The following is a 72,089-nucleotide window of genomic DNA, read 5'->3' as shown; positions in this document are numbered from 1 at the left end:
TCAGTGATTCTGAGGTACGTCTCCTGGAAGAATACCCATTTTCACCAGTAGTCAAGTACCCTGCTGCATTACTGATGATACTAATAGCAGCCAGTGGTTGGGGACAGCCAGATGTGATGCTCTGCATGAAAAGTAGTACATAGAGCCAACATCTCGCAGAAAAAGTGCAGAGACTCACAGCATGATTGTCATCTATGAGTAAACGAGCGGGAAAATAGTAGAAATAGAAGTTGACAACATGACTTGTAATACAGAAATTATGAACTATATGGCTTTGGCCTGACTTTTCTTATTTAATTATATTACATAGAATCTAATAGCAGTATTGTAGAACAGATTGTCAAATATCCAGTTTTATTTATTAATCTTCTTATATAATACGCTACTGTGGCTGTCCGTTTGTATGTCCAGTATTTTAAATCACCTTTAGCTCGCCAATCATTTGAACTAATGACCTGAAATTTGGTACACATATACTATGTGACGTCTACTATCCGCTTTTGGGGTAATGATTGACCTCCAAGGTTATTCTTTTTTTATTTTTATTTTATTTTATTGTAGAATCAACTTTTGGCAGTGGCCAGCAGGGTGGCTGTGCGGCACATGCGTAAGGGCGCCATTCTCATTCCCTACCACCTTCGCTGTCACTTCCCCTACGTCTTCATATCTTAAATCATACTTGAGGGAGATTGAAGACTTAAGTGCCAGCTTAAGTGAAAAATTAAGGAAAACGTACTAAATAATTGGAACACAAACACAGACTTAATCAGTTTTAACGTGAAAAGATGCCGATGGAAGAAGAGAAGAAGCGGGCCGCTAGGGTGGAGAAAAGAAGCAAGCGCATCAACCTCTGAGCAAACGAATGCTAAACATACAGAGAAAGAGTATCAAGTCAAGTGTATTCACTGCACGTTATAGTGCAGTGCGCAGTTACTGGTTGAAGTATATTGTATGTAGACATATAGCAATTTTAAGAAATGTAGGATGAAATAATAACACAGGGGTTGGCATTGTTGCTTCCAAAACTCCAAGTCCTAGGTTTGTATTACTTTGCATTTTATTCTTTTTGCCACAATCAAAAATTAGGATTATTATTTATTATGGTGCCAAATGGTAATATTGCACATGATAGTTGGGCATATTAATAATAATGTTATTGAAATCTGTATACATAACAATTCTATTATTTCTACTATTAATACTAATTGTAATTTTTTAGCATTGTCCTTTTAAATAATTACAGAAAATTCAAAATGCAGTTTTGCCAGATGTAATATTTTTGTCCTTTTATTACATACACTTTTCATATTGTGATTCAAGACTGGTTTTCATTGAAGCTTATTAAAACACATTACAGTACAATATGCATGACAGCATTAAGGAACATGATTGCTTGGGCAATTAAATTTGCTACTTAGTACATTTATAGCAAATTTGTGTAAGTGGAATTTTGCAACATGCACCACATTCCCATAACTATTACAAAGCCACGATGAAGAGCTAAAGTTAAAGTTAGCTAGAATAAAGACCACCATGACTGCTTATTGTTAAACTTAATTTTAAGAATTTGGATACTAAGAAAACAATAACAGTGAACAGTAAAAGTGAAGGATCATTTGTTCATAGGAAGTCGCCCTTGAAACGAAGGGTTAGATATAAAAAGCACACATGTTGATAATCAGCTATCATTATTTGTTCAGTGGCCAGTCAGTCCCAAATGTTTATGATATTTCTTCTCCATAAAGATTAGCACTTGCAATTTAGTGCCAATGAACAGAAAGCAAAACTGAGCCGATCTTTTAATAATCAAAAAATACACTTTTCATTTCTGGTTTGCAACATCTGAGAATAAAGATGCCATTGTTGGGTTCTACTTCAAGTCTTCTTGCCTTCTTGTCATTCACACAATTATGGTTTTAATAAATGGAATGTTTTACAAGAATACAGAATTAGAGAACATACTGAATCTGAGGGAATTCAAATGAAAGAGTATGTAAAACTCCTACTTTCAATACAATTTTAAAGTACGTGGAAATAAGTCTCATATTTACAGTATGTTGAGTACTTCCAAGAATGTTTGTGGTATTTTATTTTTTTACTTGAAAATCAAGAACAGTCCATTCTTGAAAGGTTTTGTTTTTTGCAGAAAGCCATGAAAAGTCATTTTAGCTTTGTAATTTATTCAATGTTTAATAGGCTGGTTTTGAAAGGAAGGCATTGTCTGTGTTCATTTATATTAAAACTTAGGCTCCCAGCCACAATGTAGCACACAGGAATCAAATTCCCTTGTAACTTGCTTGGAAGCAGAATCATTTTAATGGCAGTTCTAGTGCACCTCATTATTTTAGCAAATTATCTTCTAGTACTTTTGCTCAGGATGTTCATCATTTTATAAAAGGTAAATACCAAAGTATGCATTAGTTTGTGAATACAGCAGGAAGCCGACTCTGTGCATATGTATCAGGTATGCGCTGTTTTCCCTTCTCAATCATGATTTGACATGTTAAATGCCAGACATAAACACTTAAAATGTTATTCCTAATTTTACCATTGGGATACACACAGGTTAAGTGACTGTTTAAAAGCTGTGCAGTGCATCTGGAGTTTAAATTTTAGCCCCTGAACTGTTGTCTTTTAGCTCATTTTCTGGACCATTTATCGACTAAGTTATTACTTACTATATAAAGCAACTCAAACATTTGCATTTTCTGAAACAGCCATGTGCCTTTTTCAATACTCAGCTAAACAAAAATGGAGTTTCCATGCCCCTCTGTGTTATAAAATAAAGATATATCAGCTTTATGATGGGCTTTGTAGAGTCACTTTGAATTACACGTGGACTATAAAACAGAATGTTTCATGTTGAATTTATAGCAATTGTTTCATTCTGTCTTGTGATAACAATGTTATTAAAATATTAAAGTCAAGGCTAAATAATCATAAACCATTGATTTTTCACGTCCAACTTTAATTGAATTATTAACTGCAATCATTTTATTGACCTGTGGTTTCCATTATGATTAATTTTGACCTTTTGATTTTGAGTTTATGTAGTGAAGCAAATGTATAACACTTCATCTGTTTTCATAAATTCATTGTAGTATGGGGTTAAAGGGCAGTCGGAGTCTTATATCAGCAATAAAAGGGTCATGGTAGTCAGCAGCAGAGCACACAGCCGCCTTCAGCAAGGCAATGCACTCAAAGAGAACTAACTACATCAGTTAACATCTTCCCAAGCTAAAGTAAAATTAATACACCTCATGAACTCATGAAAAAAGCAATGAGATGGTCTGGCAAACAAGTCCAGAGATTGTTTCTGATATTTGGGATAGGCTGTAGCATCCCTGTGATCCTGCTCTGGATAAATAGGGTTTAGAAAATGATGAATGGAAGGATGGAAAAAGGCTTAAGTAATGTAAGTATAAGCTTTGAAATCAAGTGGTGCCACATCTGGATTGGTCATGATCCATTTTGCCATTCTCTTCAGAACTGAAATAATTACTTAAAGAACAGCACAGTGGCCTGGTAGTTAGTTTTGCTGTCTCATTGCTGCATTGTTGGTTTCAGTGTTGTTTTTTGTGAAGTCTGCCGGTTGCCCCAGTATTTGTGTGGCTCTTTCTTTAGGACTCTGGCTTTCCTCCACATCTCCACACATATGTATGAAGTGGGCCCTGCAATCTACTGTTCTGGGCTGTTTCTGCCTTGCACCCAGTTTGATTTTGATAGACTATAGTAAGAACTTTCTGTTTTCTTTTGCGCTGGTGTGGCATGGAAGGTGCCGTGGTTAGTGTTGTTGCCTCACTGCTGCATGAGGGCCAACATTTAGTTTAACACTAGAATTACCAGAGCCTACGAAAAAACTCATAGATCCGTCCCACCTTAAATCACTTCTCACCTCTCTGCCAGCGTCTTTTGTCCTTTAAATGTGTCGACAAACAGCAAGCAGCCTGCTATCACATCCCCCACCCCGGACAGTTTTCTCAGATCAAGTCTGTTTGGAGTTGTATAGAGTGAAAAGTCAAGCAAAATGACACCTTTTATAAATACTATATCGTTATTTGGAACACATGCATTTCATGTGTGTTCCATGACTACAACGATCTATGTAAACACATCGTTAAAAAAATATTTTAGTAATAATTGACAAAATGTAGACAGTAGGGCAGTTTTTTATTCTCTCAGTTGCATTCATGATCCTACCCTACGCCCCCCCTCCCCATCTGACACTGAATGAATTATCAATGAAACTGAATGAAAAAAAAGCAAAGCTAACCATTACAAGTATCATACATTTACACCAGCTGCTACAGACTGAAATCAAATGTATGTTTTTATTCTAAAATAGTGAGAATAAAAGCAGCTCACTTCTCAAAACGGACTCGTCGGGGATTGAACCCGTGAAGTTTTAATTACCAGTCAACTGTTGATACTGTTGCACCACCAAAGCAGTCGTAGTAAATGCATGTCAATGTTGCACCCTAACGCGTGTTGTTTTTCTGCAGTTATATTTCTGAATAAAAGCGCACTTGTTCTGTTATATTTGTACCTGTTATATTTGTGAAAGTGTTTTTTTTGATATTTGGACTTCAGACTTCACACATTATAAACTTCATGTCTACATTTTGTCAATTATTACTAAAACATGAAAAATGTTTCTTTTCTAATGATGAGTTTACGTAGTTCGTTGTAGACATGGAACACACATGAAATGCTTGTGTTCCAAATAACGATATAGTATTTATAAAAGGTGTCATTTTGCTTGACTTCTCAATCTATACAACTCCAAGCAACTGACACACAGGTAAACAGACATGAGCTGAGAAAACTGTGCGCTGGTGGGGGATGTGATAGTAGACTGCTTGCTGTTTGCTGCTTGTTAACAAATTTAAAGGACAAAAGACGCTGACGGAAAGGTGAGAAACCATTTAAGGTGGGATGGATCTACAAGTTTTTTCGTAGGCGCTGGTAATTCTATTGTTAAATCTCAGTTGTTTGTGGAGTTTGCTTGTTTTCATTGTGTCCATGTGTGTTTTTCTCCAGATGCACTGAGTTTCCTCCAATGTCTCAATTATCATGCTTCATAAGTACCAAAATGGTGTGGGTCTTGAAGGAAAGCACACAAAGTCCTGAAATATGTCAAATTTAATGTTAAACTCTGGCTAGATATAGCAGGATCTTTATAAAACAATGGGTTTATTTTTGCATAAATGTTCTCCAGCAAGAATAGGTACAAAAGGTAAAAAGGAGTTGTCTAAAACAGTTACCAATGCAAACAACATCCCAATACAAGAGTCGAAAGGGTTGTCAAAAGACTGAAAAAACAGGTCAAAAATCCAATACATCAAAAAAAAGCAAAGCACAGAAAAATCACAGTAACTCACCCAAAACTCCCAAGCACATTCAGGTGAACCATAAGGAACAGTGGGTTTCCCCTACCTTTATAGGGTGGAGGTCAGTGCCTTGGGGTGACCACCCATAAAACACTTGGAACATAATACAGGCATAGAGAACAAAGCAGATAATTAACAAAAGTAACATTAACATAAATAAATGAAACAAGGAAATGAACCCCAGCCAGGGGAGGATCAACACCAAATACACCAAATACGTATAACACCAAATACATAGTTATGGACGTTTCTAAAACTTGTCTAGTATTTGTAACTGTGAGTAAAGTTGTGACAATGTCCTAGGCTGGACTGGTGCCCAGTTTTGAATCTGATGCCAGCAGAATAAGTTCAGGCATCCCACTGGACTACTGAGCTTACAAAATGGATGAAGAAATGGATATCAAGGATTGTGTACTTTCAAGTTATAAACAGAACTTACATGCTTAGTCATGCATTTAGCACAGGCAGCCATAACCATTTAATTCTTATTAGAATGCTTTGTTTGGATGTCATCTGCCATTTATTTCTTCCATATTATTTACGAGCAGCAAAAAGTCTTTCAAAAAATAATAATTGCAGTAGTCTGATGTGGTATAATCTTGAGTTTATTATCTGACAGGATACGATTAGCAGTTAAGTATATAAAGGTCCTCTGTTAACTGAACTTTTACCTTAGTTTCACCCTAGTTAGGAAACATAAGATGAAAAAAGACACAATTTTTCACATTTCTCTTAATGAGACACTTTTCCCATGTATGCCAAGGAAAGGAAAACAGGACTCTGGAAGACAGATGAGACTTGCTTTTTGTAAATGTCTTAAGGAAATAAGAGTTCAACCTATTTGGTTGACTCAATTATTTCCCATTTCACATTTTATATGATAAGGTGATTTTTTTTACCTATTTTAAAATTATTATTTAACTTTCATAATAAGCCTAATGCTTAAAACAGTTAGAATTTTAATGGTCTTAAATATAAGAGACTATAAAAATCAGTTTATATAAATAGTATTTAATCTGATTGATAGAGTGTCTTTGTAACACTACCACTGTCTGTCTTCTTAACTCCTGATGTTTCTTCTCTCTTTTGAGGGCCTCCTGTGGACCATCAGACATACACTGATGAGCTCTGACATCCCCTTAATAGCACCCTTCAATTTCCTGCCATACTGGCTTACAGGGGGAATGGTGGTGGGTGGGTAGCGGATATACATTATGTTTTTTTTATAATTTGCTTAAATTGATTTGATTTGTTTTGTACTTTCAGCAGAATTTTGTCTTAATAAAACTTTGATAATAAAAACAATCCTTAAAACAGTTACCTTAAAACCAATAAGTCTAATCCACACACATCAAATTTTTTTAGATCATCTAAAAAGTATTAATACTTTTATTTTAATTACACTGGATTTACGTCAGATGTTGGTCATACCTTTAAATTCTGAGAAAATCCCACAAAATACTTTTGGAGGCATCCCTGTGTCCTGCCTTCAAGACCTATTCTAACCAAAGGTTTGGGAATATCCTCCTGGCTCCCTGCCCCTCTGTCAGAATCGGACATTGTTTCCTCACTGTGATGATGTCTCACTCTGTCACCTGGTAGAATCCTCCAGAGTGACATAAAGTATGCATGCAAATATAGACAGTACACTGCTTGCGTAGCAGCAGCGTCTGCAGGCGTATACATCGCATAACATTAAATATATCCCAGCCCAAACTGAAACATGTAAATACCAAAAGGTCAATATAAATACAGTAGGAAAGGTATGTCTAGTGTTCACTGATGTAGATTTAGTATACGTCCTTTGAGTTTTGTTTACCCTGGAAAAAACAAGCCAAATTTTCAATCATGAAAAATTATTTTATTTATTTATTTATTATTTATTTTATTTTATTATTATTACACATAAGGTAGGGTTCATACATGATGCTCGGAACGCTTATGTGCAAACATCATGGCTGCCACCCATTCCCAGCACAGGTACATGACATCAATGTTGTTGTTTACTATCAATATCTTCATAGTATCAGACATGCCTGTCAGAATGACTGGCATCAAATCGCCAGCTCTTTGAAAGTGGATGTGGAAAGTGGGAAACGATAGTGTAGTAATTGTAAAAAGGCACAATGTGATTTCGTAAAGGCTGAGAAAAGTTACATAGTTGACTAAATGTAAGCTCAATGAAACGATAGAGCTATTTTAAATTAAAGGGTGTTGGCATTCTCAGTAAGTAAGGTGCTATCTGAAATTAAGATGTTTACTGTTGGACTGATGTGAGTAACAGTGCACACCTTTGCAGTGAACAATTTTTCCACAAATGTATTTAGTTTAGGTATAAATCTTCTTCTTCTTTTGGCTGCTCCGTTAGGGGTTGCCTCAACGGACCATCTTCTTCCATATTTTTCTGTCCTCTGCTTCTTGTTCTGTTACACCCATCACCTGCATGTCCTCTCTCACCACATCCATAAACCTGCTCTTAGGCCTTCCTCATTTCCTTTTCCTGGCAGCTCTATCCTTAGCATACTTCTACCAATATACTCAGTATCTCTCCTCTGCATATGTCCAAAAAACACATAAAAACCATTCAAAGTCATACCGTAGTTGTTCTTAAGCCAGTTTAAATTCTGACAGCACTTTGCTAATACTAACAAACAATCTGCATTTCATTGATGGGAATGTCAGTTTCCTTTGCTTTGTTATTTTTCAATAGAAAATTATTTAGTTAGACAAAAAACATTAACAATTTATGCTCATAGTTATACCATAATAAATCTAAAACATGTGGAGTTTTCATATGATCACGTTTAACAGAAGTACAATCAAATTTCATGCTGTGTGGACATTATGATAATATTATGTGCAACCTTGTCTTACACAGTTTTTTCTTTTAAACCTTTTTTAATGTGTTCTTTGGAGAACATCTCATTAAAATACATGTACACTGATTAGAACAATAACGTGAGCAGAGTGTTGACATAAAAGCCACCTCACAGCTCACACAGACTGGGTCTGAATGCCGCCCTGGTCACTGCTAATGTTTCCACTTAGGCTTTTATTGGTGTTTTCTGAGTATTAATGCTTCTCTATCACAGCCTCTAGATGTGTGTGAGTTCCACTGGACAAGGCAAATAACATTTGTGGTGATCTTTAACTGATTCACAGATGATCATAAATCTTTAACTAAAAATAAGGGCAACATTTTTATTATTATTACCACGCTTCTTTTAAGTTCACCTGTTTGTTGGCTGGTAGAAATCTTGTAATCAATATTTAACCCACTTCCTATTGTCCAAATGACTTGAAATTTTGCACACTTACTCACTTCCAATGACAATACATAAATCAATAATCAATTTCACTAATTGATCAATTAATCCATGTTAATTAAGAGATGAAATTTTCATATGAAGAATAGTTAAAGATTTCACCAATAGATGGTTCTAGTAACAGATAGAAATATTAAAGGAAGTGTTAAAATATTGATTACAAAATTATACTAAAACAAACCCAAGACTAAAAAGTTGAAAATAATACATATATATAAAAAATACTTTTTAAAATCTACGCTTATATTAAGTTAAAAAGTGTACTAAAAAGTCATAAATATGTCTCTCATACTTCACTCGTAAAATAAAATCATGGGCGTGTTTCATAAATCAACATTCAAAAAACACTTCTTAAAATCTTAGCAAAAGCACCCACCTTTTATTTTATGAGTGATTTATGAGAGACTTACTTTTGACTTTTTAGTACACTTTTTAACTTAATATAAGCATGGTTTTTAAAAAGTATTTTTTTATATATCTATTATTCTGACTTGCTTCCACCACAAATCAAGATAACAATTCTCCATGTTTCCCTATCGGTTGAGAATGTTTTCCATCTAATAATTTAGATTCATATATCTGAAATCCTTTTATTTGACTGCTTCATGCTGTCCGTTACATAATCTGTGGTAAAAAAAGAAAAAACATTTCTTATTCCTGTGTATCTCCAGGGAACTGATCAAAGCTGTAAAAGGCGCTATATATGCGCCCGACCCAACACTGACTCACACCGGAGTCTTGCACCTGTGGGGCACGTCTTCCATGTAATCCCCACAGGCAAAACAGTCCCCAGTACAAATACACACAAGCACTCTTCTCCTTTGCACCACCGCTCCTCTTCCTCCAAGCGCAGTCCTCCTCCTCCCGACTCTGGCCATTAAGTGGTGGTTGCTGGGTCCTTTTATAGTCCACCCGTAAGTGCTCCAGGTGGTTGATTGCCGAGTTCTGGCTGCACTTCCGGGTGTGGCGAATACGCTGCCCGTACAGGATCAGGGGTCCCAGCTGCAGCACCCTCTGGCGGTCCCTGCTTGACCCAGCAGGGCTGATCCCAACTCCAATTCCCATGGAGCCCTGCAGGAAACCGAGGCACAGCTCCAACCCAGGGGGACGGCCATCTAGCGTCCAGGAGGAGGTATTGCACTGTCCAGGGATGATCCCTCTGAATATAGAGTGAGGGGGCGTCCCGGCCGTCTGCCACAAAGCAAAGATAAACGAAAGATAATGTTCTCAGGCAAGGATAAATTCTCATGTGAAAAAATCATAAACATATAATAAAAAGAAACAACAACAACCCGCTATATCCTAACTACAGGGTCACGGGAGTCTGCTGGAGCCAATCCCAGCCAACACAGGGCACAAGGCAGGAAACAAACCCCGGGCAGGGCGCCAGGCCACCGCAGGGCACACACACTCACACACCAAGCAAAATTCAGAATCGCCAATGCACCTAACCTTCATGTCTTTGGATTGTGGAAGGAAACCCATGCAGACACAGGGAGAACATGCAAACTCCATGCAGGGAGGACCCGGAAAGCGAACGCAGGTCTCTTAACTGCGAGGCAGCAGCGCTATGCACTGCGCCACCGTGCCGCTTTTTTAGATATTTCCTACATTATTTCTTAATTTAAACCTTAATGATGTTTACCATCATATTTTGAATGCCATTTTATAACATTATTTGATCCTGGAGACCACCGTGTTGTTTTGACTACCAGGACTCATTACTATCACTTACCCATTGGTGAGAAGACGTCTTCTATAATATAGTGGTGCTAAGTGTATTCAGTATCCCTTAGTTGGTTTGAATAAATGTCAAAGAAGTCCTTTCTTGCTAGTTAATAGCAAAACGTATAAGCCAGTTCAGGTTTTGATTTGGTTTAAAGACTCTTTTTCTTTTTTTTTTTACTCTGATTTTTTTGTTTCTTCATTTTTCCATTTTTTGCCTTGTTTCCTTTTCTCACAAAAATTCTAGGTGTTGCCATGGTGTCCAAAACAAATACATAGCCTCCTCCATTTGCTTAAACTGCTTCCACATAACTCATACCTTGTAGTCTTGGAATCAGTCTGTTTACTCTTCTCTGGGCTTTCTCTAGTGCGGTAAGATCTTTTCTGTTTGGTAATATGGAGTCCAGAATTACACACCATATTCCATTTAAAGCCCAACTAATGCAGTGTATAACTGTCGAATAACCAGGCTGACCAGATATTTATAATCCAAAAGTCAGTGTCACGGGACATGTGGTCACCCTAAGAATCAACTCTCTTGATTTGTACTTGATGCATCAAGTTTTATATCCTAACATCTCCCTGGCCACCTACAGTATATTTCACCTCTGCACTGTTTGGATGACGACAGTAACATGTCCAGTACAGCATGACTCTTATATCCACCTCATAAGGTGAATTTACAAGTTTTAGACCATAATTTATATATTCAAATATAAAACTTTACTTCCTATGTGTAATGCTTTACATTTACTTATTTTAAATTGGATCTGCCACATATCTACCCAGGACCATCTGTAATGATTCTGTATAACTTATTATATCTGCAGTTCCACCTAGTTTCAGGTAATCAGAAAACTTTTAAATTTCATCTTCATCTAGATTATTTATGTAAATTTCAAAATAACAGTGGCCCCGATCCGATCTCTGAATATCCCTTTAACATCATTTAATCCAGAAAGGTTCCATCAAGATAACCCTTTGCTTTCATTATTTGAGCCAGTTTTGCAAACATCCACACAAGAATGCATCCTGAACTCCCACTTATTTTACTTTAATCACATGCCTCTCATGTAGTACTTTACCTAAAGAATTTTGAAAATTCAAAATAAATGTTATAATGTACCCTCTCCGATCTCTTACGTGTGGAACTGTTCAATTGCCTGAATATACAATTGGATTAGAAATGTGTTGCTCATTCCTTTCTTTTTTAATCACTTCTATCAATTTAACTGTTGTCACAGCCACCCATATATTATGCCTTGCCTGCAAAATTGGACAATTTTGTTGAGTTGTGATTGGTGATTGAGAACATGGCAGCTTTAAAGGTCAGTACAAGAAGTGACGTCTTCGAGACCAGAAGTGACATTTTTAATGGCACCTGTACCGGAAATGGCGTCATCAATGGCACCGATACCTAGCAGGATTTCCCATGGATGGTCTGCAGAAGATTAAGAGAGCAAGTTAGTACAGCTTGCCACCCTGTGGTCTGTTGTGGTACTGCTATTATTCAGGTCCTCTAGCTGCCTCCCAATCTCACATGTGTGACACTGTGCTGCTCATTACGCTTATTGGCCAATAGTTACTAGGACTGGCATAATCACCTTTTTATATAATGGAACAAATTTTGGTAGGTTTCAATCTTTAGAAACTTTCCAAGTGTCCAGCAATCTCTGAAAAATATGTTTTAATGGTTTACATAATTAATCACTAACTTCTTGAAGCACTCTTAGATACACATCTTAGATACAGTACATGCTGATTTATTTGAACTGTTCAAAGGAGTCTAAGTGAAATGGAGGACAAGGTTAGGAGCCCACAGACTGGTGCACTAAAAGAAAGTCATATTTGTTTTCTTGCTGTCAATAAGAATATGAGCATTAATGTTTTCCTTTTAGAAGGGGTTGCCATATTTTGCGACTCAGCTGGAAGCCCAGTTGCTAGCAACCAATGCATGGCACAACAAAAGGCAAAGATTTGGCTAAAACATTAGGTGAACATTTTGAAAAGTGAGGAATTGATATCCACAAAATATCTTTAGTCATTACCCATGGTGCCCCTGCACACTTAGGAAGACAGAAAGGGCTTGTTAAAATAATTGTGGACCAAGTCGGCCACCTCATTCCTTTGTTTCACTGCATAAGGAAAATCTTTGCATGAAAAATTCGCACTTGGATTTAAATTCTGTGGTGGCAACTGATAGAATTTTCTTAATTTTTTGTCAGTTTGCTCTGCCTTGACACTTTGGCATTTTGGAGCCTTGCTTCAAGAGATGGATAGTGCATACACATCTGCTTCACTGTAAGCTACTGTGAGTTGGCTGAGTTCTGGAAAGGTGCTGGAGCGATTGTGCCCTGCAATAATTCAATTAAGCTGTTTCTATCCGAAAGGAACCAACACTACCAGGAGCTTTAAGGAGTTAAATTGACTGAAAAACAATCGTATCTTACAGCTATCACTGCTCATCTGAATGAGCATCATCTGTCTATGCAAGAGGTCAGCCAAAGGACTAAAGGGCTTTTACTGCCAAATGTGCTGTTTATGCCAAGAATATTGATGGCAATAGCAATAAAATAGGTTATTAAAAAAAAAACTAAAGTGCAATTTAGCTCATCGTTCAATTGATGACATTGTCATGAATGGTCAGAGACTTGGGTCAGAATTTTTTAAGAGATTCCAACATATTCTCTGATATGGACCAATGTTTTTCCTTTCCAGACAGAATTAATCTGAGTGACATGGATTTAACTGTGGTTCAGTGGGTGAGCATTGAGAACTTTAAAATTAAGCTATTGTTGGCAAGAGGTTTTGCATTGCAAGCTGAGTAAAGGGGTTTAAACTATAAAGGAAGACACAGACTTTTCAGTCACTCTCGAACACTCGGCTTCTGTTGCTCCTGTACAGTTCAAAATAATAGCAAAAAAACTTTTCAACGGAAAGTTGTCAAAAATTTTGCATGGCCTCTTAGTAGCAACCAACCAACCCTTTGTCATGAAATTCTTCAATAAGATTTGGACATAATATGTCTCATTTAATTGGGAACTTAAAGTGAAGAAAATGTTAAAATTTATAAGAGCTGAGAGAGCAGAAACTGTCTGTCAAAAGCATTGACACGAATGAGAGGTGAGATCACCGTGTGTGTGGTTGAAAATTGTTGAGAGGAGGGCTTGACTTGAAAAAATCTCATAGCCAAAGTCTCATCTCACGGGACTTGAAAAAATCTTCCAAAAAGTCTCATCTCGTCGCAGGATTTTTTTATATAATAGAGAGATGTATCTGTTTGGCAGGATGGCCAGGGCATTGGCTTGATCTGTGTTTCTGGAAAAACAACATAAGGATGCATGATGCATTAGTAAAGCAGCAAGGACAGTCATTGGGGTTGATCAAAGTCTGTTGAAAAGGCCTGTGTGAACCTTGCCCTAAAAGCTTAATCAAATCCTGCTCACTTTCTTCACTATACATTTCATATTAGTAGTATGACAGAATTTATCAGAGAAGAATAAAAAATACATAATAGTAGACCATTCGTACATTCAGCATAAATGTTGTTTAAATGCAAAGAATTTCTTAATAACTGTAAAAGATTCACAGTATCAGTATAGTTACATTTGTCACGGATATTGTTTTAAATGAACGTGAGGTAATACAGTTTACCTTGACCTTGGCTTTCACCTAAACTGTTCGCTAAAAATTCACATTTGTTAGATCCAAGAAGTATACACATCAGTAAGGTGTATCTTTACCAAATAATTTATTGACAAATGAGATAATGTAATTTTGCCAACTAAGCAGTAACGTCCCACATTACAAGGTAATTTAGTTCAAACAATTAACCAATAAAACTAATTTTAACTGCCACCTCCAAAACAATAATAGCCAGCAGTTCTTTAGACACAAGTTAACTAAAGCAAAAAAACAACTCTAAACCCAAATGGATTAATAAACTGGTCTCTACCTTCCCTTCGGAAGTTGAAAAAATAAAACCATTACATCTATTCAGATTAACTTAAATAACCGTTTGTAATTCAGAATGATCCTGGCTTGTGTTTTGATCTCATCAAAGGAATGGCCATCACTTGATGAAGGTATAAGTACACTTAATTTGCTTATTTTGTTCTTAAACGTTGATAGTAGTTGGAGTGTAGCCATCTTGTCGATGATAAGTACGGGGACGTGTGCCGAACATTGTGTCGGTGCCCATCCCCAGTTTGGTGGTGCAGATTTGTATGGCGGACAAACAAACATACATACATACACACACATACATTGACTCTGCTTTATATATTAGACTAGCAAAATACCCGCGCTTCGCAGCGGAGAAGTAGTGTGTTAAAGAAGCAATGAAAAAGAAAAGGAAACATTTTGAAAATAACGTAACATGATTGTCAATGTAATTGTTTTGTCACTGTTGTGAGTGATGAGTGTTGTTGTCATATATATATATTTACACACACACACATAAACATATATATATACATATCTATACATATACACATATATACATACATATATATATCTACATATATACACATACATATACATACACACATACATACATACACACAAATACATATATATATATATATACACACACATATATAAACATATATATACATATACATACATATCTACATATATACACACACAGCTATTTCGTATCAGTGCAATACGCTGCTTGTTAAAATGGATAACTCCGCTCTTACGTGCAAGTCTGCGTGGATATTATGAACTATCAGTATTTGTTCAAGTTCTATTTAAATTTTAAATAGAAGGAACTTTTATTTAGTCGACAGAAATATCTTTGGTAGGAATGGTAAAAACAGACAGGAATATTATTCCTGAATAAATCAACTCAAACCTTAAACAACTTATAATATTTTGCTCTCCATAAAAATATATCCTGTCTAAATTATACAAGTTAGAAATAAAGTAAACGTTAAAAGAACAAACATTCAAATTTCTTTACTCTTATGTAATTTTATATAAAAAATAAACTTAGATTTTAAATATCCCAAAAGATTTTGCTCTCCATAAAAATATATCCTGTCAAAATTATACAAATTCAAATATGAACATGCTGCATAACAAAACCTGGAAATATAAATAAAATGTGTTCCTTTCAGCAATAACAAATCAAATCATTCAGTTGTCTTTGCTCATATGTCATTTTAGAGCTGGACGCCTGGCATCTTTTTTTGGAAACAAGTTCGTTTATGTTTGGTGTGAGGTTCTGTGTTGTGGAGATTCTCAGGATGGATTGCAGGTGCTCATCAGTGAGGCGACTCCTGTGTGCTGTTTTGTTAGTCTTTATCACTGAGAAGAGCTTCTCACACAGATATGTGCTACCAAACATGCACAAGGTTCGAGCCGCATGTAGACGGACTTTTTGTTCTTCAAAGTCACCAAAGCGCCGTGCAAACTCAGTGCGCTCAGTTTATCAGCAAAGTGCGATTTGGGAACACCATAGTGACGACTTGGTTTAACATTACTTGGCAACAGGGAAAGAGGGAAAGTTGCACTGGTGCATTTGTGTCTCTCATAAAAGCAGCTTCACTTGAAATCACTTTGTGATTGTGCACGGTAAAACGTCCGCTGAAGTGTCAGATTCTTATTTAATTATTCTGCTTTCTGTATCTTCTGCATTGCATTCAGGTTACCCTGATGTTTTGTCTCATAGTGCCGTCTTAGATTAAATTCTGTAATTACAGCCACATTAGCTCCACAAATGAGACACACGGGTTCAGTAAACATATACTCAGCCTCCCATCGCTTTTAAAGGCTCTATTTTCAGAATGAACTTTTCTCTCCAGCATCGCGTGAGCTAGCTTCGCAATAAGTGTTCGGCAAGGCAGCTGAAGCGCTGCATTATGGGATCTGTAGTTTATTGTGTTACCAGCGCTTCATATACCTGGGCCATTAATAACAATAATACAGTATATAAAATGATCTCGCGGGCCGGATATAATTACACGCCGTGCGGATGTGGCCCGTGGCCCTTGAGTTTGACAAATATGGACTAAATAGAACTTGAAAAGATATATTTTTGAAATGTGATCGCGCAATTCAGATAGAGTTGACGCACTACAGCCTGCATCCTCCCTCGCTCTTACTTTTTACCGCTCATCTAATGAATACACTGAGTATGGCTTTACCAAAACAATCATTGATGGCGAATAAAGTATCCATTATTCGAGTATGTAGATCGGAATATATATATACATATATATATACCCGCGATCGCAGCGGAGAAGTAGTGTGTTAAAAAGCTAGAAAAGAAAAGGGAACATTTTAAAAATAACGTAACATGACTGTCAATATACAGTATTTGTTTTGTGAGTGTTACTGAGTGTTGCTGTCATCAAGGATTTGATTATCATTATTTCTTTCAATCAGGCTCGTATTTGTAGGATGTGTTGTGTTCAAGTTACATTCCGTGTTTGTCAATCGCTGTAAAGATGACAGGTTTCTTTCATCGATTCGTTTCTTACTGCATCAATAAACAGCTCGTCTTCTTCTTTATCTGAGACCTGACACACTGCATGCACGGTTTTTTTTACACTGTCTTCCTTTAGCGGGACATTGACTTTTCCACCGTGTGCTTTGTTTCCGCAGTAGCTGGATTTATGAATATGCTTATCAGACGCTTCATATTTTTGCTGCCTTTTCAATTGTGTAATTCGGTTTTGTTCAGCGCTTTGGAACTGTTGCCTTTATCTCTGCACGCGCCAGTTCACGTGAGCCGCCGGTGTACATGCATCGAAGGTTCCCAGCTGTGCTGGTGCCATCTGGTGCTATGTCCGTGGCTGTATTTAATGTTACCTTAGTCCTGGCACTTAAAACTTTCTCTCGCAGTTTCGCTGAGTTTGTGTCAAACACCACCCTGACCATCTCATCTTCCTCTGCATAAGCACAGTCCTTCACCCGTGAATATTTAGTGGGAGTTTGCTATTGGATTGCCGCTGACGGACGGCCTTATATGGGCAGGCACTAAATTACAAACGCCAGCGCAGCCTGTCTATGAACTTAATTTAAAGTGTAGGTTTACATCGTGCTTTGTTTCAAGTAGCAGAACTCATGAATATGGTTGTATATGTCACTCGCTCGCTTCTTATTGTTTCGCTGCCTTCTCAATTATATAATGCATGTTTTCTTCAGCGCTTTTTGAGGTCTTCCTGGTTTTCTATGTACTGCGTGATTACGTGGGAGGCGTGATGATGTCACACGAAACTCCGCCCCCACGGCGTTCAAGCTCATCTCCATTACAGTAAATGGAGAAAAACAGCTTCCAGTTATGACCATTACGCGTAGAATTTCGATATAAAACCTGCCCAACTTTTGTAAGGAAGCTGTAAGGAATGAACCTGCCAAATTTCAGCCTTCCACCCACACGGGAAGTTGGAGAATTAGTGATGAGTGAGTGAGTGAGTGAGTGAGTGAGTGAGTGAGTGAGTGAGGGCTTTGCCTTTTATTAGTAAAGATTATTTTGTGCTATCATTTTATTTTTACATGAGTGTTACAGTTTCATTTTTTTTTAATGGTTGCTACAACGTGACAACAGGAAGTGATGCATGATGTCATCATTGTGCCAGTTTAAAGGTCAATGTCATGTGTGTCCCAGTTGTTGAAGGTTGTAGATAATTCTCAAACACAAGTATTTGCATTTATTTTGAATTTAGGATTACTGAACTTCTGGCAATTTTTCCTTTGACTGTATCTTCTGTTTAGTGTTTGGGGTTTGGTGCTCAGTAATTTAAGGAAACTAAAGGAAACAATTTATTAACATCTTCTTACTATAGGTTTATTTAGCATTTAGGACTTTGGTGCACACTTTAATGTTCTGATTTTTTTTTTTTTTATTTATTGTCAAAGTTTTCATCTTGGCAGCCAAGATTTTTATGCTGATGTAATGTTTTTTAAGAGGTTCATGGACCAGTAGATGAAAACATCCAAATCCTAAACACTAACTGAAACCTGAAGTAAAGCGACTTGATTACGTTTCAGTTTGATAACCGCCCATGGTGTTGCACAATCTGATGTTTATGATGCTGACCTCTATACTTCAATGGCAATGTATTCAAACGTTGGAAACTTTCTGTTGTCACGGGGTAGCAATCAAGGTGGCAACCATTTAAAAACACTTCACAAATGTAGGAATAAAATAGTGGCAGGTAAAAATAAAAATATAAAGCACATTAGTTTTAACAGGTCAAAATCAAATCAAAAGTAAAAAACAAAAACAATTAAATTTGGCTTGACAACAAACCTCAACAATGTTATTAAATGTAAAACTAATAAAAATAAAATAGTATTCTGCTCATTCAAAGGTGACAGTGGTAAAAATATTAAACAAGAGATTAAATAATCAATAAACTTCAGATAGCAATAAATAAAGAGTGGTCAGGTCCATATTTCCGTGTTGTTCTCACAGAAGCAGACACACAACACCCAGAGTAAAGCCAAGCCACAGAACTACATCACCACATGCTGTCCTGTCAAACAAGGCTAATGGTGAAAGCCAACATCGAAATGCAGACGTGATGAGCGTAAGGTTTAAGAGCCATGACAAGAAATGACCTCTTACTGAAGTCTGTAATCCACATGACAGGTAAAGCATTTGCAATCATATTGGAATCACAAGGCAAAAATAAGAAAAAAATTCACAGTCACAAAAGTTAAAGAAATAAGTTTGATGTGACTATTTGTGAAGGCACTAAGCACACTCCTTCACCAAAATACCTCAATCAGGTTTTCACTTTTATTCCTGGGCTTTTTTTGTTTCTTGACTAGCACTTGATTATTATTGTACACTGACGGGTTAGGCCAGGTATACATTTCAGGCAAAAGCAATGGTTAGGGACAAAACTTCTGCCACATCCATACACAAATTAACAGTAACATAAATAACATTACAAACTAGCATTGTCTTTCTTGGATGCTAAAGTATATACAGTAACATCTGAGGATGCTTACTGAAGACCAGAGGCCTAATGTATAAACGGTGCGTACGCACCGAAATGTTGTGTAAGAACTTTTCCACGTTCAAATCGCGATGTATAAAACCTACACTTGGCGTAAAGCCACGCACTTTTCCACGGTACCTCATGCCTTGTCGTACGCAAGTTCTCCACTCGGTTTTGCAGACTGGCGGCACCCAGCGTCAAAGCAATGCTACTGTTCCTGTGTGGTTACTCCTCATTTTCCTGACACAGCTTTATAAATACACTGAAACTAACCGGATATTGTTTATTAGTGTAATGCATCTGATTGTAATTAACTTGTAAGAATATAATGGTCCAGGGAATAGCCATAGTATTCCAAATACCATAACTGCTTTAGCGTTGTTACTCTCACTTCTATTTCTTCTTCTTCTTTCAGCTCCTCCCGTTAGGAGTTGCCACAGCGGATCATCTTTTTCCATATTACTCTCACTGCACCACTCGGAGTATTTATATCACTGTATCTGAGTGTGAATCACAGCAGCAGTTAATCAGTAAGAGAATTATCGGTATACAGCTTCGAGCGCACGCTACCTCTGCCACGGCAAAACGTTTCAAAGCCTTTCCTGTACGGACCTCGCGGTTCAGAAACAGTTTCATCCTAAGAACTATAAACACACTCAATCAATTACACCTTGTAGAACTGTTTGTACTTATAAGTACAATCAACCCACTGTAAACTTGCACTACAGTTATAATATTACACAACCTGCACCACTTTATAAAGCGGGTATTTACATATGATGACGATATCATTTTTAAGATGAAATGCAGCAAAATATGTTTATTATGTTATATAGATAAAACTTTAACTTCATTTAAATAATCTATGTTCTTCACTGGGACTGTCATGAAGGATAGAATAATTAAACATGTACTACGAAGATATTTCATAGTTCCTTAAACGTTTTGAAGAATCGGCGTTCTAAGCTTACAGATGGCTTAACGTCTATTACAGAGCTGATTGTGTGGCAATCAGTTACTTGGAGAAAGAAAAGCAAGGACTGCAGGGGCGGCCACGCCATTATATATTGAATATAAAACAGAAAGAGAAAATAACGACACAGCTAAAATTTCGACAAAAGTTAAACGCTTGTGTCATGAGCACGAGGCGGCTATGCAGTGTTCACAACAGATGTGGCCATCCACCGTGCATAAGATACCATATTGACATTGGCGGGCGAAAGGGGCTACCGATTCTTTCTCTGCCCAGGGCTGCCATAAGCCTAGAGCCGCCCATGAGTACTGCTGCAATCAATAATTTCATCGAAGGTCGCGCACAATCACTGTGGCATGAAACCCATGTTTAATAACGTGCTTTAACTCCTATCATCATTAAAATGATGTTACGTATACATCTCAGCATTTTAGTTATTCAGAGAGCTGTAATATCATGAATGTAATGGATTCTGTGTCCAGTCGGAGGAAGAGAGCCGGTTTAAGAAGCAAGTAGTGATTCACACACATAGAGCACATAGAAGATCACATACAAAACAAAGCATTTAACGTGCTACTTTAATTATGATGTGATAAACTGGTTAATTAAACGATTTTAAGATGAAGTTTATGATGTTCTACTTTAATGACAAAATAAATCACATGATTAAAGTGGAAATTTCGAGATTGAAGTTGACATTTCGTGCTTTTTCCCCATTGTGTGTCTTTTCTTCTCTGTACCCTAATAAGCTTTCATATGACACTCAGACAGTGGGCTACAACTCGCCTTTTCACGGCGACTTTGATATGTGACTTCTTTTTTATTTCCGGCACTGTGCGATTTGTGAATGTGAGCTTTCAAGTTTCTCCAACACGCTATGTCACTCGATCAACTTCCTTTTGTTGATTATACCACGGTTTATTTGAACAAATAGTATGTTTTTCCTTTGCCTCCACTTTGTATTCGCTGAAATTCTTATATTTTCCCCCATGCTTTTCCCATTGTCTTTTTACAGAAGGCTGAGCTTAAGGGCGATTTATATTCATTTGCATATTCAAAGAGGTGTAATTCTGGGAGGAGTTGGGGCGTTACATGAAGCGCGTGCACGAGCGTTACTTTTCACGCTGACCGGGATTTATGTAGCGGAAGAATGTGGAAGTTGGAGTACGCACAGATTCCTGCATCTGGATTTTTATGTACATAAGCACATTTCGGCTTCTGTGCGGTTATAGTCATATAGTGCGAATTCTACGCACGGCGTTATACATGAGGCCCCTGATGAGGACATCACAGTGGGAGTTGAATCTTTAAAGACAAGGCTATATTTTCATCAATTTGTCTCTCCAAATCTCTTTTATCAACTGTTACATTCTGTTATGAATTGTGTGTGGAGATTATCTGATATCATGGCAAAGCCATTAGTATCCTATGAAGTCATCTGATTTGAGTATACTGTACATCTGTGGACTGTAAATGATCCAAAACATGCACCAGTAATGGCAACATATGTATACTCAAATCATATTTTTACACATGTTCATATACAGTATAATGGATGAAGTACATACTGTGGTTGCCTGATTATTCTGTGTATCTGTCTATCTACACAAAACAATTTGGCTCTTAGACATGTTTTTGTTGAAATCTGGCTCACTTATTCTTCAGCAAAACCTGTCAAGAAAGGTAATTTTTTTTAGATACTATACCTCAAATTGAGTGTGCTGTACACAATTTTGAAATTTCAGCATTCCCCTTGAAAAGCATTCATGAATATAAAAACTTGTCTGCCTTAAAACAGAAAAAAATTCTGACTGACCTCAAATACGGATTAGTTTACTGTTTCGAATTTACCTTGAGAGAGCTCACTTTAACATGGTTGGAAAAAAACATATATTTTGCCTTCACACATCCCTCAGACTTTAATTACATGACACTGTGAAGTGTTGTTAAAAGAGGTATTTAACAGAGTTTACTAACCCATTTAATTGCATTCTGTTATTACTGTTATTTTTGAATATGTCTCATTGTCATAAAAATATTCAGCATATTAAATAAAAATGTGATAGCTGACTCTTTGATAAAGTAACTAAACAATGTAGACTGTTCCAAATTTCAAATCAATGATCTAATTCTTGAATGCACTTGAATGTTATGCTATGTGTATATTTTCTAAATCACATGTAGATACAGAAATTTGACAACAAATGCGCATTCAGATCATAGATTTTTTTTATCTTAAACATCACCTTATATACTGTCAGAGGTGGCTGGGTGGCGACCCGGCCGGGACACCCAGGTGGACCGGAGGAGGGCTTGCGCCTTCCCCAGACCATCTGGGGGCGACCGTCCTGGTACCTTTGGGGGCCACAGGAACAGAGCTTTGAAGTTTCACCCTGTAGGGGCCCGTGGTCGCTGCCAGGGGGTGCCCCCATGCCTTTGGAGCCCTGGACCTCAACACTTCTGCCACACCAGGAAGTGCTGGGGGGAAAGAAGAGCAGGGACACCTGGAGTGCTTCCGGGGATGCAGCCGGCACTTCCGCCACACAGGGGCATGTCAGCAGGTGATTGCCGGAACCCACCTGGAGCACATCCGGGTGATAATAAAAGGGGCCGCCTCCCTTCATTCGAGGCGAGAGTCGGGAGCGGAGTGGACTGAGCTGAAGGAGGCAAGGAGGTGGCCTGAAGAGGAAAGTGAAGGCATTGTTGTGAGGCCAGGACTTTGGGGACTTTGGGGGTTTTGTGGTGCACTGGACTGTTGTATATATTGTAAATAAACGTGTTTGTGGGTGACATGAACGTGTCTGCCTGTCTGTGTCTGGGCCAGCTTCCACAATGCGTATACCCCATATACAACATTAGTGTTGCATCAGTCTTTCTGGCTATAGCCATAGTACAAACTCAGGTGTGTGTCAGCATTAAGCAAAGAAAAGTGACTATTTTATTTTTGCATTTTTATGCATGTGTCTGTGAGTGCAATGCCTTTCAGCACCTAGTGTGTGAGGTTCATGATTTTGAAGTGAACTGACTACATTTCATTACATTTTTAATCAAAACATTTGATTTTTTTGAAAGAGCTAAGGTCCCCCTACCCTCTAAAAAAGAATGGTTCTTTAATGGCTTATGGTTCTTTACTGAGTTTTGTGGTTCCTCATAGAAGCAATAATTGACAAAGAACCATTTCATTCTGAGAAGGGTCCTTTGCATATGAAAATTTTGCATGCTTTGCCAAACCTTTGAATATGTAGACCTCACCCCCTGCCCCCTGCCATCCCCATCTTTAATGTATGGTAGGACCTAGCAGGAAAACCTGAACTTAGCCTGTGTTTCTGTATACATGCAACAAGAATTCTTCTAAAATCACAACCCATTGGCATTTTTACAAATCTGTTACCATTCATAGTTATTTACTGTATGATGCCTGTTATGGATCTAAATAAATAAGCATTCTTTCCAGAACCTTCATGTGGATGGTCTTTTGGAAACCAAAAATGTTTCCCCTGTGTCATCACTTTGAAGAGCCACTCTGGCATGTTTATTTTTAAGAGTGCACATGTCAATACTAAGTTTACAATCAACTAAACAATACTCTTCATTACATACATTTTGTGGTGCGTTGTATGCATGCGTCATCAAAGAAAAATCACTGAGGAAATTAAAAAGGCAGTTTTCAATATGGTTTATCCACAATGAAACAGATTGAAGAATTTTATAGTAAGAGCATATCTTATTGGTAATAAAAGAGCTGAGTGGGTAAAAGTAAGTTAGTCAGTTTTACTATTTCTTCTCTACAGACATTTACTTTAGCCCATAATATGAGGTAATTCTGAGTTGTGATTAATGGCAATTATTTTTAAAACTCATTATAGCATTACTGAACACTGCTGCTTGTGCTCTCCGATTGCCCTGTCTTGCAGCAATGACCCCCACAATTGCTCCCCTGCCGCCGACGCTTTCTGCAGTTCATCACTGAAATAAGTGGAGTTCCATCAGTTTTTTAGATTTGTCTGTGATCTTCATCTATTGTACTGAAAGGCGGATGTAATACTACATTTTTCTTTATGTCACTATATCTGGACAATACTGTTATGAGTTTTATTCACATGTGCATGTTAAATTTGGCACATAGGGGCTCAGCAGTTAGAATTGCTAGCCAAGCATTGGATTAGATAGCCAAAGACAACTGGAGGCTTGTATAGTCAGCTTAAGCACAGGTTAGGGTATTTCTGTCCTCTATCAGCACAAATCTCCTTTCCTTATTGGGAGAATGAGAATCGGCATATAAGCACTATGATATTTCTGTATTTTGTGGGGGAGGAATTCAGCCCTTGTTTGGAGACGGAGAAGACCAGCAAGTGAAGCAAGACATTATAAATGCTTGGACAACAGCCAGACCCTTAGAGGCGAAATCGACAAAGCTCGAAGAAAAACCTCCCAGTGTGGTGACGTGAAAATGGCCGACTGTGTTGATCCAGATTTCCCACCTGGATTAAGTCTGTCCTTGCGCCTCTCCGTCTGTAACCGCGTTAACCGTCAGTAAATGTAAGCTAAAAGATATTGTTTCTCATGTGATTCTTGTACCGCCGTAATCACGATGGGAGGGATATCGCCGTCTGTGGTATATTATGATATTGTTTAATTATTTAATATGCCACAATATTAAAAGAACACATTTCCAAGAGAGCTAATGCCTCTTCAGGAAACAGCGGAGTAGTCATAAGTGTGAAATTTTTTCAGTGATTATTGCCTAGTTGTTTACAGAACAAAATCAACAATTTGCATCTGGATATCAGCATTCAAACATTTCAGTAACAGTGCTTGTAGATGATTTTTCAAGGTTAATGAGTATGGTAGGGGAAACAGAGTAAAACACAGCCCTGAACTTGAAAGGTTCCTGAGGAGAGAGAGATGAGCAGCGAAGTGTGCAGATCTTTTAAAATGGCTGAATCTCACAAAAATGTCCACGCCCCCCAAAAAACATGGATGCACTTGTTTTTTTTGTTTTTTTACTATGTGCGCAATCTTAACGTGGATCAATACTCGATAAAGTAAAAATGGATGTAGTTAGCTTTTGTTTTCAGATTTGGACCCATGCCCCTTAAAACCACAACAACAGGCATATTTTTTTAATTTCTAAAAAATGCTAATCCTTTAAAGCACAACTTCATGCTGCAAATTATGAACAAATAAATTCAATTTATCCTTTACGTAGCCAGTGATTTGGTAAAATACCAAGATAAGCTCATTTATGAATTATAGTGAATTTTCAGTGATAATTGTGACATTAGCTTCTCCAAGGATTAGTCTTGTTTATTGGGTGCTTTAAATAAGTAACATATTCTATACTTAAAGGTGACCATCCATCTATTTGCTTTGAACCACTGTGAATGCAATCTTTTATTTTGGGATCAAATTATTATTGAGATTATTAATAAGAATAGAGCAGAGTGTGGATAAATGCCCTGGTGAGGTCTTCATTAGGCTGGTACCCTATCTAGGACTGGCTACTGCCTTGTGCCAGTGATTCCGGTGTATTCAACAGGGTCTTCCTCCTGAATTGAATTGATAAATGGATGGTTGAATGATGCACAAAGCATTTAAATTATAGCCACATGGTTAAAAAAGTTACAGGATGGAGGCAAAGAGGCAAGAGTTCAAGCACCTGAAGCTCATATGTACCCCCTTCATGTGCAACTGCCATTACAGCGTTTAGATGAGTGTTTCAGTCAGCAAAGCCTTCAAAGAAGGCAATCTCTATGTTATAAATTAATATATATCAAGACCCAACTTATATGTGAGTATATACGGTTAGTCCAAATAATGTTCAGAACCGTATTTTTCTGCCATCTAGTGGATTAAATAACATCATGCAGCCAAAAATCTAAATATTGTTCTACATTATGAATTAACTCTTCAGACTTCATGGATGGGGCAGAACTTTCAACCAAAACACATTGGCATGCAAATGAGAAGTTCTAAAGCCAATTTTAAAGCCAATTTTGAATAAGCTGAAAGTGAATTATTAGTTGAATGAAGTGACAGTGAAGACAATGTGAGTTGGTCACAAACAGTTTACACAGAAAGTGAAAACAATGCACAAGGCACTGAGTGACCAAACATCCATGGTATGCCTTGTGACTTCAGTTGTGTAAACCTGCAACAGGGTGCAGTATCTGCATGGCAATCATCGCAATCAAGTGGAAGGACAAGGAAGTCATTAGCTTCCTAAGCACTGTTCACAATGCAGCAACTGTCATTTGTGTCAGGGGAAATGTGGAAGTGACTAAGCCTTACTCTGGTAGCTTATGGGCATTTTAATTGTGCACTTCAGGCGTGGACATTCTACTCTCTCGTATTGTAAGAAAAGTACATAAAGAAACACACTTCTACTGTCCCATTTGCAACATCAGGCTGTGTGTTGATGACTCTCTTATAACATATCCCCCGAAGGACGTGCACAAAATCTGCATCAGGACAGGAGTGGACTCTAGACATATTTTTCTTATTCTATTTATGTTGACATTTTGGTACTTATACTTTTTTTTTTACACATAATAACATTTTTTAATGTTGAAAAGAATTCAATGTATTTGACTCTTTTTTTTCTACGGGGGCTACAAATTAAGACATTAGTTGTTTGGTCAGCTCCCTCAGTTCCGTGTATCACAGTTCTCATTCTGCATTTCCCAACTTCAACCCATTCAGTCTTGAAGTGGAAAGTTGTTTGTATGATTAAAAATCTTTTATGTTATATTACATTCTCTTGTGAATAAATCATGGCAACACATGTATAATCTTTATCTTGAATGGCTCTCCTTTGAAAATGCTGTACAAGCATTGCAAATGAACTGTCTTTGACAGAGAACAGTTAGCATTGTAAACGTTAGTATCTTGTGGTATGTGTTTAGTTTCTATAGAAAGATACTTGCTAGTTTTTACTTTTCTTGTGATCCATTTTGTATTGAATTTAGACATTAAACACTACCTAGCAAGAGAAGCAAGATGAAAAGAGGAAAAGTCTAAAGCCCATACGGCGCCCTGTGTATACACCACCCCACTCTACCCAAAGAGTGCCCAGGACTACCAAGGTAATAGATGAAAAGAAAGAAAATAATTAGGATAGTCAGTCAGTCATTGTCCAACCCGCTATATCCTAACACAGGGTCACGGGGGTCTGCTGGAGCCAATCCCAGCCAGCACAGAGCGCAAGGCAGGAACAAATCCCCGGGCAGGGCGCCAGCACAGCGCAGAACACATGCACACACACCCACACACTAGGGAAAATTTAGGATCGGCAATGCACCTAACCTGCATGTCTTCGCACTGTAGCAGGACACCAGAGCACCCGGAAGAAACCCACGCAGACACAGGGAGAACATCCAAAGACCACGCGGGGAGGACCCGGGAAGCAAACCCAGGTCTCCTTACTGTGAGGCAGCAGCACTACCCACTGCGCCACCGTGCCGCCCTTAATTAGGATAGTTTTCATCCTTATGTCATTGTTTTAATATGTACTTCAGTTTCAAAAGTTTATTATAATTATTTAGCCGAAAGTTTCCTTTCTGGTCCCATAGACCCAAGAAACACAAGCGTAGCTCTATGATCAGGTCACCTCACACTCCCATTAGTGTAATGCTAACATAAAACAAACCAGATAAGCAAAAATGAATATCATCACGATTTTTCCCTGATATATTTTATTGTAACCTATATTACTAAGTGTGAATTTAAACTGATAAGAGAGTCTTTAAACTGGTTGTTTAGAAATGTTTGCTACTTTTGTGCACATCTAGTATATGAGATATTTCTCTGAATTGTGTGCAAGATAAGGCGTCAATGATAAAAAATACAGCTTCTTGTCAAGGAAGATGGTGATCTCTGTAGCTCAAACTCAAGGTAAGGACACACAGCAGCCTTCTGTCTGAACAGAAAGACACAAAGCACCTTTCTTCATTGTTAAGGTTTTCTGCAGGCCGTGTGGTTGTTCTGACACAGTCCATTAATTACAGCCCTGTGGGGGCCTGGGTTTCCTATTACCTACTAATATGTGTCAAGTAGGTAGGCATCTGGCTATTTATCCCTTTCTTCTGATAACCTTGCCCCAAGTGAAAGGAAGCTTCATCTGTCTCCTATTTTGCATGGCAGAGAGCCAGTTTGTTTTCCAAGAAATTAAGTCTCTTTCGCTGATGTGTAGTTATTCTTGCCGTATGTTACGTTTATTAGCTGCTCTCTTGTTAAATGTATGTAATCAGATGCCCAGACTCCCTATTACTTTGTAGCATGTAGCTGTTGGCTAAGAGTCAACAGGGTGCTGGAACAGATGTATCCTGCTTAGATAATTGGGCCCAGAGAACAATGTAAAACACTTTGATATGACAAATGCAGCATAAAATGGTTTGATAAAACTGCAGCATCATGACTTCAGATATTTCATCTCATTTGACCCACATTGTTTGTGAACAAACACCCATTTTACAACACTAATAAACCTTTACAGATAGACACCAAATGACACGTAAATAGCAACATTAAAGGACAAATTCATACTGAAGAAACGTCAGTGGTGAATCTGTGGAAATGGATTTGATACATCAGAATATTTTTAATAGGCAAAATAAATGTATGAAATTTGTGATGGATTGTACAGTGGGCAGGAAGGTTACTAGAGGGAAAAAGTGTGGCACAACATAAGAAATGGACACAGCACAGCTAAAAGTAGAGACAGAGGACAACAGTAGTGACTGTACCAGTACAGAAGGAGGAACAGTGCCAAGGCCCTTTTACTGATTTTTCCATAAGGGCAATTGGCCAAGGCACTAGTGAAGGAGAAAAGTGCAATCTGGGAGAAATCTGAGAATATTTGCCAGCTAAGCAGAGGGCCGGCAATCCTACAAGTAAGAGGGATGGCTAACCACAGTGAGCGAAATACTCACTAATAATATAGGGTAATATAGGGGTCCAGCTGGTGTTCAGATGTTGACTGACATCTTATTCTGGTACAATGGGCTATACAATCATCTCTACTGAATACTATCAGTTAGAATATTATCTTAAATAGAGTAACTGCATCATACATACTGCAGGCACATGGTCTGCATACAAGAGTCACATTACCTTGAACTGCTGAACAGCATCATGAAAATCTGCCACTTTTCATGACACATGCGCACTGCTGTGAAGAAGAGGAGAATTAGCACATTTGCCAAAACAGTACTGATGTTCACTTCAACAACAGCAAAACATTCTGAACATGTTTTATTTCTGTGTTCTTAAAGAAAATAACTTTTTTTTCCTTTATTTGTTTTGAAGTGGAATTAGACTAAACCATTATCGCCACATTGCAACGGAGCAACACTACAGCTCTATTTAGTTAAGAATGGGAATAGCAGAAGCACAGCATTTTGAGAATCAATCGATCGGTCATTTGCTTGTGTTCATACAGACGTCGACTCTAGCCATCTCTTCCACTACTTTCCAATTCACCTTGTCTTGCGTGACTGTAGGAGCTTTGCTTGATATTCTTGGCATATATCAATTCACACCAAGTCTGATTGTTCCCATGTTTCTTTTGGTTTACCTTGCTTGCAGATCCCCTCAATAAATCCAGTGATGGTGTTGGAGCCGATGTTCAATATTCTTGTTTCAAATGCAAAACGCTTCCTTTAATGTCTGTGTTTCACAAGCATAAAGCACAACTGGTTGTACGTGTACTCTATACAATTGTATTTTCGTTTTGAGTTTAACTTCATTGTGAAACGTCATCTAGGTTGCTTGTGATTTGGATAGTGGTAGTTGTTTTAATTTTGATATCTTTGGAACATTAATTTCTTTCGGTTATAGTTGATGCTCAATATTTACATTCATTTGCTCTTCTTTATTCATTTCTTCTTAATGTTATTTGTTGTTTTGATATTATCTGTTGTGGTTCTTTATCTATCTACATCCATTCTCTGTTTTAATGTCGCTAAATTAAAGTTAAGTTCAACTTTGTCTAGTAACTCTTGGGCTGATTGTAATGTTTTGCCGATTAAATCTATGTCAATGGCGAACCACAGGTTGTTTATGCATTCATCTTCTATCTTGATGCCAATATTGTCCATACCTTTTAATGCTTTGTGCAGTAAACTGTACATTCCAAATGAATATTAAACAGATCACGTGAGAGGATAAAGCACCTCTCTGATACGTCTTTTGTTCTGAACACTTTTGTATGATTATTTCTAAATTTAACTACAATTTCTGAATTCTGGCACAGTCTTTCAATATGCTCAACAAGTTTTGTTTGTATGCTGTAATGCTATTCTGATTAATGGTTCATGCCGTACATTCCGGTCACGCTATATACAAATTGCAATTAAAATGTTGAACAATGGCAGCTATAAACTCCAAAGTGCAGAAGCAAGCCTAGGTATGTGAGATAGTGGGTCTTTGGCACGTGCATTTTAAATAAATAAATAATGTGCTCGTGTTTTCAGGTGTGGTGACGGTAGCGTGGCTCTGGAGGCAGATGTGGGGTTGGGCAATTCTGCATCCATGTGTGGGATTGACATTTTCCCTCATTAGCACTGGAGCCATAGTTGCCACCCCTGTGTCCCACAGGGTTTTAAAAAAGGAACCAAGGTTCAAGAGAAGGAAGAGAAAAGACAAACAGAACTGTGAGTGAGTGCAGTGTCAGGGGCCTGAGCCAGCTGGAGCCCTGGGAGGAGCGAACAATTACAGTAGTGCTCTAGGGATGGATCGTTACCTGCTGATTTATTGGAGGAGCAGGTATGATAGTGGTGGAGACCTCCTCAGGGGTGTGGTAATGTGCCTCACTGGCATTACCAGCAACAAAAAAAAAAGTTTTGTGTCCTCTGCATGGTTATGAGAGAGGCATTTGTTTGGGAAAAAAAGGACAAAAAGTATAAGGAATAAAAGCTTGCCTGTTCGTCCATTTTCAAAGTGCGGAGGACCAGCTTCGTTGATGATATGAGTGTTTTCTGCGGTGTGTTACGGTGGGTCTCGTGTAGGAGTGGAGGGACGGCAACGCATTGCCCGGCCGGAATGGCGTTGTCTGTCTTCCTCTCTTGCGCATGCCTCCTGCGACCTCATAATACTAGAAGAGTAAGAGAAAATGCGAAGCATCATAGTATCGGCAGTTGTCTGGGCAGTAGTTCATGGAAAAGAAGAGAAAAAAAGGGCATTCTTTCAGTTTTAGGAGAGAAGTGCAATCGCGTCTCAAATGCACAAATGCCCGTGCGTGCTGGCTGCTCACACTTTTATAGTGAATTGTGCAGGGCAGGAGACGCCACTCTTTGTAGATGCATCCACGTCATCCCTCCACAGGCTTAATTGGTTGGCACAATGGCACTGAATACAAAAGGGAATTTTCGGCCTCTAGAGGGGTCTTCTGGCTAGATTTTGCTGAGAGAGAGGTACTTGGTAGAACGCTGTCTTGAATTTACTAAGCACTACTGTTTGTGCATTGATTTTTGTAAATGTTTTTCTTCTTATGCAAATATCTCTGGATTAGCTTTGCTGGAGGTATTTATTGGGTGGTGGTTAATGGTGCACTGTTTATTTTTGTATATACACTTTTTCTTTTCCTGTATTTTAGTATTTTTCTTAGTAAACCCTGTATTATACACTGTTTGAAGAAGCAGCTCCCTGACTGGGATTTCTGTGGAGGAAGACAGCTTTATTTTTGTGTAGATATGAGTTTTATTAATTTGTATGCATTTTTCTTTTTCCTTTGGGACTTTCAGTCAGCACTGTAAATACTGCATATAGTCATCATTTTCGGCTCCGTTGCATTACTGTTTTTGTGTGTCCTTTGCGGTATTGGACTGGGTATAGATATATATTTTCAGTAGAACATTATTTTTCTTTATGTGCACCTGTAAGTAAAACCTCACTTTATTTTTGCAAAAACCCAGCCCTTTTGTGTCTTTGTCTCCTTGTCTTACACCCTCATCCTGGTCACAATCGGTCCTGAATACTAGACACCTAGAGAGTAGGCTGGTGTCCCCAATTCCCACTACATGGGGTGTCACAAGGGGGACAGAGGGCACTAGGGGAGCGTGAGGGAAGAAGGAAGGACAGCTGCCTCTGAGTGATCTGGCAGATGCTGATGGAGGCGGTCAAGGTGGGAGTCAGAAGGAAGGACCACAGCTGCTGGTGTCTTTGCCAGCTGAGAAATCCATTGGGTGAGCTGGGGAGACAGGAGAGTGGAAGTTACACTTGGCGCAGATAGAAGAATAGAAAAGAAGAGTAAGAGTAAGGACCCGATGACTGTTTTGTTTTATTCTGATTTTAGGACTGAATTAGTTATTGTTTTTATCTCACAGACATTCACAGATTTTATGGATTATTTATTGATTTATTGAAGATGGTTTATCCTGCACTTTTGGACGCTGTTTGGTTTTAAATAAAAGCACTAAAACACTTTGCACCAACCCCTTGCTGACCATGTTTGTCCTCATTTGCCCAGGTCGGGTATGTTATCAGCAGTTCTGGATTCAAGAGGCTGGTTTGCCGCCATTGCCAGATTCCTGAGACTCAAAGGTGGGTAAAGAAATGGACCTTATAGAGACCTTGATGGCATTTTATATTTAATTATATTGGAGCAGCACTTGTTTGTATGTTTCAAGCATTATTACTTTGTGATAAATCCTTTATCACATTCAGTGCTAACTTTGATTTTCCCTGCTATTCAAAAAACCCTGAAGATTGTCCGCCTACATTTGTGGATACACAGAAACTAACCATTCCCTTGTTTTTTGGATGTTTCTCCTCTGACATTTGCCAACACAAACTGGCATTAATGACAGTGCCGTACTAAATTGCTAATTAAGAATAATCATGCAAACCAAAAGAAAAACATAGTGGTTACTTAAAAGTATGAGAACATTCACTGAAGGGTACCCTGTGTAAACTCAGCCAATATTCAGAAATTGCAGTAAATTATAATCTTGGCAAAGGGTGACAAAGAGCATAAACGAGATTTCCATTTTATAATGTGACTCACTTTTTCTATAAGCCTCATTGAATTTATCCTTGGGCAACGTGACACTGAATAAGCGGGTCCACTGGGCCATATGAAATTCCCTTTCCCATATCCATACAGCAGTGTGAAGTGCACCTCACTTACAATTCCCAGAAACGTCACTCCCTCAAACTGCACACAGAGGCTGGTGTGTTCAATTTGTTTGCTGTGCACTCTTTAATAAGTTCATTCATTTTGATTCTACTTTTTATAAGAATCACGCACTACAAACATTTTACAATTTCTCTTAAAAAGTTGGGTTATTTATCTATTTATTTATTTTTTTAATTTAAAACAGAGCCATAATCAGGCAACATGAATGTCACAGTGAACCCTGCTGCCACACAGCTCCATTGGTACACATTCAGTTATTCAGTTCCCAGCGTGATCAGTGTCTGTGTGGTTTTTGCAGTGCCTGCATTGGTTATTCTTGTGATAATCTGGGCTCTTCTCAAATCCCAAAGACATTCCTGATATCTTAACTGCCATTATTAAGATGGTCAAGTGTGAATGAAGATGTTTAATTTTGATGGACTTTAAATATTCGCTGGGCTGATTTTGCCATTCACCTGATGCTGCCTGGATCCGCTCTGATTTGACCTAACCATAAAATTTGATTAAATGGAAGTTATTAAATAGATGGCAATGTGGAAAAAGAAAACTAATGAACTGATAATTCAATTCAATTCAGTTTGTTTTTGTATAGCGCTCTTCACGGAGTACAGGTGCAGTGTGCTGTGACAAGTTCTTATAAGCATGCACAGAGCTACATACACATGGTTCCATTTCTGGTTTCCAGTCCTTAGGTGTTTGTTTTTGTTTATTACAAGGGTTATTTAATAAGGAAACATTTCCAAAGAAAGGCTTTGTGAGCCTATTAAATGTATTAGTGTGTTCACTGCAAAAGACATGTGTGCCAGCTAAGATGAGTACCTGTTTAATATCCTTAGTCAGTGAGATAGGGTGAGAAATGAATTAAGGTGTAGATAAATAAACAGACTGACTGACGTATAGGTGAACTGATTACGTATTACCATTCTCACATGTGGAAATATAAATATGCTTCATAGGTATTTATTAGTGATGTCCTTTTATTTTTTATTTAGATAGTTTTATCATGTTTACTGGGGATTCAAGAGTAAAATGAATACAAGTCCATAAAGATACATGAAGCATTGAAAGGAAGCGTTTTTCACAGGAAAGTGACGAGGAATTCAATCCATTTTATTTTTGCATAAAGCTCATCTAGAAATTTCTAGAAATTATACAAATTACTCAGTAATTTACTGTAATTAGTCATTGCATTTTTGTGACTGCTATGCTTTCACTTTAACCTGGCTGGAACCATGCTTCATTTTAAAGTATATCGCATATCATGTTTTTTAAAGTTTTCTTGAACACTAGCATTAAAAAGCATGGTGGTCAGATTGCTTGTTAATTTAAGAAGAGAAGCATGTGTTATTTATTATCTCTTTCTTCTAACTTCCTTCTAACTCTGAATCAATCTGCTATTGCATTTTTACAACATTTTGCTGTTTGTTCTTTGCTTTTGAGGTTTAAAGTCTGACAAATGTCATCAGCATTTTAAAGTAACCTTTTCAAATTTTATTGAAATTTCCTAAACCTCACACACGATTGCTGTTTGTGACAACTTTTTCCTAATCCAGATCAATATTACCAGTGTTTGTTACATGAACAAGTATATACAGTACCATATTAAGAATCATCACTAGTCTTCATCATGAGTTTAGTTTCCATGTACATCTTGAGCTTTTTCATTTATTGTGTTCATAAAAGTTAATTATGAATACTTTGAAATCAAAAAATACCCACATATGATATACCGTTTAATTTGTCTTGATGTCGAGATAAACTAGACGTTAAGCTTTTTGGGTTTATTATAATGTTTTGGCCTACTAGACCTAAAAAAACCCTCTTTTAGGCCATTTTTGGGAGACTCAAAGACTGGTTCTAATACGAATGTGTTTAATGCTGGAGTAACACAAGGAGCAGTCCTGTCTCCCATTTCTTCTCACTCTGTACATCTCGGACTACGAAAATAACACCAGGTCATGTCACTTGCAGAAATTCTCAGATGACTCTGCACTTATGGGGTACCATGATAAAGGGGATGAGGCACAGTATAGCAGTCAGGTGCAGACGATTTTTTTGTGGTGCAAAGAGAATTGTCTGCATCTTAACATCTACAAAACTAAGGAATTGGTTATTGACTTTCACCACACCAAAGAGCCTCTATGTCCAGTCACCGTTCAGGGAGTGAATAGAAAGGTGATCCACTCCTACAAGTACTTGAGAGTCCACATCAATGGCAGGTTCAACTGGTCTCTGAATACAGAGGAACTATATAAGAAAGGGAAGAGCAGACTCTTCTTTCTTAGGCAAATGTGTTCTTTTAATGTGAGAAGTGACATCATTCATATTTTCTACAACTCTGTGATGGCCTGAGCAATTTTCTATGCTGTAGTGATAGGATGCCTGAGGAGTGGAGAAGAAGTGTACTGGTGCTGACATTTAAGAATAAGGGGGATGTACAGGACTGCAGTAACTACAGGGGAATAAAATTGATGAGCCACAGCATGAAGTTATGGGAAAGATTAGTGGAAGGTAGGTTAAGAACTGAGGTGATGATTAGTGAGCAGCAGTATGGTTTCATGCCAAGAAAGAGCACCACAGATGCAATGTTTGCTCTGAGGATGTTGATGGAGAAGTTTAGAGAAGGCCAGAAGGAGCTGCATTGTGTCTTTGTGGATCTGGAGAAAGCATATGACAGGGTGCCTCGAGAGCAGCTGTGGTATAGTATGAGGAAGTCAGGAGTGGCAGAGAAATACGTAAGAGTTGTACAGGATATGTACGAGGGAAGTGTGACAGTGGTGAAGTCTGCGGTAGAAGTGACGGATGCATTTAAGGTTGAGGTTGAATTACATCAGGGATTGGCTCTGAGCCCTTTCTTATTTGCAATGGTGATGAACAGGTTGACAGACGTGATTAGACAGGAGTCCCCATGGACTAAGATGTTTACTGATGACATTGTGATCTGTAGCAATAGTAGGGAGCAGCTTAAGGAGACCCTGGAGAGGTGGAGATATGTTCTGGAGAGGAGAGGAATGAAGGTCAGTAGGAACAAGACATGTGTGTAAATGAGAGGGAGGTCAGTGGAATGGTAAGGATGCAAGGAGTAGAGTTGGCAAAGGTGGATGAGTTTAAATACTTGGGATCAACAGTACAGAGTAATGGGGATTGTGGAAGAGAGGTGAAAAAGAGAGTGCAGGCAGGGTGGAATGGGTGGAGAAGAGTGTCAGGAGTTTGTGACAGATGGGCATCAGCAAGAGTGAAAGGGAAGATCTGTGTTATATGGGTTGGAGTCGGTGGCACTGACCAGAAAGCAGGAGACAGAGCTGGAGGTGACAGAGTTAAAGATGCTAAGATTTGCACTGGGTGTGACAAGGATGGATAGGATTAGAAATGAGTACATTAGAGGGTCATCTCGAGTTGGAAGGTTGGGAGGCAAAGTCAGAGAGGCGAGATTGCATTGGTTTGGACATGTGCAGAGGAGAGATGCTGAGTATATTGGGGTAAGGATGTTAACAATAGAGCTGCCAGGGAAGAGGAAAAGATGAAGGCCTAAGCAAAGGTTTATGGATGTGGTGAGAGAGGACATGCAGGTGATGGGTGTAACAGAACAAGATGCAGAGGACAGAAAGATATGGAAGAAGATGATCCACTGTGGCGACCCCTAACGGGAGCAGTCTGAAAGAAGAAGTGTGCTGGACTGGTAATATCACTTCAAGAGAAGCTCACCAAAAAGGGCAAGCACAACTACAGGATGCATTCTGGACCCCCTGGAGGTACCAAGAAAGGAGAGAATTAAAACAAAACTGAGTGTCATTATGAACACTGATGCAGATCTTCTCTCTGACACACTAACAATGAGTACTTTCAGCTAATGAATCATTCAGCAGAAGTGTGCCAGGAAACACTACTGGGGCTCCTTTATAACACCAGCAATAAATAATAATAATGCCTCACTGGGACTGTGACAGATAAGTCGGAAGTTCTCTTTTAGACCATAGTGTGAGTGTATATATATTTATGCATCTATTGTGATAGAAACACGTACCAGACATCATTAAAAGTTTGGGGCAGCCACCTGTATAATATCCCTGGCTGAAAAAAGGCTTTTGAAAATAATTGAGTTGTTCACAAGACTGAGTCCAAAATATAACAGATGCATTGGTGGTAAGATGGCCGCGTTAAAGGCCTGTATAGGAAGTGACGTCGTCAAAAGGGCCAGAACCAGCAGTGACATTGTCTAAGGGCCCGGAGCCAGAAGTGACGGCGTCTGGGCCAGAAGTGACGTCATCGAAGGGCCCAGAACCAGAAATGAGGTCTTTGGAGGCACCAGAACCTGGCGGGATTTCTTGGGAAAGGTCTGCAGGGAACTGAAAAAGACAATCAGTGCACCCCACCGTCCCCTGGTCGGATGCGGTATTACCATTACTTAAGACCTTTAGCTGCCTCCTACTCGCACATGTGTGACACTATTTATTTTATTCATTTAAAGAGCTTCTGTAAACAGCCAAACTTCCCCCTGGAGAAAAATAAAGTTTGATCTATCAATCTGTTTGTCTATCAATCTATCTATCTATTTTTGGCCCATATTTCTGATCAAACATGACCTGAAGGACTTGAAGTTGTGCGTGCCACATCAGCTGACCCTCTAATGGGATCTGAGGGGTTAAAGTTACTTCCTTTCACACAATTTTGAAAAAATGAGGTTTAGTAACGTACATCAACAACATTTATTTATATAGCACATTTTCATACAAAAAGTAGCTCAAAGTGCTTTACATAATGAAGAATAGAAAAATTAAAGACAGTAAGAAAAGTGAACATTAATTAACATAGAATAAGAGTAAGGTCCGATGGCCAGGGTGGACAGAAAAAACAAAAAAAACTCCAGACGGCTGGAGAAAAAAATAAAATCTGCAGGGGTTCCAGACCATGAAACCTCCCAGTCCCCTCTGGGCATTCTACCTAACATAAATTTAACAGTCCTCTTTGGATTTAGGGTTCTCATGGAAGGACTTGATGATGATGGTCGCGTAGACTTCTGCCTTTTAATCCATCCATCATTGTTGGAGGATCATGATGCTTTGAGTAGGTGGTGGTGATGTAGGCATGTGGAGTGTCGTTTCAAAAGCTGCTGTTTATGATTATAATAATATTTTTGATGTCTGATTCTTCACCGCTGGTCCTTGCTGTGTAAGAGACATAAGTACGTATGTGGGGTATCGTTTTAGACTCTTTCAAGGTCCGTGATTATGAATATGATGTTATTTTAGATTTTTGATCCTTTACTAGGGATCAAGGCCTCTAGTGATGTTTCTTTTACAATTAAAAGTATTTAAACTTTAAACATTTAAACTGAAGCATACATTAACACTTCAAATATACAACACAACTACTCTTGTTTATTATGTACTTCTGTCTTAAGAAGTTAATTGTTACATTTTTTACGAACACCAGAATTACAGTGGCTTATTCCAATTCAGGCTTTTTAAATTTTTTATTTTATTGAATTAACACCAGAGTATGAACACTTACTTTCTCAATTACTTGATCCAAAAAATGTTTCTAAAGTTGCTCCGTCACAAACAGCTCTTTAACTGCAGACTCATTCTGCCTAATTTTACTTTGTGTATTTGTGTTTTAGATAATATAGTTAATCTTGTTTGCTCTGGAAAGCCTCTTATCATCCTTTATGCTGTTACTATGCCATATCAAGTAAAACTTGATAAAACGATGGCAACTGAAGAAACATAGTACATGATGAGCACAATAAACTGGTTAAGCAATTTCTAAGCTGAAATTATAACATATAACAATTTATTTCTACTTTATATTTTGGGGTAATAGAAACTCTTTTTTGATAGTTTATGAAATGTAGCTATATTAATGTTACAAACCAACGCATTGCCTTCCCTCCCTCTGAGGTTATTTGCTGATTGTTGCTGGAAATGCTTCAGAGTCAAACACTGCTGGCCACTACACAGGCACAATGTGAGTTTTCAATGGCTTTTCAGAAGAACATCCAAATCTGCTCTTTCTAGCCCAAAGCGGAGTGAAAAATGATCTTTTTCACTATGTAAGTTACTGGCAGATATTCATGGGTATTTTAAAAAAATAAACAATGAGGACTGGTATTTTTGGATTATCTGGATTATTTTTTTTCTAAATCAAAATGCTTATAAGTTACTAAATTGGGCAATTATGAAATTGGTTCAAGTAAAAACCTATACATCTAACAATAGAAATTATTTGGGTTTGAGCTCTCCACACTAAATTATAGCATTTTCAGTGTTTGAGTGGTGTTTTGCCATAGCTGAGTCTTTATTTTGGGTTTGGCCTGTCTGCCTAGTGGTTAACATGAAGGGCAACTTATTACATTTACATTTGGATTTATTCACTTAGCAGACACTTTTATTACAAATCAGTCGTAATGGAAAGCATAGATGAGCTTTTGGATAAAGCCCGTAGGGTAACAAACCCTCAGTCTGGGAAAAAGCTGCTATCCTCAAATATTAAAAAATTAATTTAATCTTTTTTTGGAAGGTTGATTTGATTTGGAATAAAAGTGAAGACAACTTTTTGTTTTGGCATAAGGAATTAAATTTGTGTCAGCTTACCCATTTGTTTCCTACCCTCTTAGCTCAAGTACTGGACTGAGTAGGGGTTCTGTGATTTGGGTTTTGTTTTTGTAAATTATTTACAGGTTATTTACTAGCTCTATTAATTAGCTGCATATCACTTTAGGGGTTTTTGACACCAATGAATTTGACAGAATCTATTATTTTTCAATTCAATGCTCCATTTTAAAGCTCATTTTTAATATGGGCCATTTTCCACTGCCATTTTGTTGCTCACAATTGCCAGGTTTTGCCCAGTATGGGGTGTAGCTTCTGGGGTTGTGTGCCTGGCAGCCATTACTCATTAGAATAAAAGGGTCATTCCAGGTTTACTTCCTTACTCAGATTCTAAAACCCGCCTTGTGATTTAATTTAATCAATTCATGTTTGATTTTTGCTGATTTTGAACTTTGTACTCCTTTTTGACCTCATTCTTGTGTGTTCTTTGGTAATTGGTGTATTTTTGTTGTCCTGGTTCAGAACCTCTCTTTGTTTTTATATACATTCATATAAAAAAATATCATAAGTCTCTGAAACACACATGGCTTTATTTCCAAGTGAGGAATGCTTTTCATTAGTCTCCCATCTAAACTAAGCACAGTACCAAATGTACAATAAACAGCACAACACAGCAATCTTCTTCTCTTTTCTCTATCTTTTTCTATCTTTTTCCATCTGCCTCCACTCCTCCTTCTCCTCCTCCAACTATCTTCATCATCTTCCTCCCAACTGTGGCTCCTTTTAAGCTGCTCATGGGAGTACTCCAGGTGGCTCGTTAGGGAGATCTGGAATCACACGCAGGTGTGGTGAAAGCCCAAAGTAGGGATCTGGAGCACCCCCTGGTGGCTCCAATGGATCCCAAAACTGCTGTGGCAGACTCCCAGCTCCCATGGGAGCCCTGTAGGTATGTTAGGCGCAGTGCCAGGTGTACATCTACAATTACAATGGCTTCCCAGCCAGGAAAGGGCCCCAGCTGTCCATCACTATATACAGTGGTGTGAAAAACTATTTGCCCCCTTCCTGATTTCTTATTCTTTTGCATGTTTGTCACACAAAATGTTTCTCATCATCAAACACATTTAACCATTAGTCAAATATAACACAAGTAAACACAAAATGCAGTTTTAAATAATGGTTTTATTATTTAGGAGAAAAAATCCAAACCTACATGGCCCTGTGTAAAAACGTAATTGCCCCCTGAACCTAATAACTGGTTGGGCCACCCTTAGCAGCAATAACTGCAATCAAGCGTTTGCGATAACTTGCAATGAGTCTTTTACAGCGCTCTGGAGGAATTTTGGCCCACTCATCTTTACAGAATTGTTGTAATTCAGCTTTATTTGAGGGTTTTCTAGCATGAACCGCCTTTTTAAGGTCATGCCATAGCATCTCAATTGGATTCAGGTCAGGAGTTTGACTAGGCCACTCCAAAGTCTTCATTTTGTTTTTCTTCAGCCATTCAGAGGTGGATTTGCTGGTGTGTTTTGGGTCATTGTCCTGTTGCAGCACCCAAGATCACTTCAGCTTGAGTTGACGAACAGATGGCCGGACATTCTCCTTTAGGATTTTTTGGTAGACAGTAGAATTCATGGTTCCATCTATCACAGCAAGCCTTCCAGGTCCTGAAGCAGCAAAACAACCCCAGAACATCACACTACCACCACCATATTTTACTGTTGGTATGATGTTCTTTTCTGAAATGATGTGTTCCTTTTACGCCAAATGTAACGGGACATTTGCCTTCCAAAAAGTTCAACTTTTGTCTCATCAGTCCACAAGGTATTTTCCCAAAAGTCTTGGCAATCATTGAGATGTTTCTTAGCAAAATTGAGACGAGCTCTAATGTTCTTTATGCTTAACAGTGGTTTGCATCTTGGAAATCTGCCATGCAGGCCGTTTTTGCCCAGTCTCTTTCTTATGGTGGAGTTGTGAACACTGACCTTAATTGAGGTAAGTGAGGCCTGCAGTTCTTTAGATGTTGTCCTGGGGTCTTTTGTGACCTCTCGGATGAGTCGTCTCTGCGCTCTTGGGGTAATTTCGGTCAGCCGGCCACTCCTGGGAAGGTTCACCACTGTTCCATGTTTTTGCCATTTGTGGATAATGGCTCTCACTGTCGTTCGCTGGAGTCCCAAAGCTTTAGAAATGGCTTTATAACCTTTACCAGACTGATAGATCTCAATTACTCTACCCAGCCTATTCGTCGCAAACACCCATTCTATAGTCAACAAGATCGCCAAGCTTAGACTGTGGATTTCGTCCTACAGGATGAACAAGTTTGCCTGTTTTTTCATCAAAACCTGGCTGAACGCTAAATTCCCCAATGCTATGTTATACTTGCAGACTGGACTGTTTACTGCTCGGATCTGACTGCTAAATACAGTAAGGACAAAGGCGCCGGGGTGTGCATATATGTAAATAATGCTTGGTACATCTCCACCGTCATTACTGAACAATACTGCTCTCCAGACTTAGAATTCATAACAGTGAAGTGCAGACCTTTTTATCAGCCGAGGGAATTTACAGTCGTGTTTCACACCGCAGTTTATATCCCTCCACAAGCTAATGTCAAGCTGGCATTGATTAAACTGCACGATGCTATGAACTGTCTGCAAAATTTTCATCCAGACGGCATGTTTATCTTAGCGGGAAATTTTAATCATGCCAACCTTAAAACTGTCCTCCCCAAATGGGTATCTCTACTTTTCTCAAGTGTGGGTGTTGAGTGTTTTAAACAATGCTGAACAGGCAAACTGCACTTTTCCCAAGAAGAGGGGATAATATGTTGGATCACATACTGTATACTGCATATAGGAATGCTTATACAACATCACCTTCCCCCATCTCAGCCGATCTGATCACATTTCTTTGTTCTTGACTCCTGCATACAAACCCCTTATCACCAGGAGAAAGTCTTAAGTGTCTGGAGTCAGAGTCTGGCAATTACAGGACTGCTTCGATGATACCAACTGGGAACTGTTCAAACAGGCAGCTACAAAGGACAATCACATGGACTTAAATGCCTATACCTCCTCTGTCTTATCCTAAATTAACTTCCGCAGGGACAATGTCACTATGACTAAAAACATCTGTACTTTCCCTATCAGGATACCCTGGATGAACCAGAAAGGTCCAAGACCTATTGAAACCACATAACATTGTTTGCATTAAGTAAGCAAAGCGCTGCTACAAAATCAAAAATAGAGGAGCATTTTAACAGCTCTGACTCCCAACGCAAGTGGCAGGGGATTAGGCCCATCACAGACTACAAGGGTAACACCTGCTGAACCAACATTGGAAACTCATTGCTTCCTGATGACCTCAATCACTTTACATGGTTTGACAAGGACAGCAACTAACCTATCATCAAACTAACCCTGCAAGAGGCCCCATTATACACTCTGGTGCTAAATGCACATGAGGTGATTTTGGCTGTAAGCCACATTAACCATAATGAGGCAGCTGACCCTGTTTGTGTTCCTGGTTGGGTCCAGAAGCATTGTGCAGAACATCTGACAGCAGTGTTCACCAGCCTATTTAATATTTCTTTAGAACAGGCCACTGTCCCCACTTGCCTCCAGTCCGATACAATTATCCCTATTCTGAAATAGGCAGTGGTGAGGTCTCTGAGAGATTATCAACCGGTTGCCCTGACCACCATTATTGTGAAGTGCTTTGAACGACTTCAGGCACATTAAGAGCAACATCCCCACAACCCTGGACCAATACCAGTTTGCTTACAGGGCAAACAGGTTAACTGAGTACACTGTATGATTTGCCCCTCACACTACCCACCTGGAGCAGAAGAACAGCTATATGCAGATGCTGTTCATTCACTACAGCTCTGCGTTCAACACCACCCCAAAACAAAATAAACAGCTTAAGTCTCAACTCACACCTGTGTAACTGGATTTTAGATTTTCTCACAAACAGACTACAAACTATGCTTATTGGTAAGCACTTCTGATCATCTATAACACTGAATCACTGGGGTTCCGCAGGGCTGTGTACTGAGCTCCTCTCCTTTACTCACTCTTCATAAACAACTGCAAACCACCCATGATACTATCACCATAATAAAGTTTGCAGACAACACCACAGTGATAGGCCTAATCTCCAATAATGATGAAGCAGCCTGTAGAGAAGAGGTTGAGAATCTGGAGAGTTAGAACCAGAACAACAATTTTGCACTTAATTCCAAGAGAGCAATAGAACTAATTCTGAACTTCAGGAGACTGAACTATAGTGGTCACCATCCAATAAGCATGGGAGACAGTCCAGAGTTTCAGATTCTTGGGAGTCCACATCAGCCAGGACCTGTCATGGACAACAAACACAACAGCAATGGCCAAGAGCGCTTTACTTTCTGAGAAGCCTGATGAAAGCACAACTATGACAACAGCTGCTGGTTAACTTCTACAGGGGCACCAAAGAGTTTTTCATCACATACTTCATTGCAGTGTGTTATACTAGTTGCACCCCTGAGAACAGGAAGCCTCCAGCATATCATCAAAACGTCTCAAAGAATTACTGGCACTCAGATACCATCACTGGAAGATATCTTCACTACCTGCTGCAGCAGAAAATCAAAGAATATTTGTAAAGATCCAACCCTCCCCAGCCATAGCATTTTTACTCTTCTGCACTCTGGCAGGCGCCCCAGAGCCCTGCATGCCTGCACTACCAGGCTGAAGAACAGCATTTATCCCAAAGCAATCAGCCTATTAAATGCACAGCAATCACTGCCCCTTCCTATAACATAAACTACCACTTAGTTTAATATGTACTCTTATATACTTTAATGTAAGGCATCTATAGGCTTGCTCCAAACAGTATTTCATTGTATTGTACAGTGACAATAAAGGTATCTTGCATCTTGATCTTGTTGTTATGAATTCTTTAACAAACAACATAATAAATAACAGAGACATATGCATTGCATTATAAATATTAACACTGACATCTACATCGATTTCAACACATCTTAGCTTTGTAGCACAGCTAGTTCGTCAAATTAGGTTATACTTCATTAAATACGGTTTAGTAAAGCTCCGTACTTACTCTTAATCATGTCAGTATTCACATTGAAAGGAATGTCCTTTTATTCTTTTTAAAGGTTTCCCAGCTTTTTTGAATTTGAGTAACACTCCTGACAAGATGAGTGAACCATAATGATGTAAATATACAAATACACATTGCTTAGGACAGCCTATGAATGCAGGAACTTCAGTTGTAAGTATGACTGAGATTTGGATTGCATATCTTCAGCCCTGTCGCAGAAGTCTAGCTGTGCTCTGTTACACACGCTGCAGTTGTGTACTTGGATTGACTGTGTAGATGATTGGGTGTTACTGGTCCACACTGTCCCAAACTCAGTCTTCATCAATGTTCCCTCTAAGGAGTAGCATATAGTGAGCAAAAAACATTGTTTATGAGCAACATTTTGTTTAAGCCAAAAATTTATGAGCACCAATTTTTGCGGTAAGTACGAGCGATGCCGGCGGAATGAGCAATGTGCGGGAAGTATGAGCGACGCTCTGAATTCGTGTAAGCTCACGCACTCAGCTTAGAGGGAACATTGGTCTTCATATAAGCAAAAATTCAGCTTGATTGCGGTTTGTGAAGTGACTGTTTATAAAGAGGGTGAAGCCATCATTTCAGATAATACACTGTGTAAAGCGTTGTGCGTATCTGTGTATTTTTTTATTTTGGTTTAACATTACAGTAACAAATGTGTCAAACATAATATATCAGAGTGTAGAGTGGTAAATGTGAAAGTAGACAGAAAATGTTATACTCAGGCAAAGTAGAAATATTCTTAAAATATTCTCAAGTTCAATACATTGTGTGGTTTGTTACTATACAACACTGCTGTCCATCTCACTACTTCTGTCTTGTCAATGCAGTCCACTGAAAAATGACAACCATCTGCAGCCCTAGATTTGTTTGTGTGCAAGGCTGACCAGTCTCATTTAAGCATCAGCTGTTGTGTGTGTGTGTGTGTGTTTCCTTAGCCTATGGTCAAGCTCACAAAAGCTTGATTTGCTCATCTGGCTCCATGGATGCTGACACAGAAAAAAAAAATACACACACCATAGGGCAAAATAAAAGAAACAATCCAATCGTCAGAAAACTGAGTCAAAGTCCAGGAGAATCTGGCAGTTTCACAAAATAACTCATTGCATTTATTTGGTCACTAATCGTTAAAGTACAAGTGAGTGACTGTTGAAGTGATGTCAAAGAATCATTCAATAGGCAGGAAGGATAGCAGGAATGCTCTATGCAAAGCAAACTAATTAACTGTGAAACTTCATTATACAGGTGATAATACTGATCAACAAAGATTTTGTCACAGAACAATTTAAGGATGTCTTAAAAGCACTTTTTTCATGCTGATTTCAGAAATGTAGTTAGAAATTTTCTTTAGACTGTGTCACAGATGGCTGAGGGGGCGATCCGGCTGGGACGCCCAGGAGGACCAGAGGAAGGCTCACGCCTCCCCAGACCACGTGGGGGCGACCGCCCTGGTGCCTGTGTGGGCCACGGGTACAGAGCTTGGAAGCTCAACCCTGTAGGGGCCCGTGGTAACTGCCAGGGGGCGCCCCAATGCCTTTGGAGCCCTGGACCTCAACACTTCCGCCACACCCGGAAGTGCTGGGGGGAGGAGGATCGGGGACACCCGGAGTGCTTCTGGTTGCACAGCCGGCACTTCTGCCACACTGGGGTGTGCTGTTGGAAGATTGCCGGGAGGCACCAGGAGCACATCTGGGTGATTACAAAAGGGGCCGCCTCCCTCCATTCGATGGCTGGAGTTGGGAGAGAAGGACAAAGTCTTGGAGGAGGCAAGGAGGCGGCCTGAAGGAAGGCATTGATTTCAGTGGCCTGGACTTTGGGGACTTATAGGGGTTTGTGTGCACTTATATATTAGTATTAATAATGTATAATAAACGTGTTGTGGGTGATTTGAATGTGTCCGCCTGTCTGTGTCTGGGTCATCTCCCACACTGTAAAGATTAAGCATATAAACTCTTAATAAAGTGTACAGTTTCTTTAAGTTAAATTCAGGATTAAAATATTTTTATTGCTGTTTGTAAACATTTTATAACTTTCTAAAAAGGCATAAAATAAGTCTGTTGTGCCAGAATTTGCAAACTGTAACACATTTGGACATGCTGAGACAGCTTATTCTCTGTTTGAGGCACATGCTAGTTGGTGTCCAAATATCAAAGTGTGATTATAGCGGTGATGCCCAGGTTGCCTGCAGCCTTGGCATCTCTTTTTGAACCCAGGACATTGGTATCAATAGTCATTACTACTGTTGATCATCGAATTTCACCTAACTTTACAGCAAATTGTGATGGTGTGGATGGGCTTCACCCTACCAGTTGATCTAGGGAGCCTCTTGTAAATTGCTGCCAATTATAATGTACCTGAGAGATGAGTCAGTGCATGAGGACACAACACATAGACATAGCAAGGAGTAGGTGTAAAAGTGCCTTGGTGCTTTTTTTAAAACCATCAAAAAACAAAAGTGTCCAAATAAACAGTGTAGTGCAGATTTTTAATAAATAATTAAAAAACAGTGAAAATCAATGAGTTTAAAAGCAAGACTTAAAATGAGAATAAGAATCAACAGTCATTGGCTCAGTGTTCCTTCTGCTCAAAGTTGAGCCCAGCACAATGCCCTTTTCATTTCCCCAGCATACCCATTGGTCACTCAACTGGTGGAAACTTCAGCAGCCGCGGTCCTCACCAACCCAACCCCCATCTTGGCTGCCACAAATGGTGTTGGTCAGACTGCTCGGGGTCAGTTGTCCTCTTGTCTTTCTTCTCCAGCATACCTTGGATCACTAGAGATAACGCCACCTCAATCGTAGCCAATCCACTAAAACTATTCAGTGGGGACAATCCACCACTAGAGCATCACTCCTTTGCTCCTTCGTAGGGCCTACAACCACGCTGCCTTTCTCCATACTGGCTGTCTGGTCCTATCGCTCCACCCCAGTGCTGTTCTCATGGCTTTGCTTCTACTCTGTCTTTCTTCTCTCTCCTTCTGTCCCGTGCAAGCTCCCTTTATACCAGTGCTCCTATTGGAGCACAGGTGTGAACATGCCTCGCCATCCAAAGAATTAATGAGGCACCTGCCTGACGTGCTCACTCGCACGTGTCTTCACAATCAGGTAAGCACCCCCAGCCATCCTCGGAGCAAAGGGTGCTCATGCCCGATTAGACCCTGCAGTCTTGTGGGGCGTGATTAGTTATTTAAAATGAGCACAGCACCTCAGGCCTCTTATTACACGAATTTGTTTGGTGAACACTTTCCTGGAAAATCGCTGTGCAGCTTGCTTAGGCTAACATTTTTTTACAAGTGCCCCATGATGTTTAACAAGGCCAATGTGACATCATAGAGCTGTAGCAGCCATGCACAGAACTTTCACGCATGTCTACTGTAAGATTTGCCAACTTGGCCAACACTGTGTCGCAATCACAGAAGGAAATAATGTGATATCAACTACTGACAAGTGCTGAAACCACCCCCTCCCACCCTGTGCACCTAACAGTGCTGCCCAATACATTTCCCCGCCTCTAACCGCACTTGTTTCTTTCACTCATTTAAAACCCCCAACTTCTTCAAATGTGGGTTGCCAGTGAACTTAAAAAGGTAAAACTTTGTCCTGAAGTTTGAGAAATAACTGCCAGATTTCCATTCCGCATGTGTTCAATAAAAATAAGTAAAAAACTGATAACACTGATCCCTTTGTGCCAGCACTGCATGGCTAATTATGCATGCAGGTTATCCATGCGCCTAGCAACAAACTCAAACAAGCCTTAAAGGAACCCCTCTCCTTCCCGTGACCTCCTTAGAATTTTCAGGACATGCTGTTAAATAATAAAAGCAAAATATTTATTACTATTTACAAGACATTTCACTGTTCTTGATAGAAGAAAGTGCGAGGCACTTGTACAGATAAATGGGAAAGAAAAAAGATATTCCCACTGTGCCCGTGAGCCATGACTTCAAACAATGGAACAGGCCAGTTCTATGCTGCCGCTTCGTGGCATGGCCAATGTGTGCCCCTAGCGTAGCACTCTCTCAATGCAATGATTTATATTTTATTTACTCATTGTTAGTTTGAGGCAGTTTGTTGTATTTTGTTTGTGGTATTCTTTCCCTTTCTGTTGTTTTGTCGTTTGAGGCATCATTGTAATCCACTCAAAACTACAGTAGTTCGGTTCCTCTTTCCTCATTGACTTCAATGCATTTCATGGAAATTGGAAACATTTGCAATCATTTCTGTGATGTTGCTAAACTCGAGGTGAAGCGAATTCATCCAGGTTCACTTATCTCTAGTCATGACCAGGACAGACTAGTGCAATAATGACTCAGAAACAACAAGAGTGGGGCAAAAGAGTGCATATATTTGTTGATTCTTCTCTCCCATTTCCTTTTCCTCAGACTCTTTATAGCCCCATTACTGTAGGTGCCTTGTTAACATGGCACGGAGCACCGAGAAGGTGCAGCCGGCTCTATGGCTTTTCTCCCACACACCCACATTGATCAAGTCTGAGCTGCACTATTACCTGCACTAATCTGCCTCAGACCACACTTTACCACAACATCTTTAAAAATGCTTACATTTCTTGGATTCCCATCAGGATCTTTTTTTCCTGGAAATCTCAGAACAGCAAGCAACAATCATGTTAAACAATTTTATCTGGACATTTCTGAAATGGAAAAGCAATACCAAGGCAAGAGGAATCTCAGTATGCTTCTGCTGGACCCTTAAGTAGGGATATTCCTGGGGCCAAATGCAGCAGTAAATTGTACACTTCTACCTTTTAGGTGAGTGCAAATATGCTCTTATTGTAATTGTGTGTCACTTAAAAGCCTGATTAGATATGTGAGTTCAGCATGAACAATATTGTAAGATTCACCTATATTGATTCACAGGACAGGGACAAGTTTAATGTTGTTACTGACTATAATAGAAGGATAAATTGCCCAGGATAAAATAAAATAAACAAAATACACATTAAATATGTCATTGGCTGTGACTTGCAGTGTACAAGCAAAACCCAAACTAATGAGATGCCTAAATTAGAGACCATAATGTTCTGGTATTATCATGGATACTTGTCACTACTGTATATTTTTGCCTATGATTCTTTATGTCTACACAGCAGCAGTTAGCTTCTTGGCAAAGCTCTCAACTGTATGCCTGGTTTTAAGATTTTTTGTCTGTACTATCACTGATTTTATGTCAGTCTTTATCTATGTTGCAGCATTTTATTGTGATAAAAATCCCATTGCCAAAGTCAGTCATGGTTATGGTGTTTTTGGGTTTGGCTAGCTGGGCTTTAAGCTGTTCTTTTTTTGGTAAACTATTTTTCTGTACAGCTGGTGAGATTGGTACCCTGGCTCAAAGGTATAATTGACTGGAAACATGCATTGTTTTATCATTGCACTTGTCAGTCTTATTTCAGTTGACCACTAGTCATCATTCTGAGCTGATGCTGCAGTTCAATCATGCAAGCAACATGTTTCTTTTGTATGTAGTAATGTTATTTTTGTATGTAGGTGTACAACATGCACAGCTGGCCAGTGAACATTGTCATCCTTTTGCTCAAAATGCTACAAAATATTCAACACACTTCATTTTTATTACAGTTTTTCTCGATTGGTTTGGCTCATTTCTTGAAACCGAGATGACATTCTCAAAACCATAAGGTCATTTGGCCAAACAGTCTTACAGTGCTGCCCAACATTATAGCTCACTAGCAAAACAAATATCTTACCCCAAACTCTTCATCCATGCTTCAAAACCAGATTCCTTTCCCATATAAAAGGTCAGTACAGTCAGAATAGCACAGATCCTTCTCAATTGCCTTGGCACATGTGCATTCATTTAGTGCTTTTGTCAGAATACCCCGGATGGTTTAGCACAACACCATGGATCCCCTGCAAAAGCTCATATCTCTCCCAAAAGAGTTTATCCATGTGTCAAAACTAAATATCCTTCCCATATAAATAGTCAATGCCCCCAAAATGCATTATACCTTTGGCATTGTTTAAGCACTGCAAGTCAAAATGCTTAGACGTTTTGTCACTGAGGCACAGGTCTAGCAACAGAATACCACTATGAATAAAACCAAAAGATTTTACAGTAAAATCAGCCTCCAATAAACCACTCATACTCAAGGAAACTGTAAACATTTTTATTCGTACAAAGAAATGTTAACATTAGAGAACATACTGTGGAAAGAAAACATATACAGGATTCTGTAAATGTGAACAGTTATAAACACAAACAAAGAAAACCAAAAAAACTCTAGCCCACCATACTGTAAATAAAGTCTCAGAACTATAGCACAGTAATATTTTCAGTGGTCGCCATTGTCACCCTCTCTTTCCTGGCCACCATCCTCATCCTCCTGGCCATCGACGCGCTGCTCTCTGTCAGGCCATAAATTCTCATCCACATCGCAACGGATATTTTCTCGTGCGATGCAGCGAGGGAAGAAACGGCGTGAATGTCTCAACCATCCCCTACATTGATCCCCTGTGATGTCCTCACATGCAGCATCCATTGCATGCAGCAGGGCCCTCTGGTCTTGAGCCTGATGCTCATACACCCTCCACCTCCAAGCTGAAAAAACTCCTCAATTGGATTCAGGAAAGAAGAGTAAGGTGGAAGAAACTCCATTAGCATCCGGGGATGGGTGGTGAACCAGGTTCTGATGCGTGGGCGGTGGAAGTTCACATTATCCCACACAATGACATAATGTGGTAGCTGAGGTCCTTCTACACCTCTCTCATTTTCTGGGATCAGATCAGTATAAAGGTGGTCCAAAAAATTGAGGAGCTTTTGTGTATTGTAGGGCCCTAAACTGGGAATGTGTGTGGCCACACCTCTTTCTGATATAGCGGCACACATTGTTATATTTGCTCCTCGCTGGCCTGGGACATCCACAGTGGCTCGGTGGCCAATGATGTTACGGCCACGCCTTCGACCTTTGGCCAGGTTGAAGCCAGCTTCATCAACGAACACTAGGATGTGAGGGGTTTCGTTGCCTTCTAATGCCATAATTCTCTACAATAGAATAGAAATAAATCTAATCAGTCAAGTAGAGACAGATACTGCAGGGAGGATCTAAAGTACTGTACAAACAGGGAGTGGGAAACTGAAGACAATTTCTAGGAAAAATGCTCTAGTCACACAAAGCTGGATTCTGAAGGTGAAAAGGATAACGCAAAACAAAAAAACAGTGGTAACCATGTCTTACTGTAATAGTGTTACAATGATAGACAACCAGTAGTTGACTTACATGCACATACTGGTACCGCAGCCCTTTCACTCTGTCAGAGTTTCTCTCAAATGGTACCCTGTAAATCTGTTTCATGGTCATCTGATGTTTCTTCAATACCCGGTCTATTGTGGAGATGCTGATAGAGTTTATATTTTGGAACATTACATTGTCTAGCAGGATTGCATTACGAATCTGTCTCAGTGTGATGGCATTATTTGCAATGACCATGTTGCATATTTCTTGTTCTTGTTGTTCATTTAGAAGTTTTCTTCTGCCACCCACTTGAGGCTGTCGTCCAATCCTAGACATACAAGTCAAAGGTCAACACTGTAAATTTGTTACAAAATGAGTTACCAATGTAATTGTACTGCTGTCTTATGGTACTAGAAGTGTGATGCACTGCACAGTGACTGGAATACTATTCACAGTATTTTCTCCATTTTTTTGACTTTGTCATTTTTATAGTATCATATAACATCACATGACGATATTACAGTACTCTAGGCCTACACACACACCAACACTGAATAGTTCAATAGCATAGTTCTGTACCTGTTTTCCCTGCGAAAGGTTTGGATGATGGAGGAGACTGTAGACCGAGGCACATTAGGCTGCACTCGGCGACCTGCCTCTGCAATTGTGAGGCGATGGTTTATGACGTGGTCAATAAGGGTGGCCCGGATTTCATCTGGGACATCATGGTGCCTCCGTGCTCCTCGGCCTCTTCCCCCTATTCCTCCACGCATTCTCACTCCTCCTCTTCCTCTTCTTCTTCCTCCTCTTCCTCGAGCAGGAAGTTGCTGTTGTACTTGGCGAGGTGCTTCCATGTTCACACTGCAAATGAAACTGGCCCCGCGCCAAGCTCTGTCTATATACTTTTGGCAGCAGTCATAATCATAGACAACACCTGTCAGGTATCTGAACAACCTGTTTTATTGGTCATCTGAGATGTGGGAAACTGCTCCTTCGTTAGTTCTAATTTCACCTGATTGATTGTCAAGTACTGTCATAACTTTATCAAATGTTCCAAGATATTCTTTCATGGTATTATATCTTTGACTAATTTTGACAGTTGAACAGACAATTGTGCACATGATGACTTACACAATGAAACCATGCTGATATGTTTTGGAGTGAGTGACCATTTCACTGAAAAATCAACTAATCAGTTTAGATCGGCAAGATCTATTTATTTGGAAAATGTGCTAAATGTGGGCTCATTGTGCTAACTGTAGCTACTTGTACATAATCATTTGAAAAGAAGCACAGAGTCACTTGAGACATGTACTAAAGCATTTGCAATTTGATTAAACCAATAAAAAATGACATTCTGTTGTGAACAATTGCAAGGTGGTTTGGAGATTTGTCCATGTTATTTTGAGAATGTCATCTCGGTTTCAGGAAATGAGCCAAACCAATCGAGAAAAGGCTTGTGTTCTGTTTCAGGATGCAAAATGTAGGTAAATAGTGCCCTCATGTGTCTATTCAAATGAACAACAAGTAAGTCTGAAGTGTAGAAGTGCCATTAAAGTTACCATCCATTCATCCATCCTGCTATATCCTGACACAGGGTCACGGGGGTCTGCTGGAGCCAATCCCAGCCAACACAGGAACAAATCCCGGGCAGGGTGCCAGCCAACTGCATGGCACACACACACACCAAGCACACACTAGGGACAATTTAGGATCGCCAATGCACTTAACCTGGATGTCTTTGGACTGTGGGAGGAAACCAAAGCACCCGGAGGAAACCCACACAGACACGGGGAGAACATGCAAACTTCATGCAGGGAGGACCCAGGAAGTGAACCCAGGTCTCTTTACTGCGAGGCAGCAGCGCTACCACTGCACCACCATGCTGCCCTAAAGTTAACAGGAAACTTTAAATTAATTGTATAATCAATAAAGTTAGACAGTGTAAACTTTAAATATAACTTAATTGAATAGCAATTAAAATCACATTCTAGATTTTGATTAAGACTCAACCACACAACAAATATATCAGCGATACCAGGGATTTTTGTGAGACAATTACAGTGTTTGGTTGTTCTTTTATGGATCAACATTATGCACATGGCCATGCATGAGACTTTCTGTTGCAGAGCAGAAAGAAGGAAAATACTTTAAATGTGAATTGTCAGAAAAATGGAATCAGTAACAATGCCAAAAAATAGCAAGTATCAGCACAAAGTTCAACAGCAGAAAATAAATGAAGAACAAAAGGGCAGATAATCAATTGATAGTGGGAGTGCCTTAAAATGATTAAGATTTAAGTGGAAGCACTGACAGCATGTGATTAGCTTCATATGAACAGGCAATAATGTTAGAGAAAGGTCTTGGCTTGACATGAAAGACTCTATAGAGGAGAGGTTGGGTTATACAAGAAAAGGTATATAAATAGATTTTTTTCACTGTGTTTTAAAAATTTTGTCTTCAAGGTGGTTGCCATCATTAGCGATGCACTCTTTGAGACAATTTGTGAATGTTCGCATAACTCATTCGGCCATTTCAAGGAGAATAGTGGCAATTTCGTGGCGAATGGCATCCTTGAGGGTGTCAAGGTTTTGAGGTCGGTGTGTATACCTTGGACTTGAGATAGCCTGACAAGAAGAAATCACACAGAGCGAGATCAGGCGAACATCACCCAACATTGCCACACAGGGAGATCAGCTTCTCCAGAAGCATCTCCCTCAAAATTTGCATGGATCTCTGCATTGTATAAGCTGTTGCTTCATCCTGTTGAAACCAGGCATCCACCATATTCATTTCTTCCAGTCTGGGCCACAAAATGTTCTCTAGCATTTTTGAAGTTACGGTGACTATTGCTCCCCTGTCCTCAAAAATGTAGGGGCCTACGATGCCAAATTCTGCAACAGCATACCAAACTGTAACATTCTCAATGTGCAGGAGTCTCTGATGTTCACAAGGGTTGGTTTCAACCCAGTAGTGAAAGTTTGCTTATTTATGCAGCCATTCAATTAAAAATATGCTTCGTTGCTGCACATCACGATGGCATCTCATTGAACAGTTTGCAGAATGTTTAAACACAACTCTCTACAGCTCACCCAGTCTGTCTCAGTGAATTCCTGCACTACCATCATTTTGTATGGATGGAAATTTAAGGTCCTATTGCAAAATCCTCCTCCAAGACAAGTTGGAAATGCCTAAGACAGAAGCATGTTTGCATGCTGAACACCTAGGAGACTGCAAAATTGACGCTCTTACAGCTTGGATGATTTCAGGTGTTCATACAGTCTGAGGACGGCCTGGAGATTTTCTGTTCAATGTTGTACCCGTCTGTCTAAATTTAGCCACCCACTGAAGAATTGTTTTCCAATTTTGGACATAAGGAGGAATGTTGAAGTGCGTTTGGAAGGCGCATTGCGTAGCGATGATGGAGTCATTGTTTTTGAATAATGATTTTTCAGTGAAAGCACAGTGCACACTGGACTCATGCATGTTACAGACTGAAAACTACAAGGGATCATCTAACAAAGGACCCCCAACCCACTCGGCTGCCTTTACCTTGCGCAATGACCTTGAGAAATATGGTACTTTATTTTGGCTCACCCTGTACTTGCAAAGCAAGAATTGGAATTCATTCAGTGGTCTAATGCAAATCTTGAGACTATTCAGTCTTGACCAAACCTCCCCAAACTCTGTTCTATTATTCTAGGCTGCCAGTGCTCTTTTAATAATATCAGGGTACTAACTATCTTGTGGCATTTGAATACTTCCACCTATAGGAATATCCAACCAGTTCAATAAACTCCCTCTTACTGTGGTTGCCTTAAATAAATCTCTTCCACAAAATTCTTTGTACAGAAAGGGTTTCCTATTTCCCATCAGCTTTTGTTTATCCACAATGGTGTACAGCATTTCTCCCCACCTTCAATATTCCACCCACCACATCTTCATAGAAAATCGCTAAGCAACAAAATCAGACAGGCTATGTGATTCCCTGAAAGTAAAAAAAAATTCTATAAACCACAATGATATTGCAGCGCTTCCCACTCATTATCTTTGCCAACTGCACACACTGCAGCTTATTTCAATCATCAATAATGAAATGAAAAATTAAATTTGCAGTGAAAATTGCAAGGAAACACTTGCAAAATAAAGTGTTTTGTTCCCAGTGATATTTGTGTCATTTCAACAAGAAGAAAGGTGTTTATTAGTTCCTGTCTGGAGACATATTATGTACTAATTCCACAATTGTCTGCCTGCAAAATGGGTCTTTCAGTCCATTCTAGCCATGGGACTAATTCCAAACAGAAACTGAATTAATTAACATACTGTAACGCTGATTATAACAGTAAAATTCTATTTCATATTAACTTACAGGGGTTAAAAGACTATATCATATACTAATAGCTATAAGAAGATTGTATTCTATTCAACTTAAGCGAACACTAGTATGAGTTTAACTTTCTAAGATTGGCTCTTACATCTCTAGTGTAAAAAAAGAGTAATCATCCTTAGTGTGGCTATTCTCAACTAGGATAAGGTGGCTTCTAGGAAAGCCGGGGAGGAGAGGTTAGCAGCAGCGACTTCCCATAAATATTCCTGTGAAAAACACACAGCAATGTGCATGAATGTGTTTCTTTGTATGGGAAATATACAGCATTTCATATTTTTAAAAAAGGTTTGATCTTTAAGTTCTCTATCAGCTGTCCACATAGCTAAAACATTTCTCCATGCTGCAATTCATTACACTTTCCTGAAGGACTATTGAAACGATTATCTTAAAAAGACCACACTATGTCTTGATCAGCTTTATGGATTTTTCTGTTAGATTAATTATGGCCCATGAAAATGACAAAAACTGACAATAGAAGTAGCTCTGAATGTAATTTTGCATGAAAGTGGCAGTGTTTTTGAACTCAGACATTTTTACTTGGAAACAGGAAATGCAGTTGCATTTTTAATAAATTTCCTCCATTAACTCTGTGACAATAACTTGACTCCTGGGTCTTACATAAAAGACTGATTTTTTTTTTTTTTTAATTGTTGTGCTGGCCTGTTTTGTATAATGCTGGTCCTACTTGTACCACCCAAGAAAGGTTATACTCAGACATGCTTTATCATGGCAACACTCAATAACATGCATTAAAAACATCTTTTACATGCAGTATATAATGCCAAATATGTGATTAACACACAAATTATACAAAACTCATAAGGGTCTCCGTCAGTACGCTGTATGAAATGTGGTCATCAAGTTAAAGCTTTAAAGTTTATTGATTACACTTACAAATGTAATCCTCATTAACCACATCATCAACCTGGGCCAACGGCTGTTTGGGAGTAGGATGTCCAAAATGTTCCCAGTTTCAGTTGGTGCAACTTCTCATTAGTGATACTGGAAACTGGGATATCAAAGAACTTCACTTTACTGGTCATGATTTGGCATGCCGCTAAATCCACCGACTCCCTTTTTATTATGTTTTTTATTATTTGTTGTGTGCCTACTTCAATTCACATAAAAACAATACATGTACCACAATAGCAGCTACAGTATTATATATGTAAATTAAATTTTACTGCATACATATTCTATACACCAATGTGTTTTATATTATTTTTTTTACTAGAAAATGGACATCTTATTTTTTTTTTGATATTCTTTATTAATCCCAGAGTTGAAATTGTCTTTTTTGCATAAAGCTTGGGGGTCACAGCACAGAGTCAGCCGTTGCATAGGAACCTCTTAAGCAAGTTTCTGGATCCCTTCTGGCTGTAACAGGATTTGAACCAGCAACCTTCCAGACACCACTGCAGATCCTTATAGCTTCTGAGCCGCCACTCCATAATTTTCATATACTTCTAATTTTATTCGCTACACATTGAACCCAGCAAAAAATAGGTGGTGCTATTTCATAATAGCAATGCACAATATGCATTCTTTTTTCAACATTTTTATATTACTTTTACTTTCTGATGTTCCCAACTTATTGTGTTTAGGGTCTTATTTTAATATGTCTGAAAATGTGTTACATAATTTTTCACATGCTGTGTGTTAAAATACATGCACAGTATAATTTATTCACAAGATACTGACATTGTGTGGAATCAGTAATGGATTTTTTTTACTGATACAGCACTTTGAATTGAGAGTATTGATGGCATCCTGGGACTAAAAGTGTTCTTGTCTAGATTGTTCTAATGTTCTAGATAGATAGAAAGATAGAACTTTCTTTGTCACTACAGGAAAATTTAACTTTTTACAGAAGCTCTTTAAATACATAAATAGATAAGTAAATAAATATAAATATACACACCTTCTTTGGCATGAACACAGCGGCAGCATAAATTTACACCCTATCTGACGCTGTTCGTTTTCAAATAATATTGCATTAGTGCGATGATGCTTTCACATATATTGTCTCTTTCTTTCAGGTGTGTAATAGAACCCACAGCATAGAGAGAAGTGTGTACATTGTAACAGGTACACATGTTGTAAATGTAGGAAGGCCGATCCTTGCGTGTGTGTGAACTGTTAACATTTGAATCTGATGATTGCATATACTGCTGAAGTTACTGCTCTGTACTATTCTTTCCTCTGCATGTCCTGGAGTACAAAAGAAACAGCACCATACAGCAACATGGAGACTGGCAAGATCAGGAAAAAAAAACACGCGGTCACTGATTACAAACTGCAAGATGTTATGCGAATGAATATGAATAATGTTGCATCCGTGCCACAAGTTTTCCGAAATGTACTAAACAGGTCATGAAACAAATAATTCTAAATATCATATATACTTATGTCTCTGTTTTTTGTTTTTTTTTTTTGACATCATAGACCATAAGGTACATACTAATTCAGCATGAGCAGGAACACTCAATAAAACTGAATATAAAAAAATCAAGGGACAGTGAGATACAAAGAAGGCAGATTCGCCAGCGTTTGTGTGTCAGCTTTAACCCCTCCAGATGAGAGAATGTCCAGTTCCATTGTCTCAAAACACCACTCACATCTCCAGTTATTGCCAATTTCAAATAAAAACTAACAGCATCAGATCCCTGAATGGGTGGGGGGCGGTAGTATGTATCGTGATCATGATTTAGAGAGAATAAGAGTGAAAAAAAAAACAGTAACTTTTACAAGTCCTATAAATGTACAGTGTGTTACAGACGTAAACCAAGTGTATGTGTGTACTGTATAATATTAACAATAAGAGCAGCTCACTACTGAAAATGGCAAATATAGGAGGCAGTGGGGATCGAATCGGGACTCTTGATTACAAGTTAGCCAATCTTACCGCTACGCCATGGAAGCTGTTGTCTTTTCCTTGAACCTTTTGTGAAAGTGTTTACTTGATCTTTGGACTTCAGGCTTCACACATTATACAGTTTATGCCTACATTTTGTTATTTACTACTAAAATATGAAAAACATTTCTGTTTTAAAAATGTGTTTACACAGATTACTGTAGAAACGGAACACACATGAAATGCGTGTGTTCCAAACAACGATCTATTATTTTCACTCTAAAACCCCACTTCACTCCCAGATAATCAATCAAGGCATGAGCTGGGAGAAGTTTGTGCATGTTCTAAGTCGGTGGGGGGAAGGAATAGCTGGCTGCTTGCGGCTTGTCTTTATCGGCACATTTAGAGGACAAAAGACGCTGGCGGAGAGGTGTGAACGGATTTAAGGTGGGCCGGATCTACGAGTTTTTTCATAGACTCTGGTAATTCTAGTGTTAAGTCAACCAAAATGCAATAAACATGGGGCTGAGTGGGGTGAAATTTGATCTGATTTAAATCAGGCTGATTAATTTTAATGATTGGCCATTTTTGACAAGAGTGAAGGACTCAAGGGTGTAACTAAATCAAATTAAAATAATGGATAAAGTCTGACTACATCGCAAGTCACATCTAAAAGATTAAATGATGAAGTTTAACAAAATATTTGAAAAAATAAGAGAACTCAACTAATCTAACAAATGTAAAAGTACTGGTTAAAAACTGTTGATCTTACATTTGTTACACTAGCATCAGTTGTAAATGGCCATCTAACTTCAGTTGCATTGTCTGACAGGTGACTTCATTTACATCATTTAGTGATGGCTCAAGCATACTGCATTGGCCGTCACTGGCTTCTCCTTATCATAAATCCAGTGTTTTAACCAGTTGAAACAATTAGGTTGTAATCATAAATAGATAATCATTTTGATTGATAAAATATATATATAAAAATATAATGTTTTGAAACTTTATCTCCTATATGTATCATATTAAAAAATAATCTTAGCATTGAGAGGCACAGTATCTATTGAAGTGTGTAATGACAGCAGATAATTATATCTCTGTAGTCTTTTAAAATGATTTGATAAATATGCAAAAACAGCGCATGACAGTCCAGTGTAGTTTTCCACTTTGTAAAATAGATACTGATGTCAAAAGTGTCAAATGTTGGTCTGATATCTTGTGGCAAAATAAAACAGATTAGCCTGTCAAAATATAATTGACTGTATGACAGTAAACTGAAATCTTTCCTATAGCTTGCAGTTAAAATCATTAAAAAAAGAAAAAGCTCTTATCGTTGTTTATACTTTAAAAGTATGCCTGGGATTGGTCTGTAATTATTAAATCCACTTGTTTGGTGTAAATCTGTTTTCTTTGGAACTGACATTTTTAATACATTGTGAACACTATTTGTCATTAAAGCGCTTTTCACTATGCTAAGAAAGGGTGCCATAAGTATGGACATTGTGTTTCTTGCCACTTTGTTAGGGACTGAGTTCAAAGGGCAGGTGGTCACTTTTATTTTACATATCAAAGGTTTAATTTTTCTGTTTAATCACTAAGATAAAATTACAAAGACAGTGTGAGCAGGAAATAACAGCTTGATGACACAATACCAAATTTTGGAGTTGATATTTTAATTCAGGGTAGCAAGATAGTGCAGGGGCGCAGTGGGTAGCACTGCTGCCTCGCAGTTAGGAGACCTGGGTTCACTTCCCGGGTCCTCCCTGCGTGGAGTTTGCATGTTCTCCTCATGTCTGTGTGGGTTTCCTCCAGGTGCTCTGGTTTCCTCCCACAGTCAAAAGACATGCAGGTTAGGTGCATTGGTGATTCTAAATTGTCCCTAGTGTGTGCTTGGGGTGTGTACGTGTGTGTGTGTGTGTGTGCATGCCCTGGAGTTTGTTTCCTGCCTTGCGCCCTGCGTTGGCTGGGATTGGCTCCAGCAGACCCCCGTGATCCTGTGGTTAGGATATAACGAGTTGGATAATGGATGGATGAAGATAGTGCAGTTAGTGCTGTCATGTCACAATTCTAACATCCTGGGGTTGAATCCTGCTCCTGAAAACTGTGTTTGTGAATCTCCATGTTCTCCCAGTAGCTGCATGGGTTTCTGTCCCAGTTTACCTCCTACATCATCAAAGACTTGTAGCCTAAATAATGTGGTAACTCAAACTGCCCCAGTGTGAGCATATATATATGGATGAGTGAGCTCTGTGACAGACTGGCCCCCATGGAAAGGCCTGTTTCCTGCTTTGCATCCAATGCTGCTGAGATAGGCTCTGGCCCCCAACAACCTTGAAATGGATTTAGCATGTTTGGAAATGTTATTTCAATATGTGATTTTTTTTTTTTTTTATTGTATTAAATGCAAATAACAATCCATACAATCAAATCAAACTTAACAAAACCAAAGTTCAACCACAGCCCAAAAGAAAGAGAGAGCCACCCAACAAAGCAAATATTTGAAGCAACAAGGAAGAAATAGTATCCTTTTGCCTAATATAGAAGCTTATTGTAAAATGTTATTGATTAGATCCTGCCATATTTAAAAAAAATGTTTTAAACAGATCCTTTGAGTGAGAATTGGATTTTTCCCAATTTCAAATAGTATAGGACATCAGTTATCCACTGACTTAAAAGTGGTGAGGTTGGATTCTTCCAGTTGAGCAAGATAAGTATAAGTGCTAGTAGTAAGGTAAAGGCAATTACATTTTGTTTGTCCTTCTCCACTTCAAGCCTATCTGGGAGGGCACCAAACACAGCTGTTAAGGGTTTAGGAGTGATTGTGACACCAAGGCTGTCTGAAAGGCATTTAAAGATTTTAGCCCAAAATTATGTTAATTTGATGCACTTTATAGTATATAGATACTTTAAAATTTGTCCAGGTTTCCAAGTTCCATGACTCAGAAGTTTCCAATTTCTGTGACCCTTTGTCCAAAAACATTTTCCTAGCTTCAGTCTTAAATGCATTTCCACATTTTATAAAAAAATAATGTTTATGTGAATATCATAATTATTCATGTAGACAAACTGCTCATAATGTATAGCTAGACAAGTTGTGAAATTATCAGTGAAGGAAGCAGTTTATCATACAAAGTAAGTCTAAGTTCTCCTCTTCTTCTAATATTCTGTAAACTGTGGGGAGAAGATAAAACCAAGTTAAGAGCTGATGTTGTTCTGGCTAAGCTGTTTTTCAGTAAGTAAACGGAGATGTGTTTGTATTCTTAAAAAAAAAAGGCATTGACAAGAAGAGCTCCACATTCCCCTGTGCCGTGTGCCTGCTTTGGAGCTAAGATAAGATGATCCCGCTTTGGTTTTGATTCTTAAATGTGTGAATTTTCATATTTACTTAGACACACTTAACAGTATAATTTCTACATTTTTATCTAATAAACTCTTTTTCTTTTTTCTCACATCTAAAGTGGGATTGTACTTTAATTTTATTATAAGTTCGTATTTTCATGCAGTCCTTCAAAATGTCCTTCGTTTGCTCTTTTCATCTAGTGTGTTTCCCTGATTCTTCATTTAAAGCCATTAAGGGTAATATTTGATTTAGCACTTGAATGTATGCATTTTTGGTTTTCAGTAAGGAATTAAGAACTGTCATTTAGAGCAAATACCTAAAACCGACTAAGAGCAGCTCAGAATGTTAGCAGATGTTTTAAAGACATGAATATTTTGTTACTTTGAATGAGATGATTGTCATTTTATGTTTTTTCCAATTGAGGTCAGCATTTTACCACAAAATCTGGTGCTGCAATCACATTTAATGGACGTTAGATGTCATTGTGCTTCCAGTCACAAGAAACTAAACTGAGATATAGCAGAGCACTGTGGTAGCTATACGAAGAAGGCCAATATATTACATGCCATGTTTTGAATTTCACAGACATTTCTAGATGTATACAACTCTGAAAAACTAGAGAATCCTGACAACGTGTAGCAAACCTCGTAAAGTGTGGATATAAAAGAGATAAAAAATATTTGGCATATGTCAGGTTTTCACATTTCAAAACATTAACGAGGTAGCATAAATAACACGAGACAAAAAATGTAAGGCTAAGAGACATTACCTTCAGCACAATGCTTAGCGTAGATGTAGAAGACGGCACTGAATGCTGAATGGTGCCCAAGGCTGTCAGTGGATGGAAAAAAAACAACAAAAACTCATTGTCAGTGGATGGAAAAAAAACCAACAAAAACTCAATCTATTAGACAATGGGGCAGTAAAAAGAAATCAATCTATCATTCATTTAGAACAAGAAAGGAAAACTACAGAAAAAAATGAACACTACAATCAAATGCAAAGCACTTGAGACTGGATTTGGATGCTGGTTCTCAAAGCTCTAAGGCAGAAAAGCTAATAATGGTGTCATTTCTGTTGAAGTTTGAGAATAACTGACAAAAATGTTTACTATACAAAAGCATTGAATGCCATTATAATGAAGTCATGAAAGCTGGGTTTACAGATAATTTTTAAAACAAATAAAATGCCTACTCATAACAGGGTGTGGCCTGTTATCCATCTGCTGGATTCAAAATACAAAGCAAATAAAATGGGCAAATCTTAAATCTTAGTGGCCATCTGGAGGAGAGGAGCATTGCACACAGACTATGGATGAGCTGGCATTTGATCCTAATGCATGATTTTTTTTTTTGTAACTCTGATGATATTTACTACTTTCTTTAAAAATTACTAGGAAACATGCAAGGATAATGATTAATATCTGTGGTTTGTAAGACACATTTTTAATGGCTGGTTTTAATGTTTGATAATTAACTCTGAAGTTGTTTTCTCAAAAACATTTTTCTAATTTTAATGCACTCGATGGCAGCTTGATGAATATACTGTAGTTTATCATAATTAATTGTTAGATGCATGGCAGAAAAGTTGTAGAGCTACGTAATAACTCCATGGGTACTAGTTCAATTTCTGTCTGTATGGAATTTGAGCATTCTTTGTAAGTTTTTGGGGTTTTCTCCAGATGGGTTACCCCCCCATCCCAGAGATGTTCATGAAACATTGACTGGATAATCAAGATTGGTATTTTATGGATGAATGCCCACAACAATCTAAATATGCCCAGTAATGGATTAGTGGCCCCTTCAGGTTTCATTCCTGTCTTGTGATCAGAGCTACTTACCAGGACCCTGCAAAGTTTAAGATAATGGGTGGACAGATAGATACATAGAAAATGTAGTAAAATTTTTAAACTGTGATATTATATATATATATATATATATATTGTGAACGATAGGGGGCACTCTCGCTCCCTTGAACCCCTGTCCATGACTCCAGACACCAGGTAAAAGACCCCAAGTTGACTTTATTTTGTCGCCACAGTGCACAAAGCACACTCTCCACCACAATACTCATATAAATCACCAATAAATCAATAATACAATCCTCCAGCTCCCAGACGCGTTGCCACCCTTCCACCCAGCTCAGCTCATTGTCTGGGAGTTCCCATAGTCCTTTTATACACCCTGACCCGGAGGTGTTTTTGCCCAACAATCCACATTATTATTCCTTCCGGGTCAGGGTAAATAGTCCTTTTCTTGAACCCGGAAGTCCGTCGCTCTTCCTATGACGAACCTCCGGGTCACAGGGCACGAAGAAGCCCTCGGTCCTCCCTGCAGCTCCCTCCTGTGGCCCCCACGGCATCCAGCAGGGCTTTGCATAAAAACTCCATTGTCCATGATGCCCTGCTGGTCTTCTGGGGACCTCCATGCTGCAAGGAGGGCTCCACCTGGCGGTTGGGGGTATTGGCGGGATAAATGGCGGCCATCCTTCACATATATATATATATATATATATATATATATATATATACATATACATATATATATATATACACACACACACACAAACACTAGGGGCTTCGCCAAACACCCTGGCCTGCACTACGCACCAGCCACTTCGCGTCTCTGCCACTCACGTTTGTGGATTTCACTTTCACCAAACAACAAATCTTTTAATTCTCACGGATACGCCTCTTCATTGGGAAGAAACGCTACATTTTCCTGATGGCAACCCGAATTAGACAATCTACAAGTCTCCAACTTAAAGTTTAAATCTGAACAATATATTCAATGTCTTTTCTCTGTTCTGTTATTTTACCAAATAATAATTTCCATTTGTTTGCGCTAATGCGATCTTTACTATCATTTTTTGAGACTTTTGAATTTTAGTACTTTCATTATCTCTAACCTGCTCTGCATGTGCATTGTGCCAATGTTTTTGAATTATTTATGATGTTCTACTTTGTCATCTAGTCTTTTATTTACGGCCCCAGGTATGGTTAAATCTCTTGGCACAAAGTCTCACCTCGCGGGACATGAAAGTATCTCTCTGAAAAAGTCACATCTCGTCACAGGCTAAAAAGTCTTGTCTCAGGATTTTTTTATTATATATATATATATATATATATATATATATATATACACATATATACACATACAATATGCATATATACTGGCACAGATGTGCATGTGGAGCATCTATGAAGCTTTATCAAGGTAAGCTTACCTCTCCAATCACCTCAGGGTGTACAGTCACCAAAGTTTTCTCCTCTTTCACCCACAGACTGGAGGATGAGTCTTCAGGCAAACTTTAACATCATATTGACTGGAGGTTCCACCTCTTTCTCCCCTTAAGCTATTTAAACAATGACAGCACCAGAAGCCAGGAACCACATCTGACAAGCACGGAGCTCCATGGAAGATGAATAAAACTGACTGAAGAGAAAGCCACTGACAGCTGGCAGACGTAGCCTATGGAAGATGCACAATTTTTATTTTCTATTATTTTGTTGTTTTCATTAAATGGATTACCTGGTTGGTCCCCAACCCTTCATGATCTCACTTCCAATTCTTGACAGTACTGCATATACAGGTGGATGAGTCTATGGTTTCCTGGATAATGGACTATCTGTCGGGCACACTGCAGTTTGTGACACCCAAGGACTGTCTCTGTTACGAATGTGAGCAACACTGGAGCACCACAAGGTACAGTCCTGTTGCCATTTCTCTTCACTCAATATACCTCCGATTACAAATATAACAATAGGGCATATCACTTGCAAAAAGTCTCAGATTATTATGCACTTATAGGGTTTATTGGTAAAGGAGATAAAACAGAGTATAGGAGTCAGTGGAGAAATTTGTTTCTTGGTGCAAAGAAATTTGTCTATATCTGAACATCAGAAAAGCCAACAAAATGGTTATCGACTTTTGACACACCAAAGATTCTCTATGTCTGGTCACAATTCAGGGAGTCGATTCAGAGGCGGTCCATATTAATAACATGTTGGAATGGTCTCTGGACACAAAAGAACAATAAAAGAAGATTGAGCTCCTTTAATGTGGTAAGTGAAATCCTTTACATCCTCTATAACTCTGTGACTGCCAGTGCGATTTTCTGTGGTGTGGTGTGCTGGGATGGTAACATCACTTGAAGAGAGGCCCACTGAATCAACAAAATAATTAGAAGACTGTGACAGAGAAGTCAGAACTTTTCTTTCTTTTGAATTTTCTTGCTTTATAGTCATTCTGGTGTGTGTTCAGACCAAAGTGCGCATGTATATTGTTTCTCATCTACCTATTTATGTATGTATGTATTTAAAGAGCTTCCATAAGAAGCCAAATTTCCCTCTGGGGACAAATAAATATCCATCTATTATAGTATTCATAGGTCTGAATCACAATCTGATTATTTGGATGGTTACCTACCAGATAATCAGATTGTGATTCAGACCTATGAATGAAATACTCCGATCTTCACTCTGTCAAGTAAGTGAACCAGCCGCTCTGGCGCAACATCAGAGGCTTTGCCTCAGGTGCTGATATCCGAGGTTTGATCCCTGTAAGGAGAAGCAAAGATGCATACACCTGACAAGCCCCAATTAGGGTGAAACACGTTGTGTACTCTTTATATTATTTGGCAGGTAGTTTGTCACATATTTATATATTTTATTTATATTTTAAATATATACAAAATATACACAAGCAGCATGGTATAGTGGTTAAGGCTTTGGACCTTAAACCCTGAGGTTGAGGGTTCAAATTCTGCTACTAATATTGTCTGACCTTGAGCAAGTCACTTGACCTGCCTGTGCTCCAATTGGAAAAACCAAAAGAAATGTTGCCGATTGTACCATAAGGCCTTGTTCAAACGGGCGTTAAGTTTTTGGATAAACGAACTTGCTCTGAACGTCCTAGACGTTTATGTTGCATTTTGTGGTGGCGATCGATTGACTTCTACACCGGCGTTCGTTTGTCTCTGTCTAACGCCAGCCTGCAGCCCAAATTGTAGTTTGTGTGTTAACCTGTGGAGGCAGTGTTGGGAACTGGATATGAAAGCCCTTGTCGTTTTATTTGAGGTGCTTCCTTTCAATATGGACCATTTTGCTATGTTAGATATTAATCTTCTTGTTTTAAAAATACTCGTAATACGGCGACGTAGGGAGAGAAAAAATCGCCGCCGCTACTGGGTTCATCCTCTGACTGCACAACGTGCTTTATGAAGAAATGCGAAAATTTCCGCGCAAGTTTTTTAATTACTGTCGGATGTCGGTTTCCACTTTTGATTGTCTGCTGCAGCTGGTGCAATGCCACATTGCACGCCGATCAACCAATATGCGACTTGGTGTTAGCGAAGAGACTACTTGTCACTTTGAGGTAAGGAAACAGTAGTCGAGTGTGCGCTTATACCGGTGTTATGCACTGAAATGTCCCCGCTTTTCCGAAGCGTAAAATAAACGCGCAGAAAACGAACTAGAAGCGGTTTCCTTGCGTTCGTTGGGTTTTGAACGCCAAGAAAAGCTGCATGCAACGCTTTTTGATGCCGTATAAGCGCGCGGCGGACAAACGCACGTCACCAAAGCCCGTGTGAACACTCTCATTGACTCCTACGTGTAGAAAACACTCAGCGCTTGATCCGCACTCACCGGATGCTACGAACGCAAAAAAAACGCTCGATTTTAACGCCGTGTGATCAAGGCCTTAAAGGCATCAGCCAAATAAATAAATGTCACAATAATCACTATAAAATGTCAATAGTAAGCCATTTAATTGCGGATTTGATAAATAAGAAGAAACATAGCACTAGTCTTTTGCATGTGCATGTGCTTTTCAGACACCCAGACTGCTGAAGTGACACTGAAGACTTACAGCTTATTTCTGAAATGGTGACAGTGCTGTTTCTTGCTACAGGTGGAAGTCGAGGATTATTAGCTGACAGACTCTTGATTTCTTTCCGTGCAATCTAATAATGGTATGGGGCGAAAAAAGAAAAACAAACCAAGAGGGCTGAGAATGTAAAACAAGAACTGTATGGTAAGGAAATCATATGTACGTCCAGGATAAAAGAAAGTAACAAAAATGCAGTTGGCTTTCTATTTTTTACTTGCACAGACTATAAAAACAAACAGATTTCAAAGCACATAATGGAGCAGGATTATAAAAATAAGAACCTGGAAAACTGGCTGGTTGTAGGTTTTCATTCCTGCCACTTTCTCAATCACTGGTGCTAATGGAGCAGATGCCTCCTTTTTGCCTTAATATTGTTGATGTGGGGACTACAATTCTCATCAGGCAGAATAACTATACTGTGGCTGATGGGACGACATCTTGATCAGCACACTGTGCACAAAGTTTAATTAGGAAGACTGTAACTATAGTGCTTTTTTTTCAATCTCTCAAACTTGTTAACTCACTAAATCAAATTAAAATACACTGTGGATATAAGAAATGATGAGGAAAGCAAAAACAAAACTTTACATTTTAGAGTCAGTGGCAGGAACTGAAATGAACTGGACAAACTTTAATTTTGAGGTTCAATCCCTTATCCAAAAGGCAGTATTTGCAAAGCTAAAACACATGTAAGCATTCAGTGCTGGAAAAACTGTAGTATAATACTTCTCAATCAACTGTCACACAATTGTGAATAGGAGGCAGCTGAAGGGCTTGGAGAATAATGGTAACACTTCTGCCCAGGGGGTGGCAGGATGCACTAACGCTTTTTCTAAGCTCCCTGCAGAGCTTTCCAGGGAATTCCCACCAGGATCCACTTCCAGTCCCGGCCCCGAGGGCGACATCACTTCCGGCCCGAGGACGTCATCACTTCTCCCAGACCTCCTATAAAACCTCACTCCCTTCCTCTGGAGGGCAGTTCTGTTTGGGACTCTGTCTTGTAAACATTACTCGCTATCAAACCTTTTACTTTTGCAGCCAGGAACACATTTTACGGGTGGCTGCCCCAAACCTTTGCAATGTCTGGTATCCTTCCTTGTCACACAACATTAAGAAACTTCATTTAGCAAGTGGCAGGACTACACTTCCTTGTGATATTGATTGAGTCTGGTCCCATTTTGTTTTTTTCTTCTTTCTAGTTTTGTTCTTTTTAATCGCACAAATGCTATGTATTGTTTGCTCTTGTATGTCCCCTTGGATAACTATCACAAAAAGAATAATAAAAATTCATATTTGCAGTATGCCTATAAAAAAGATGTGCATCTGATTATGTGGGATGTATGGCCATATGATGTAAACACTTAAAATCAGCTATCAATGGAGGCTGGATATTAAATAGAATCTAACCTATTTAAATATCTAGCAGTATTAACAGTAGTATTGTTATGTGTACAGTCTAGTGAAATTCCTACTTTAAAAACTCCAATGTTGGACAGTTTCATGTTGCTTCAACTGATATTTGATGTAGAACAATGAGCTCATTTTCTTAAGGGACAACACAACTGGGTAAATAAAAACATTATAAGTGATCCAAGCACATTTTATTATTCTTTCTTTCACTGTAATGATCTATGACACTCCCTTTGCTGGTCGGATGCTACTCATCACAGTAGGGTGGAGGTACACTTGCAGATTTCATTTTGCAGCTGTTATGCTGCAATGTTTCATGTAAAAAGTCACATGCGGCCAGGCTGCAGCTAATCTATCATGCTGCACGCGCCTGTCTTCTGAAAAGGTCACATCATCAGACTGTGTACAAGTGTACCGTGCAAGCTGTACAGATCACATAGCATTCAGATTATTCTTATTTAAATGACAAAGTCTGTGTCACTGACAGAGATTATGCTCTAAGAACAGATGTTTACCATCTTAAATTTTGAAATGCAAATTGAAAATACTAACACTGTTTATGCTTGGATGCGCAATAATGACACCTCAAAGACCTCAGGTTCTGTGAATTAAAAAAAAAATGCCCCAGATCTCATCAGTCATCTTCCCTGGAATCTACACAGGCCCAGCACAAATGAACAAATCTCCCCACCCCCCAATGTTCATTTCCGATTTATTTTTTTCTTTTTCTCTCTCTTCATTGAAGTGAGCTAAAGCATCAATAAGCTTACTACTTGCTTGTTCATTACAAGCCCCCACATTTATTTGGCTCTATCATCAGCAGAGGATTGGACGGCTATCTCTGCAATAAGATGTGGTGCTGCCTCAGCATCTCTTGTAGGTTTCGCATGCATTTAACAAAGACATTTTGCAAAGTAAGGAACGTCAGTGGCAGAGTGCCAGATGTTATTTTTACAGAGAGTTTAACAGCTCCTGGTCTTTCAGATCGGTCACATCCACCTACTTTATCTGTACACACATCCAGCCATTTGCTTACAGAGCTATAAGTAAAACACATTGAAGTTGGAGTCAATAGATGTTTGTAGTTAAGTAAGTAATACCAGAGACTAGGGCAGGGGATAATGAAATTAGGCACCCATGGGCAAGTGTGTATACCAGCAGTGGGATCTGTTTTAAAAGACACAACCTTATAGACACATTATAATGAGCATCCATGATTCTCATCTTTTCTCTCAAATGAATGATAGACAAATTGAATTACAGACAATGAAAAAAAGCTTTGTGTTTTCTAAAGCTGCTCTCCAATATTTCAAGTCTGAGAATCAATATTGTGCTCCTAATATCAAATATGGCAATTTTGTCATTTTTCCACACCATATTTTTCACCATTGTTTAGCTAGACATCAATTATGGTTTCACCAAAACATTTATGATCATGTGGTGCTCTACTGAATTTAGATGGGAAGAGGCCAAACTGAAATAAAGCAAAAGTGCTTTGACGTGCACAAAATGACATGCACAGTTGGTACCTATAGGCGGCCAGAATTCTAAATTGTTTACTGATTTCTTCATCACTTGTAACTTTAGCTGTATTTTTACACAATACACACAACTTATTAATGGAATCATTACACTGAATTCAGTGATTTCTTGAACACACAAGACTGGCAAAGCACTAGACCCTGAGAGTACATGTAATGAATAACAACTGCAGCATGTATTCCTCTAGCACAGGATGTAGTTTAAAGTGCTTTACAAGATGTCAAAGAAATAGTTACAACAGAAGAAAAAAATATGATTAGATAATGGTAATAATGAATAAATAA

At 38.7% G+C, this 72,089-nt stretch overlaps 1 protein-coding gene across 1 annotated transcript; it reads right to left on the bottom strand.

Annotated features, from left to right (window-relative positions):
• Positions 1–51,852: 51,852 nt before the first annotated feature.
• On the bottom strand, positions 51,853–53,719 carry LOC120532851. The gene is made up of 2 exons (XM_039759283.1): positions 52,961–53,719; positions 51,853–52,709 (listed from the first exon to the last, which is right to left on the bottom strand). Exons 1-2 carry the CDS (start codon positions 53,233–53,235, stop codon positions 52,310–52,312), a joined length of 675 nt encoding a protein of 224 aa, XP_039615217.1. The 5' UTR covers positions 53,236–53,719; the 3' UTR covers positions 51,853–52,309.
• Between the last annotated feature and the right edge of the window lie 18,370 nt (positions 53,720–72,089).

Source organism: Polypterus senegalus, chromosome 7 (genome assembly GCF_016835505.1).
Source record: "Polypterus senegalus isolate Bchr_013 chromosome 7, ASM1683550v1, whole genome shotgun sequence".
Taxonomy (NCBI): domain Eukaryota; kingdom Metazoa; phylum Chordata; class Cladistia; order Polypteriformes; family Polypteridae; genus Polypterus; species Polypterus senegalus.
The sequence above is the reverse complement of the archived record's forward strand: the minus strand, read 5'-3'. Positions and strand labels throughout refer to the sequence as shown.

What these genes read in the sequence shown, in the direction of transcription:
- LOC120532851 (XM_039759283.1), bottom strand. Translation starts at nt 53,235, where the DNA reads ATGGAAGCACCTCGCCAAGTACAACAGCAACTTCCTGCTCGAGGAAGA. An exon ending in ACCTTTCGCAGGGAAAACAG is followed by an intron (nt 52,710 to 52,960) that starts GTACAGAACTAT and finishes TTGTATGTCTAG; the next exon opens with GATTGGACGACAGCCTCAAG.